The sequence below is a fragment of the Panthera onca genome, chromosome D1 (genome assembly GCF_046562875.1).
Source record: "Panthera onca isolate mPanOnc1 chromosome D1, mPanOnc1 haplotype 2, whole genome shotgun sequence".
Taxonomy (NCBI): Eukaryota; Metazoa; Chordata; class Mammalia; order Carnivora; family Felidae; genus Panthera; species Panthera onca.
In genome coordinates this window covers 6,112,256-6,173,278 of record NC_138348.1, presented here as the reverse complement: position 1 = coordinate 6,173,278, position 61,023 = coordinate 6,112,256, and the positions used below count along the sequence as shown (strand labels likewise).

At 59.4% G+C, this 61,023-nt stretch overlaps 6 protein-coding genes across 10 annotated transcripts; 4 read left to right on the top strand and 2 right to left on the bottom strand.

Annotated features, from left to right (window-relative positions):
• Positions 1-979: 979 nt before the first annotated feature.
• KLC2 (kinesin light chain 2) lies at positions 980-11,376 on the top strand. 4 transcript variants are annotated; one of them, XM_060607301.3, is made up of 16 exons: positions 980-1,090; positions 1,952-2,190; positions 4,902-5,132; positions 5,265-5,334; positions 6,110-6,332; positions 7,041-7,128; positions 7,211-7,312; positions 7,405-7,578; positions 7,667-7,766; positions 8,464-8,513; positions 8,621-8,688; positions 9,111-9,219; positions 9,322-9,480; positions 9,555-9,679; positions 9,947-10,004; positions 10,376-11,376. In XM_060607301.3, exons 2-16 carry the CDS (start codon positions 1,963-1,965, stop codon positions 10,457-10,459), a joined length of 1,869 nt encoding a protein of 622 aa, XP_060463284.1. In that variant the 5' UTR covers positions 980-1,090; positions 1,952-1,962; the 3' UTR covers positions 10,460-11,376. The 4 variants fall into 4 exon arrangements, with proteins under 4 accessions (XP_060463284.1, XP_060463283.1, XP_060463281.1 ...); XM_060607300.3 differs by having other exon boundaries at positions 1,071-1,090; positions 1,915-2,190; XM_060607298.3 differs by lacking the exon at positions 980-1,090 and adding an exon at positions 1,104-1,238 and having other exon boundaries at positions 1,915-2,190.
• Positions 11,377-12,064: 688 nt separating this feature from the next.
• On the top strand, positions 12,065-19,387 carry RAB1B (RAB1B, member RAS oncogene family). Of its 2 annotated transcripts, none has more exons than XM_060607303.3 (6): positions 12,065-12,192; positions 13,845-13,917; positions 14,173-14,268; positions 14,381-14,476; positions 17,698-17,829; positions 17,925-19,387. In XM_060607303.3, the coding sequence occupies exons 1-6, from the start codon at positions 12,179-12,181 to the stop codon at positions 18,117-18,119; spliced, it is 606 nt and encodes a 201-aa protein (XP_060463286.1). In that variant the 5' UTR covers positions 12,065-12,178; the 3' UTR covers positions 18,120-19,387. The 2 variants fall into 2 exon arrangements, with proteins under 2 accessions (XP_060463286.1, XP_078289833.1); XM_078433707.2 differs by lacking the exon at positions 12,065-12,192 and adding an exon at positions 12,858-12,955.
• Positions 19,388-19,971: 584 nt separating this feature from the next.
• Positions 19,972-26,296, top strand: CNIH2 (cornichon family AMPA receptor auxiliary protein 2). Its single transcript, XM_060607305.3, has 6 exons — positions 19,972-20,447; positions 24,178-24,246; positions 24,728-24,775; positions 25,035-25,147; positions 25,289-25,432; positions 25,636-26,296. The coding sequence occupies exons 1-6, from the start codon at positions 20,367-20,369 to the stop codon at positions 25,661-25,663; spliced, it is 483 nt and encodes a 160-aa protein (XP_060463288.1). The 5' UTR covers positions 19,972-20,366; the 3' UTR covers positions 25,664-26,296.
• A 385-nt stretch (positions 26,297-26,681) lies between these two features.
• YIF1A (Yip1 interacting factor homolog A, membrane trafficking protein) lies at positions 26,682-30,932 on the bottom strand. Its single transcript, XM_060607302.3, has 8 exons — positions 30,703-30,932; positions 29,799-30,010; positions 29,530-29,634; positions 29,315-29,393; positions 27,751-27,808; positions 27,420-27,575; positions 26,984-27,077; positions 26,682-26,884 (listed from the first exon to the last, which is right to left on the bottom strand). The coding sequence occupies exons 1-8, from the start codon at positions 30,731-30,733 to the stop codon at positions 26,738-26,740; spliced, it is 882 nt and encodes a 293-aa protein (XP_060463285.1). The 5' UTR covers positions 30,734-30,932; the 3' UTR covers positions 26,682-26,737.
• A 2,191-nt stretch (positions 30,933-33,123) lies between these two features.
• Positions 33,124-38,162, top strand: TMEM151A (transmembrane protein 151A). Its single transcript, XM_060607306.3, has 2 exons — positions 33,124-33,448; positions 35,668-38,162. Exons 1-2 carry the CDS (start codon positions 33,374-33,376, stop codon positions 36,991-36,993), a joined length of 1,401 nt encoding a protein of 466 aa, XP_060463289.1. The 5' UTR covers positions 33,124-33,373; the 3' UTR covers positions 36,994-38,162.
• A 12,543-nt stretch (positions 38,163-50,705) lies between these two features.
• Positions 50,706-53,409, bottom strand: CD248 (CD248 molecule). The gene has a single exon (XM_060607307.3). It carries the CDS (start codon positions 53,313-53,315, stop codon positions 50,991-50,993), a length of 2,325 nt encoding a protein of 774 aa, XP_060463290.2. The 5' UTR covers positions 53,316-53,409; the 3' UTR covers positions 50,706-50,990.
• Positions 53,410-61,023: the final 7,614 nt, after the last annotated feature.

The following is a 61,023-nucleotide window of genomic DNA, read 5'->3' as shown; positions in this document are numbered from 1 at the left end:
TCGAACTCACGGACCGTGAGATCGTGACCTGGCTGAAGTCGGACGCTTAACCGACTGCGCCACCCAGGCGCCCCAACCCTTCCACCCTTTTTAAGAAAGCAACATTTACTGAGTGCAGCTATGTGGCTGGTCAGGGGCTACTGTGGGAGTGAACAAGACAGACAGGTCTTGGCCCGTATTCTAGGGAGGAGACAGAAAATCAACAAGAAATAAGTTAGAAGGGATGAATGTTATAGAGACATGGACTGGAGGGGGCTCTATGGAAGGGACTCTATGGGGGGTTGGGAATCAAAGAAGGCTCTCTGAGGAGGTGGCATTTAATCTGAGCCCTGAATGACATCACCTTGTCTTGGGCATCCGGTTGACGAACAGCACTTGTGTTCAACCACAGGGGCATGAGTCTCTGTTTCAGCAGATGCCCAGCTGCTCTTTGCTATCCTTTTCTCCCTTAGTGTCGGAAGCCTTTCCCCCAGAAAGCAGCCCCAAGACACGGCGAATCCCACGGGGACATAGTTCTGAAAGAGTTGGGTGAGGGGCATCACCAGTCTCTAGAGACAAATGAGCCTGGGGTCATATGCGTGAGATGCAGATAAAAGCAGTGCTCGCTTCATTGGGTCTTTGTGAGCAGTAAATGAGTAAACGCATTTAAAGCATCAAAGCGCCCGACACACAGTAAGCGCTCAGAAAGTGGCAACTGCCCCAGTAACCGTCAATAAATGTCAATACATGTCAAAAGTCTCTGGGTCTCTGGACTCAGAGGAGGCTGAGCCTCCCGGCGCCTCGGTTTCTCCCGACGTCCTTTCTGGCTGTGGCACTGCCTGCATTCAGGCTCTACAGGCTCACGATCTCCCGAGCCTCCCCACATCCCTGCGGCCTCGGCCAGGTTTACAGTCGATGAATCCAAGGCCGCGGGGTTGTGGGTGGTGGCAGCTGGAACCAGGTCCCTCGGGGGAGCCCACGCCCCGCCCTCCACATAGGATGGCCCCGCCCCAGTCCCCCTCCAAGCCTGGAGCGGGCCCGGCTTGCACGCTCCTTTAAGGCCGCCTGCGGGAAGAGAAGAGCGTGTTTCGCCCCCTCCGACGCCGCCGAGGTAGAGGCTTCACCTTTAAGGCGGCGCAGGGACTGCTGGGAAGGCCGGCGGGATGGAGGCGGCGGGACCGGCTCACGGCTGCCGGTCCGGGTGAAGCGGGGCGGGAGCCGGAACCTGAGCCGGAGCCCGGCAGGAGCGGGAGGCGCAGGTCTGCGCGGGCCGATCCGGCCGGGAGAGGGGCCTCTGGGTTGGCCTAGGGGTGGGGGCGTCGTGGGTGCGGCCTGTGGGAGAACAGGGCCGGTCTGCTGGGAGGGGGCGCGGTCCTGCGTGGCCGGGGGCGGGAGTTCGACCTTTCCAGGAGGAGGGGTCCTCGGGGCGTTGCGCCGACCTATGGGGAAGGGTCATTGTGGGCGCGGCCCCGGGTGGGGAGACGACGCAGCAGCCGAGATCTCCAGCTCGTTTAGGGGGAGGGTCCCCCCCCCCCCCCCCCCCCCCCCCATGATCGGCCTGCCTGTTGGGGAAGGGGCCGCCCGGGCGGTTGGGACTGGATCTCCTGGAGGGACGGGGGTCTCCCATACGGGAGTGAGCCTGCACGATCCCCTTAGGACCGTCCTCCGGTGCTCCCTGTCCTGGCTAAGGGAGTCGCCGGGGCAGTCCCGAGTCTGGGCCGCCTAAACCGGCCTGAGCCCGTGGTCTGGACCGAATCCGGGTCCGGCCTCACCGCATTGCGTCTCCCGGGCCGAGACGACCTGGGCGCGCCCCCTGTAGGCCGAGCGCGGGCACGGTGCGGGCTGTCGGCTGGGGGACCCGGGCACCCTGGGGACCCGGGCGTCGGGGACTGAAGGTGTTTACCTAATCCGGGGTGGACGGCGGTGTGGCCCCAGGCCCGGCACCCGCCTGCCCGCCTCCTCGCCTTCACAGGCGGCACAGCCATGGCTACGATGGTGCTTCCGCGGGAGGAGAAGCTGAGCCAGGATGAGATCGTGCTGGGCACCAAGGCCGTCATCCAAGGCCTGGAGACCCTGCGCGGGGAGCATCGTGCCCTTCTCGCTCCCTTGGTAGCACATGAAGCTGGCGAGGCAGAGCCCGGCTCACAGGAGCGCTGTGTTCTCCTGCGTCGCTCCCTAGAAGCCATCGAGCTGGGTCTGGGGGAGGCCCAGGTAGGCTGGTCTGGGATGCCGAGGTGGGAGGTCAAGGGAGGGATGGAGCCTGACAGAGGAAACCTGGCAGTGTAGGAACAGAATCTGAGCAGGGAACCATGTGGCCTCTGGAGCCCCATGGTAAGATTCCAGTAATATCTGTTGAACAAACAAATGGGCTTTGGAGACCCCAGCTGTGCCTTGCCTCAGGAGAGCCTGATCATCCTTTAGCCCCGACACAGAACCCTGTTCCTGGCTTCTCTGATGGGTAGCAGAGACTGAATGATGTAAGAAAACAAAAAGGAAATCCTTAAGAACCGCCCCCGCCCCCATTCATTCTCTTATTTGTTCCTTCACAGGTAAGTTACCAAGTGCCTACTATGTGCCAGGCAATCTGTTATGTGCCAGACAGACAGCCCCAACAAGACAGACGGGTCCACTGCGGAGAGAGTCAGAAACACATATACATTTGTTACATATTGTGATAAGTTCTCCAAAGAAAACAACAAGGTCTTGGATAGCTTATAGGAAGAGGTGTAATTTATTGGTCAGGCAAGACTTCTGAGGAAGTGACATTTAAACCACAACCTGGAGGAAGGAATGAACCAGCCTCCAGAAAAGGGAGGAAGGCGAGAGGTTGCATGTGCAAAGGTCCTGAGGTAGGAAAGCTCTTGTAGTGGGAGAATTGAGAGAAGACCTGTCTAACTAGATCTTCATGGGGAAGGAGAGGGACAGAAGAGGCCTGTGGAGAAGGCAGGGACCAGATCATGCTGCACCTTATTAGTTTGGGTTGTATTCTCAGGAAAGCAGGAAGCCTTTGGAGGGTTTTAGGAGTCAAGAGACACAGTCTGACTTAGATTTTGAAAGGTCCCTTCGGGGCACCTGGCTGGCTCGGTCATTAGAGCATGCAACTTGATCTCAGGGTTGTGGGTTCAAGTCCCACGTTGGGTATAGAGGTTACTTTTTTAAAAATCTTTAAAAAATAAAAAAAGGAGTAAAAATTCCCTTTGGCTGAGGTGTGGAGAATGAACTTTGGTGAGTCAAGGGTGGAGGCAGGTAGCAGGTAGTTAGGAAGGCACTGCTGGAATTCAAATGAGAAACAGTAGCTTGGACTAAGGGGTGGCCACGAGGGAAGCGAGAGGACCAGTTCCAGATGTTCTGGAGGTGGGTCCAGCAGGACCTGGGGATGAAGTAAGGGAGAGGAAGGAGGGCAGAATAACTCCCAGATTTGTGGTTTGAGCAAGTGAAGGTGATGAGAGAGCCTAGGTGATCAGGGGTTCAGTTTTGGTCCTCTTAAGTTGGGGCTGCCAGGACGAGGTGCAGATAGAGATATTCACAAGGCACTGGGGTACACAAGGGGTACACGCTTTCTCTGGGGGAAAGAGTCTTGGCCCCTTCAAATCTTGGTTGAGACACCGCCTGGCTCTATGAATCCTGGGCAGGTGGTAACATCTCGGTTTCCTTGTCTTTAAGGATCATGCCACCTGCTGTATATATATACTTCCAGGCTGCGAAGGGAATTTTTCAAAAAGCTAGTGGTTGCGAACACACCTGTCACTTACGCATTTTGCTAATGAATAGAAAGTGCAGGGTGGCAGACAGCTTGGTCCTCTGGCAGGACAGCCTGCTGGTCATTCCCTCCTTGGCCAGGTGGCTGCCAGGTACAGAGATAAACACACAGGGGTCCCCCTCCTGGTGTGCACAGGCACCCACACAGATGGGTAAGAGGGTGGCACGGAGGGAGAGGAAAGTGCCTTCCTTTCCTAGGGCTGCAGAAACGACCCTGGCTGTGAAGGATGGAGAAAGAGTAGATCCTATGCAAGGCTCCCAGGCAGGAAGAGCCTAAATGCTCAGGAAAAGAGTCCTAGAGGTTGGAGAGAGGGGTAAGGACAGAAGCTGAGGCCTCTGGGTCCCCTTCCCCTGTGGTTCCCAGACCATCTGAAGGCTTGGGACATGGACACCTCTCCTCTCTGGGAACTGCAAAAGGGCAAGGGCTTACCTTGGCAGAAGTCAGGATGGGGCCTTTCAGTGGCCCTTCAGCCATTTATCAGAGTTCTTAGGAAAGTGCTAGCGCTGGAGCAGGGGGCAGTGCTATAGCGGCTGTGGCCACAGGGCTTGAGTCCAAGCCCCAGGAGAGACGAAGAGAAAGGCTAATTCAGAGAAAACGCAACACCCCAACAAGCCGTCTTCATGATAAACCCAGTGAGATGGGAACTGGTTTTTTGTTTTGTTTTGTTTTTTAAGTTTATTTACTTATTTTGACAGAGAAAGCACGAGTGGGGGAGGGGCAGAGAGAGAGAGAGGAGAGAGCAAGGATCCCAAGCAGGCTCCACACCATCAGTACAGAGCCCGACGTGGGGTTCGAACCCCCGAGCCTCAAGCTCATGACCTAAACCGAAGTTGGACGCTTAACTGAGCCACCCAGGCACCTCGGGAACTGGATTTTTAATGCAGAGGACTAGCCGGAGGCCCAGGAAAGTGGATGGACTATCTCAGAGTCCAGCAGAGCCGGCCTGGGAGCCCAGGGCTCCACACCCCAGAAGGAAGGAACTGAGGGTCTCCAAATCTCCTGGGTTTAGGTCTTGGACGAGGGTCCGTTTGGGGCCTATGGGAACACTCCCTTGATGATCAGCCCTGTAGCTCCTCATAGGCAGGGCCAGGCCCCAGTATCCCGGGAGGCCCAGGCTGGGGGTGCACAAGGCTCTAACCCTCATCCTGGCTGGCCGGCACAGGTGATCCTGGCGCTGTCGAGCCACCTGGGGGCCGTGGAGTCAGAAAAGCAGAAGCTGCGGGCTCAGGTCCGGCGCCTGGTGCAGGAGAACCAGTGGCTGCGCGAGGAGCTGGCGGGAACACAGCAGAAGCTGCAGCGCAGCGAGCAGGCTGTGGCCCAGCTGGAGGAGGAGAAGCAGCATTTGCTGTTCATGAGCCAGATCCGCAAGCTGGATGAGGACACATCCCCCAGTGTGAGCCCCTACAGCCATCGGGCAGGGGGGCCTGGGAGGGGGAGGGGCAGCGTGGCTGGCTCTGACCCAGCCACTGACACTTGGGCTACCGCGCCCCACCTTCCCTGACACTCATTCTGTCCTCCTCCCCAGGAGGAGAAGGGGGACGTCCCCAAAGACTCTCTGGATGACCTGTTCCCCAACGAGGAGGAGCAGAGCCCAGGTGCAGAGGGACAGCTTGTTCTGGGGGCAGGGGGAGGGAGAGCTGTGTAAACTCCTTGTCCTTGGGACCCAGAGGTCACCAGAAACAGGGACCAAAAGGCAACTGTGTTCTTTCCCACCTCATTTCTGATCATCACATCCCAGCATGTTAGAGTTTTTAATTTTTTTTTTTTTGAGAGAAACAGAGCATGAGCGGGGGAGGGGCAGAGAGAAGGGGAGACGCAGAATCCGAAGCAGACTCCAGGCTCTGAGCTGTCAGCTCAAACTCACGAACCATAAGGTCATAACCTGAGCTGAAATCAAGAGTCGGACGCTCAACACACTGAGCCCCCCAGCATGTTAGAGTTTAAAAGTGCTTTTCTCCCCCTAAGCCTTGAGGAGCAGTTATCACAGGTCAGAGCTTTAGAGCTGCCTAACCTAGGTTTAAGTCCTGCTCTGCCACCAGTTGTTCTGGGACCACTGGTTTCTTTCCCTCTCTAAGCCTCCTCTGAGGGTTAACGGAGGATGTGTGCACAGTACTGAGCCCTGGGCCAGCGCTTACAGTGTCAAGTGTCCCTTCTGCGGATGGGAGGCCGAGGCTTGGAGGTTAGATGGCTTGCTCTAGAACACATAGCTTGAGGCATTGCGGCCCGGATTCTACCCACTCTACAGATGGGGAAACTAAGGCAGAATAGTAAGTGACTTGCCCAGGGCCACATGTCGGGTAGGTCAAAGACATGGCCGGTGTGTGCCAGCTCAACCCAGTTGGTACATCTTATCTGCCCTTGGCCTTGCAGCCCCCAGCCCTGGAGGAGGGGATGTGGCTGCCCAGCACGGGGGCTATGAAATCCCAGCACGGCTCCGCACCCTGCACAACCTGGTGATTCAGTACGCCTCACAGGGCCGCTACGAGGTGGCCGTGCCACTCTGCAAGCAGGCGCTCGAGGACCTGGAGAAGACATCGGGCCACGACCACCCTGATGTTGCCACCATGCTGAACATCCTGGCTTTGGTCTATCGGTGAGGGCTCCTCTGGCCACAGTCATCCATGGGAGTGCCTGCACACTTTCTGAAAGCTCCAGCCCTGGTCACAAACCCTTAGGCCCTGGTGACGGTCAGGACTCAGCTCCACTGGGCAGTTGGGCAGAGAGAAGGAGCATGTGTCCAGAGGGTGCGGAGTCCACAGGATGCCTAGGCCCCTGTGAACCTGGGCTACAGATGTGAATAAGGCTTAGTCCATTGGAGGAAAAAGACTTGGGCGTAAGTAGGGACCAGGGCAGCACATGAAGGCCCTAAGGATACCAGGGAGTCAGCACTGCTTCTCCAGGCATCAAGGCTTAAGTAGGATCTTTGGTGAAAGATGAGTTGCCCAGAACATGAGTGTGTTGGAAACGTTTCCCCTGGCAGAAAGAGGAGTATGAGCAAAGGCCCTGAGGAATAGGCAACAAGGTGCCCTGGGCATGAGGCAGTGGGGTGGGGGTAGGGTGGCAGATCTAGGGGAATCTGGCTCATACCCTGGCACTCTATGCCCTGGTGAATCGTGAGTGAACTGTCCAAAGTCCCCCGCCCCAATCTGCTGGCTGAACGGGTCTCCCGAAGCTCTGGGTCATAATCATGCCCACTCACCAGTAAATACAAGAGGAGTGACCGTGGAGATCTGAGACCACTAGGGGGAGGGCCTTGGGCTGGGGGACAACCCTTACTTACCATGCTTCTACCCGCACCCAGGGACCAGAACAAGTACAAAGAGGCTGCCCACCTGCTCAACGATGCCCTGGCCATCCGTGAAAAGACACTGGGCAAGGACCACCCGGCTGTGAGTGAGGGCGGGGGTGGGGGAGCTGCCCCTGCCCCAGGCAGCGCCCTGGGTCATTGACCTCCACTCTCCCACCCACCAGGTGGCCGCAACGTTAAACAACCTAGCAGTTCTGTATGGCAAGCGGGGCAAGTACAAAGAGGCCGAGCCACTGTGCAAACGGGCATTAGAAATCCGGGAGAAGGTGAGAGCAGGCGGGGCTGGGCAGCTCAAGGCTGGCACGTGGGGGCCCAGGCCAGCCTTGAGCCCAGCCACTGGCTCCCACTCCCATCGCAGGTCCTGGGCAAGTTTCATCCAGATGTGGCCAAGCAGCTGAGCAACCTGGCCCTGCTGTGCCAGAACCAGGGCAAAGCTGAAGAGGTGGAATATTACTACCGGCGGGCGCTGGAGATCTATGCCACACGCCTCGGGCCTGATGACCCCAACGTGGCCAAAACCAAGAATAACCTGGTACCCTGGGCCACGAATGGGGTGGGAGGAAGGAAGGAAAAGGCTCGACTCCCTGCATTCTGCTCACCCTCTGGCCGCTTCCCTCCAGGCCTCCTGCTACCTGAAACAGGGCAAGTACCAGGACGCAGAGACCCTGTACAAGGAGATCCTCACCCGGGCTCATGAGAAGGAGTTCGGCTCTGTCAATGGTGAGTCTGTGACCACCCTGTGCCCCACCCCCCACTCACGCAGCACAGGCCCCCCTCAGCCATCAGCATCCAGGGTAAATACCTCAGCTGGACAGGCCCTCGTGGGGTCTGGCTGGTCCCCAGCCATTTGTGTGCACGTGTGAACACACACACCCAACGCACACGGCCTCCTGGGTCGTGCTGGTACTACACGCAGCTTTTGCATACGCCGTGCCCTGGGCCCAAAGTCTTTTTACCTCCCCTGCTGGGCAATTCCTGCCCCTCATGAGGCCCCACTCCAAATGTCTCCCCACCCCCGGGGAAGCCACCTTCTGGCCCCCCATGGTTGGTCATTTCCTGCCGTGTGATCCCTCAGCCTGGCCTATCATTTAGGCCTAGCACATGTCTCAGGCTGTGGGCTTGAGGTGTTTAAGGATCCGCTGCCCCCAACCCTCAATCGCAAGCCCCACAAGCATAGGCCTATGCCCTGTCATCTCTTTGCTCCAGAAGAGGGTCAGTAATGTTCTGAGTCTGTTTCTTTGTTCACCCATTCATTCATTCATTCATTCATTCATTCATTCATACATTCATTCATTCAACAAAGCCCAACCCTGATCCTTCCTGGGTACCCCTGACCTCCTCCCCAGACCCCAGTCCTATGTTTCAACCAGGAGAAGCCTATATGGGAGGCTGGTGACAGCCCCCTTTCTCCCCCCAGGGGACAACAAGCCCATCTGGATGCACGCAGAAGAACGGGAAGAGAGCAAGGTAGCTCTATGGGCAGGGCTGGGGTGGCCTGGGGAGGGAGGGTGAGGCTAGGGATGTGTAGAGGGGAGGGACTTCTGCCACCTCTGCTGACCATTCCTTCCCCCTAGGACAAGCGCCGGGACAGCACCCCCTATGGGGAATATGGCAGCTGGTACAAGGCCTGTAAAGTAGACAGGTGAGGACAGTGGGGCAGGGCTGGCAATAGAGCAGCTGGCAGGGAAACAGCATCCTGAGCGGGGGCCAAGTCCAGGCTCTGGACTCCATCCTGCTCACCCCCAGAACACACACCTCTTCTTTGTCACCTTGGCTTTCAAGACCTGGGTCACAGGCCACCTGTCCCAAAAAGGCTCGCTGCGTTGGGATGGCCGATTATCTTGCTCTTGGGTCTCCCAGCTTTTAGTCCTGGTGGCAGCACCCCACGTAGGGCTGGGGTTGGGGTGATTCCGAACCAGGAGAGTCTAGCACAAGCACAGGGCTTGACACAGGAGGGGAGAGATCCTGGTTGGCTGGATGGCTCGTCAGGGCCCAATGTGGGCTGGATGGGCCTGGTTCCTGGGGAACATGGAGTCTGAGACTATCCCGCTCTCCCATCCACAGCCCCACAGTCAACACTACCCTGCGCAGCTTGGGGGCCCTCTACCGGCGCCAGGGCAAGCTAGAAGCGGCACACACACTGGAGGACTGCGCCAGCCGAAGCCGCAAGCAGGTGAGGCCACGGGCCCGAGGGGGGTGGGCAGGGACCTGTGTGGCCCTGTGTGTTCCAGTCAGGATTCACGGCTCCATCCGATGTGCCCTGCCTCTCCCTCAGGGCCTGGACCCTGCAAGCCAGACCAGGGTGGTGGAACTGCTGAAAGATAGCAGTGGTGGACGGGGAGACCGCCGTGGCAGCCGGGACGTGACCGGGGGTGCTGGGGCTCGGCCTGAGTCTGAACTCGAGGAGGCAGGGCCTGCAGCCGAATGGAGCGGGGTGAGTCTAGGGTCTTGGGTGGGCCGGGAGGCTGTGTGGTCAGTGTGGCACAGAGACAAACGTCTGCCCCACAGGATGGCAGTGGCTCCTTGCGGCGCAGTGGCTCCTTTGGGAAGCTCCGAGATGCCCTGAGGCGGAGCAGTGAGATGCTGGTGAAGAAGCTGCAGGGTGGTGGCCCGCAGGAGCCTCCTAATCCCAGGTGAGCCTCTGCCCCTGATCGCCCCCACTCCCCCCGCTGCCCACCCAGAGTGAGCCTCTCACGAACCCACCCAGTAACCCACCCACCCCAGATGAGCTTCTGATCCACATGAACTCCCTTGTCTCTCTCAAGCTCCGCCACCCACCAGATCTGCTCCCTTCCCGTGAGCCTCCCTTTCCAGCCCCAACCTGACCCCTTCCCACGTCTCCCCCTCCCCCAGCCCACCCCATTCACCCTGGGCAAATCCAGGCATTCCTTTCCCCTCAGGATGAAGCGGGCTAGTTCTCTCAACTTCCTCAACAAGAGTGTGGAAGAGCCTGTCCAGGTATGGCTGGGTGGGTGTTTGGGCACTGGGTAGCTGAAGCCCAGGCCCCAGGGCCCAAAGGCTGCATGTCCTGTGTACTGGCCAAGCTTGCCAATCACGTCTACTTACCTAGCAACATTTCCAGCTCTGTGCCAGGCCCAGCTTTGGGCTGGACACAGGGAAGACAAATGAGGGAAACCCTGCTCCCGCCTGGGATGGATGTGCACGTGGCCAGGGCCAACACAGTAACCGCTGAGGTGGGCAGGAGTTCAGAGCACCACGACATGGTCGGGGGCCCAGCTCAGGGCCTATGGCTGATCAGGCCCCTTCTGCCGGGGAAGTACAGACCGGCAGCAGCAGGAAGCTGAGCCACCTGCCCCTTCTGCCCACAGCCTGGAGGCACAGGTTTCTCTGACAGCCGCACCCTCAGCTCCAGCTCCATGGACCTCTCCCGACGAAGCTCCCTCGTGGGCTAATCCTGAAGGGGCAGCCAGTTGCCAGAGCCTCCACCCGGCACTGTCCCCATCCCCAGCCCTTCGCATGGGCCTGCTGCTTGCCCCACGTGTCTTTCCCAAGGACCCCTGTCTTTTCTGTTCAATCTCAGGGTAACCTCCTCCCTCGTCATCTCAGCCCTAAGCCCTGGAGGCAGGGCCTGCCTGCTCCAGCTCTACCCCTTATTTATTCCATCCAGCAGGGCCCCCTCTTCTTTAGGTTCAGGGCCAGCGTGAGGGGCTGGCCAGGGTCTCCAAGGTAGAGACACAGCGGCCCGCCCTCCCCAGGCCCCGGAGACAAGAACACTGAGCACCTGCCGTCCCTTCAGCACTCCTGCCCTCCCCTCTGTCCCCCGCCCCCGGCCGTTGCTTCTGTATATAGAGAAATAAGTTATTGGCCGCGCCCCTCCCCTCAGTCCACGGTACTCCCCGGTTCTCCCCTCACCCTGTCCTCCTCTAGTGGTACCGCCCAGGCCTTAATCACCCCCATTCCGCGCGGTGGTATCTTCTAAGCTCTACATCTTGGGGGGGCAGCGCCTCCCCAAAGGGTTCCCTGGGCCTTCTCGCGCTCCTCCTCGCCTCTGAGGGGCGCGTTGAGCCCCACCATCGCCCCGTGCCCCAGGACGGAGAGCCCTCCCCTTGCCCGTCCTTTCACCGCCGGGCCCTGCCCAGCACCCCGGCCTATGCACTGCCCCTCCCGCCCGGCCCCGCCCAGGCACGGCCTGACCCCGCCCCGGGCACGGCCCGTCGAGCCATCCTGCCACGCCTCATCCCACGCCTGCAGCTTCTCGCGAGGGGCAGTGATGACCCCCTGTGGCAGGAGGGGCTGTCCCTGTTGGGGGTGAGGCGGTCGCTTTCTATTTTCAAATGTTGCTGTAGAAATAAAGACCGTTTGAATCTGAGCCGGGCTTGTTTTGGAGCGGAGGCCGAGGTCTCCTAGCGTCTCTAGATTGGGGGTGAGGGCGGGAGAGGCTGCGAGCGAGCGAGCGTTTGTGTGTGTCTCTCACGTCCGGTCCCGTGCAGCCGAAGCTCAGATATTTTGCTCCTATCCCGGATTTGTTAGGGGGCCTCGCAAGTTCAGGGTTTTTTCTAACAACCTTCATCTCTGAGGTTCTAGGGACAGCGGTCTTTGAACTCTTCCCCTTACAAGGCTGTTTCACCTTGAGCGAATTACCGAGAGTCGACTTTTCCATCTATAAAATGTGGGTGACGACACCCTCCCGGGGCTGCATCTGAATTAACAGTACCAGCACACCAAGAACCCCAAATAAATGAACTTCTAATGCTAACAGCTCCGGGAGCTGAGAGGGTAGGGATGACCACCTCTGCCAGGCAGACACGAAACGTGTGAACCCCAGCCCTAAATTGAGCTTTCCTGGTGGGGACACAGTCAGGCTCCTGGGCGCTTTCATCAAGCCCAGTGACGGCTACGGGGAACGAACTACAAGCCCCAGAAGGCATCGCGCGGCGATGATGGGGCGTGAGCTAGGAGACACAACCTCGGGTTTACGCCTGCGCAGCGGGGGTGAGTTGGGAAAAGCAAGGAGACTACAAGTTCCGAGAAGCAACGCAGCAAGACCCAAGTCGGGAATGTTTGCGCCTGCGCGTCGCGGGCGGGGCCTGTGGGGCGGAGCGGCCACCATCTTGGAACGGGAGGCGGAGCAGAGCTGACTGGGAGCGACCGAGCGGGCCACCGCCGCCGCCATGAACCCCGAATAGTGAGTGAGCCCCGCCCGCGCCGTCCGGCGCAGCCTCGATCCCGAGTACGGGGCTGTACGCTTACCGGGGTTGTCCGGCCTGGGTCAGGACTGCGCGGCGCCCCCACATCCGGGTCCCTCTTCCGCTGACCCCCCCCCCCCACATCCGGGTCCTGCCCCTCCCCCCGGGGGCCCCCGGACCCCGGCTCGGCACCCCGAGTTCTTGCACCCGGCGCCCAGACACTGCGACCCCGAGGGGCACTACTTGGAGTCCGAAGCACCGGCCCCTACCAGGCCTTATCGGTCAGGTGACCCTGCAGCCTCGGTCTCTCCCGGCCTCAGTTTCCCCACCTGCTGCTTGAGAGAGTGGCGGTCTGGGTGCTGACGACTGTCCCGGCGTTTTGGAGCGGGTCCAGACTCGGGCGCCCTTTAGGTCAGACAGTCAGCCTTTCTGTTCTTCCCGTTCTCCCGGAATCCTGTTTCAGGGGCTGGTCAGGCGCGGGAAGCCTCGAGGCACCGCGCTGGGTCGCTCTCCCGTGGGTCCTCCCCTCCGGGACCGCCGCTTTGCCCCTTGCCTGGGTCTAGCTGTCCTGCCGCTCCTGGAGGCCAGTCCCTTCCCGCCCTCTCCTCACCTTGGCGCAGGCCCCCAGCGCCATCGTCACACCCCTTCCCTTCCCCGTCACGCTGCCGGTGAAGTTTAGATGAATGTGGCATTTGTTTCTCCCTTCCAGTGGGATTCTCTGTACCTCAGACTCTCCTCACTTCTTGGTCACTCCCCCTGCGGGTAGGTGGCCCACATCTCTGTCCCGGACTTCTCATTGACAGATTTCCCCAAGTGTCAGTTACCTTCTTCCTCTTCCGCCACTTCCTTTTTCTCCTCCAGATCCAGGCCTCAGATTTCCTTGGGGAAGGGTGAAGCTCTGAGCTGGCTTATCAGGGACACAGAAGGGAACCAGCAGGCTCTCAGAGACTTTGGAGTCTGAACCTGGTTTCCAGTCTTAAAGTTAACAGCTGTGTAACTTAGGGCAAGTCACACTTCCCTCTTCTGACCTCTGGTTTCCTCATTGGTTGGGAATAACACCGTCCGCTTCACAGGGCTGTTGTGAGGCTTAAACGAGATGATGTGTCTGAAGTGTTTCGCCCAGGGCCAGGCACACTTAGGAACTCAGCGCGTTTTAACTGCTCTCGTTGCTACGTGTTGACCACCTCTTCTTACCAGGCTCCTTACACAGAGGTTCACTTAAGTTCTAGGCTGGGCCCTAGCTTCCACTTCTGGGGCCTCCCCTGCCAAGCCAGGTGGGCCCCAGGGAAGTGTGGGGGATTCCCTAGATGGTCCCCACTGGCCGCGAGACCATGGAGTCTGTCAGGAGTCAGGATACGATGTCCAGCTTTTTCCCCTAATGACTGTGATCCTTGGCAAGCCATGTTTCTCTCCGTGCCTCAGTTTCCTTCCCTGTAAGGTGGGAATTTGGACAGTCCTTTGGGCCAGCTGTAATATGGGCGGTGGTCCGCCCTCCCCTGCCCAGGACTTGTGGGAGGATCTTGTGAGCACCTTAATACTCTAAACCAAGGCAAGCCTCACGGCATGGGAGAGTGTCGTAGTTGTGATTGCAGGATGGCGGGGCGGGTGGGCTCTTTGCCTTCCTTCACGTCTTCCCATCCTTTCTTGCCAGTGACTACCTGTTTAAGCTGCTTCTGATTGGTGATTCGGGCGTGGGCAAGTCATGCCTGCTTCTGCGGTTTGCTGTGAGTAAGAAGCCTCCCATACCGTCCATCTGGGGTCCTGGCTGGTGGCAGGAGGGAGAGGGGACCGCCCAGAGCCCAGTAGTTGCAAGACCTTAGACCCCAAGGATGAAAGACGCAGGGCTGGCAGGTTGGGGTGCTGAGAGTGGGGGCGTGGCAGTTACAAGCTCAGCTGGGGGCAGAGACCTGGAGGGAGGTTTTCCAGATGGGCCCTGGCCCTGTTCACCCAGGCCATTTCACTGGTCCCCGCTTTTCCAGGATGACACATACACAGAGAGCTACATCAGCACTATCGGGGTGGACTTCAAGATCCGAACCATTGAGCTGGATGGCAAAACCATCAAACTTCAGATCGTGAGTGTTGCTCTTCCCAGTCCCTGGTGCAGGGGCAGCCGCCTTGGGACGGGGTTCTCGGCCCGTAGCCCAGAGCTGACCTGTCCTTCCCTTCTCTCCTACTTTCTTACAGTGGGACACAGCTGGTCAGGAGCGGTTCCGGACCATCACTTCCAGCTACTACCGGGGGGCTCATGGCATCATTGTGGTGTACGATGTCACCGACCAGGTAGGTACTCCTGGGGCCACATTCCCGGCTTTGCCTCCTCAGTTTTGGATCTTTGTTCTTTTTTTTTTTTTTTTTTTTTTCTTTTTTTTCCCCAAAGATCTTATTTTTTTAAGTAATCTCCATACCCAATTTGAGGGTCAAATTCACAACCCCGAGATCAACAGTCGCACGTTCTGACTGAACCAGTCAGGTGCCCCAGGTCTTTGGTTCTTGTTTCTTTTTACTCTTCCCATCCTCTCTTCCGGATGCTGCCTGGAAAGGAGACTGTACTCGGACTCATTTCACAAGGAGGGAAGCAGCCGCAGAAGTGGATCCTCCTGAGGCCCTGCTGCAGGGTGTTGCAGAACCAGGCCTCACAACTCTTGGCCAAACTTGCCACCTTATTCTAGAATCAGGGCACCTGTGTTTTGTAGGGGTTTAGTCAGCTGATTAGCTGCCTTGCTGGGCCCATGGCTTCCTGTGTGAAGATCCTGTGGAGAAGCGATTGGAGGGCTTTAGACAAGGAGGTGGGGGAGCCCTGCACTCGGGGCGCGTTGTGAGCCAAGGTAGAAGCCCAGTGTCTGCAGTGGCAGCATTAGTCATGTGTCACTGACAGCAGTGGTGGCATTAGAACCTGAAACAGTCCCACCATACCTTATAGTTTTTAGAGAACCTGCCACAGCCTCGTGACACTCTAAAGAGGTCTGCATTAGGTTCCCACTTTACAGATGAGGAAACGGGTCAGAATGGTGAGGAGACTTGCCTGGGGCCACGCAGTTCATTAAGTGACAGACAGAAAACCTGATTCTGCCGCCTTTGTTTTTTCAACTAAACCTTGTTGCTTAGTGGGGGGCCTGGTCCTAGGCACATGGAGATGCTTCTATCAGCCCTGGGCCTGGAGGAGTTCCCGCTCTGAAGGGCAGCTGGGCCCTTGGGCTCGCTGGGAACTCATGATGTCTTTTGGACAACAGGCTGTGGGTGAACTGTGCTCTACTCGGACAGAGGTCGCCAAGGACCTCTAGCTGCCAAGTCCCATGACCTCATTTCAGTTCTTGCCCTGATTGACCTTTCATGGCTTTTACCTTCATTCTCTTCCCTCTCCTTGGAAAGTTTACTATCTCCAGCTCTCCTACCTTTTGCTGCATTAGATTCTCTTTTGAGTGAATTTTTACGGGTTTGCTCTGTACTACCACCTCCTGCCCCCATCCTCATCTTGTGTTTCTTGACTCTCCCTGCATGGGTCTGGCCGCTTTGTGGTTTGGTTCCTGTCTTATGTTCTGTGAGTCCTGTGCAAACAGCTATCACTGTGAGTCTTTTCTTCTGTGTTCTACCTTGCTGGCACTTTGTCCAGTGAACTGAGTGCTGGGGTCCCTGTTTTCTGGCTGAGATACGCTTAGGGAGGTGTTAGGTAACTTGCCCATGGTCTCATAGCCAGAAAGGGCAAAGCCAGTGTTTGAACCAGGGTTCTTGGCTTCCAAGCCAGCCCTTCCCTTCCCCTAGCCAGCCTCTCAGCTCCGGATCATCTTCAGAACTCAGTGTATCCAGCACTGCCCTCACTGTCTCTCCCCATGCTATCTCCCACAACCCCATCTTTGTAACAGAGTGCCTGTTGGTCTGACCAGAAAACTCTTCCCTCCCCCAGTTCTCTTCTCTGTCTTCTTTCTCAGGTCCATTCCCTTGTAATAATAGCAGTGATGAGGATAATAGCAGCTCCTGCTAATTAAGCACTTGTCATGAGACAGGCCTGCATTCATTATCTCATGTTCACAACAGCCCCATCGGGAGATACTGTTTTATAGAAGTGAGGAAGTTGAAGCTCAGAGAGGTCAGGTGACAAATCTAGGGTCTCACAGTAAATATTTGGCAGAGCTGGGGACTTAACCCAGGATGGTCTTGACTCTGAATCCTGCACTCTTCCTTGCCTCACTCCTTGGCTCAGGGCGCACATTTCTTCCCTAGAACATTCCAGCCACCTCCCAGTTGGTCTCCATCTTCTCACCAGGCTGAACTGGCCTCTACACTCCTACCTGGACTGTCCTCCCAGAACACAGGTGTGCTTCTGCTGCTCCCTTCCTGAGAAAACTCTCGTGGGCTCCTGGTTGTCTAGATTCAGCCAAGCTAAGACCTTCCATCTTCTGGCCTGCCTCCTTTCCCCTTCCTTCTGTGCCCAGGGCCTGTAGCCAGCAACCTTCAGCTTCCCCCTGCTCTCCAAAGGCACTGCGCCCCCTCACCCCCCTACCCCATTCCTTGACCTGGTGTGTGTCATCTCCTCCCCTTGCACCTTTCCCATTCCTCCACTTGCTTCCACACAAGGCCAGTTTGTACCTTCGGGCGTAGGTCAGCTGCAGTCTCTGGGCAGAAGCAGTCCTAGGGCTGCAGCGGCTCCTGCCTTCCATCCCTACAGCGCTCCTCACCCTGTCTTGCCATCGTGTGTGTCCTGCTCTAGTCCTCCACTGTCTCCTGAGTGCCTTAGGGTAGGACCTAGGTATGTGTCCCATCCTTGTCCACAGGGCCCCAGCCTAGGACATGCAGGAGGTGTAAATTCGAATCCAGTGGGATAGCCCCCCACGTTCTGATTCCTAAGAGGGGAAAGTGGCTCTAGCTCACGCATGTTCCTGAAAGATCTGTCTTTGTCTATGAGCCAGGGGTAGGGGGAAGGGAGTGGCCAGCTGTTGGGAGGGCTGGTCTGAGTGAGGAGGCTATTGGTGCCAGAAGCAGAATGCATGTCTGGCCTTGTTCCCGGCTATGTGTCTCTCTCAATAGGCCAGGGTCTCCTCTGCGAGGACCCTCCACCTACCATTGGGCTGTAAGACTTCAGACCTTACAGGGATTTTAAGGCCACCATGGGAACTTTGCTAACCTGTTCCCCTCCATTTCCGTCTCCTTTCTGGTCTCTCTTTTGTTATTTGCTCCCTGCGTGTTTTCAACCTTTTCTGTGTCTCAGGGAGAGACCAACAGCATGAAGCAGAGCTGGCTGGCCCTTAGGCCTGGGCTGTTTTATGTACTGGGGCTGTTAGCAGATAGCTGGTGCCAGGCTTGGCTTTGGGGGTCTCAGACGGAGGGCATCAGAGAGGACCCCTAAACCTGGAGGAGAAAGCTGCTTCTGTCTGGTTCCCTGAGCTCTCAGGGCTCCTGCCTCTCTCAGGAGCCCAGGGAAGCCCCCTTTAACAGCCCTGGTTCTCCTGGCCTTGGGTAGGGATGGGAGTTGAGAGCAAAATAACTTCTGATTCTGGCTCCTCTAGGAATCCTACGCCAATGTGAAGCAGTGGCTACAGGAAATTGACCGCTATGCCAGTGAGAACGTCAATAAGCTCCTGGTGGGCAACAAGAGCGACCTCACCACCAAGAAAGTGGTGGATAACACCACAGCCAAGGTGAGCGGGGCCTGGGTCAGGCCGCCCAGGATGGGCTGGTGTCTGCTGCCTCTCACCCCTCCTTCCCCTCCTCTTCTCTCTCCTCCCCTTGTCAGGAGTTTGCAGACTCTCTGGGCATCCCCTTCCTGGAGACGAGTGCCAAGAACGCTACCAATGTCGAGCAGGCATTCATGACCATGGCTGCTGAGATCAAAAAGCGGATGGGGCCTGGGGCAGCCTCAGGGGGTGAGCGGCCCAACCTCAAGATTGACAGCACCCCCGTGAAGCCGGCTGGTGGTGGCTGTTGCTAGGAGGGGCACATGGGGTGGGACAGGAGGGGGCACCTTCTCCAGATGATGCCCCTGGAGGGGACAGGAGGTGCCTCCCTGTCCTGGGGCATTTGAGTCTGTGGCTTTGGGGTGTCCTGGGCTCCCCATCTCCCTCTGGCCCATCTGCCTGCTGCCCTGAGCCCCGGTTTTGTCAAGGCCCCCAAGGGAGGACACCCAGGACCTTTGGCTGGGGTGGGGATGTGGGCTTGCTCTGCTGCTGCCTCTAGGTAACTTTAAAAGGTACCCCACCACACACCTTTCTTTGGGATGAGGGCTCCTCTGTTCCCCTCCCTTGCCCCCCATGTATGCTGCAGTGGGTTTCTCTCCTTACCCTTTTTCCTTCCCACCCCACCCCCCACCCCCCTTCCCCAAGAGCTGAGAGCCTCCCTGGCCGCTGCAGTCCCTGTCAGCAGTCAGCACCCAGGGCCAGGAATGGGACCAGGGGATCCAGGACCCAGGATCCAGGGCCCTGGGCTGGACCTCAGGAAGGGCATGGGGGCCACAGGGGCCCAGCAGCCCACCCTTTCCTCCCTGCCTCCCCTCCCCGCCCCTTCCACACTTCACAGCTCGAGCCGTCCAGCTGCGGTGGGGTCTGAGCACATCTAGAGCAGGTGGGCGGGCAGCCATGCTGGGCCTGTGTCTTGAGCCCAGAGGGAGCCTGCTCCTGCCACCCCCTGCCCTGCCAGAGCCAGGCCCATGTGCTGCCTGCCCACCGTGCCCCTTTGTCCCCAAGGCAGGCAGAGGCGGAAGGCCCACCGTGCCAGAGGCCGGGCGCCAGCCTTAACCCTCACTCTGCCAGCACCTCCCTGTCCCTGAGGCAGCACATCTGGCTTATTCTCCCCCTTCTGTTCTTGGAAACCTATGAGGGCAGGTCCTCATACCCTGGTGCTGCTTCTCCTCTGGGGAATGTGGGTGCAAACCCAGGGTTGAGGGCCTCCCCCTCCCCAACCCCCCCCCCCCCAACCGGGATCCTAGCCCCCTGCCCTCTGGCACAGCTTCTTCCTGCAGAAAAACAAACCTTTGGTCTCTACCTGAGAAGCCATGTCCCTTGTGCTGTCTCTCGCCTGTCCCATCTGTGCTCTGCCCTCCAGCTTGTATTTAAGTCCGTGGGGTGCCCCCCACTCCCAGGTTCCCCTCTGGTGTCATGTCAGGCATTTTGCAAGGAAAAGCCACTTGGGGAAAGACAGAAAGGACAAAAAATAAATAAATTTCCACTGGCCCTCCGGTGAGCCGAGGGTTTTTGCAAGGAAGTTGTGGTGGTTGAGTGTGGTCTGTGGCGGGAGCTGTCTTGGGGTGGGGAAATGGAGCTGGGGCCCTGGGCTTGGCTGGCAGTACAGGGTCCCGGCTTGGGCTGTGTGTCCTAGGGTTGCTATTGAAAGCCCTTGACCCACTTCCTAAAGCCAGGAGGGCTGCCTGCTTTTGCTTCTGTGGTGTGTCCCTACGGGCCCAGCACGGTTCCGGCTGCAAGGGAGGCAGGCGGACATCGGCGAGTACCTGGTGAGCCGCCGCCAACACCCACACAGGCGCACAACCATCCATGCTGTGAGGTTGGGCCGCAGATGTGCCCCATCATGCCTGGCCCGCATCTCCTTCAGCCCGTCTCCCAGCTTTGCCCTGGATTCAAGCCAGGTGTCCCCCGCCCCACCCCCCACCCCCATAGTGCCAAGTTCCTCCCACTTTAAGACCTCTTAGCCTGGCCTCCCGGCCAAAGTACAAAACACGTATGTGAGGGTAGGGGTGTGTGTGTGTGCTCGTCCGAGTGGACCGAGCTCGTTGTGTGACGCGGGGGGCGGGGGCGGGCACTTGCCAGAGATGTGCGTCCCTGCCTACGTGTCCCTGAGGTTGGGGCGGGGAGGTGGCTCCCGGGCCGGGCTGTGCAAGCGGAGGGGCGCGCGGAGACCCAGCCCCGCCCGAGGCCGCTAGCACGGCGGCCCCGCCCCCGGCTCCGCCCCGCCGGCTTCGCGGGCTGGAGAGCGAGGGAGCCGCGGGCGAGGGATCGCAGGATGAGCGATCGGGGCCCGGGCAGCCGGCAGCGGACGCGCCCCCAGAGCCCACTGGCCCGCGCCCCGCGCGCCCCACGGCCCCGCGGCCCCGGCCCCGGCCGCGCCGCCCGCGTCCCCCAAGGCCTGCGGGCCATGCCCGGCCGGCCCTAAACGCGGACCGGGGGGCGTCCCCTTGCGCCCGGGCCCCGCGCTGGCGCCCCCCGGGCCGTCGCCCGGCGCGGGGGCCATGGCGTTCACCTTCGCCGCGTTCTGCTACATGCTCACCCTGGTGCTGTGCGCCTCCCTCATCTTCTTTGTCATCTGGCACGTAAGGCCGGGCTGGGGCTGGGGGCGGGGTGGGGGGCCGGGGGCGCACAGAGCGGGAGGGTCCGGGAGGATGGGCTCAGGGCCTGGGGAAACTTGGAGCCTCCTCTCCTCTATCCCCCTTTGGTCGGCTTCTGTTCGCCCCCATCAACACCCCCTCCCGTCGTCGGCTTCCTTCCCGGAGCCCCCTTCCTCCGCCGCCCCCGCCTGTCTGTGGCTATGTCAGTTGGTCTCTGACCCCCTTCCCCTGCCCCATGCCGTCTTGGGGAGTGGGGCAGGATTCTGCGATTCTTGCTCCCTTCTCTCCTACCCCCGAATCCAGTCGCCCCCGTTTGTCTGTCGGGCAGTTTGTCTGTCTGCTTGCCCCCCCTTTGTGGGTTTTTCCAGCCAGGAGTGATGGAGCCGGTTGCCATGGCAACTGCATCTGTTTACAGGACCCACAGATCGCAGAGCCTGTTAACCCTTTCCCTCTCACTCACCTCCCTGACCCAGCTGCGGTTGGCTCTAAGCGGCCCCAGAGACCTAGTCCCCACCACCAGCTCCCCTCGGGCTTCCCTACCCCCTCCTTTACCGGCTTCCTCTCAGCAGGTTTCCTCCCCACTTCTCCTTTTCCCCTCCTCTTCCTGCCCACTTTCCCCTTTGTCTAGTGTGTCCCCTTTGGTCTGTCTCTCACTCTGGTGTGGCTTCACACCTGATCTTTCAGAATGTCCATTTCTCATCCTTTATCCTAATCACCTCCCCTTAGAGAGAGTCCCTCTCCCTCATTCTGTCTGGGGCCCTCTCCTCAGCAGCCCTCTCTGCCTGGCTCCCTTCCTGTCACCAAGAACTATCACTCAGTCTCCAGCTCATTGTTTGGGGCCCTTGACCACCCTCCCTCCTCCAGTCCTCGGAGGTTTTGGCCCCCACCCCGATCCCCTCAATGAGGACTGCCCGTCTCGGTCAGCGCTGGCCTGTCCATCTCAGCATCCTCTGCTCCCATGACCAAGACCTATCTTCCCGATCTCCATCCTCTCTAGGGGGATTCCCTCACCCTCTCCAGTCTCTCCCCCACCCCGTATCCCCTTCTTTCCTTCCTATCGCTTCCTCCTCATCACCTCACCTGCTTCCTTCCCGGTCTCCCCACTTCCTCTCTCTTTTCCTGGGACCTGCTGCCTGGCCCCGGATCCTCCCTGGCCCTTGACCAAGCTCTCCCTTCACAATCCCCCTTGCCCTGCAGCTGCCTGTCTCCTTGGCATCAGGATTCCGTGGACTCTGCACCCTTCCTGTGTGAGGAGTGAGGCCCTACAGGCACTTTACAACATGCACCACCCCCCATCTCCAGCCTTAAGCCTGGCTTTGTGCCTCTCTCTCTCTCTCATTCTGTGGGTCTCTTAGTTGCTTTTTCTTATCTTTCTCTTTCTCTGCCTCCATACCGCCCCCCCTTTCCATCTCGATCTCTCCTATCTCATCCCAGGGCAGTGGACAATCCTATGTGTGGTCTGGGGACAGGAGGGCTGGGGTCCTGTAGATTGGAAGAAATTGAGGGTCTCAGGCTGGGAACACAGAGCCAAACAGCTCCTGGGAGAAAGTTTCCTGGAATTCAAGAAGCCCCTTTCCACACCCCTGCCCACCCAGAGGCCTCCCGCAGACCCTCTGGTGGTCCCTATCCTTAGGGACCACTCGGAGCAGCCCTCCATTCCACACACCTGTGTCAATAGGAAGCGCTGAGACCACCAGGCTCTAGGTAGCTGTGGGGGAGTCAAGGATGAATAAGACTCAGGCTTTGCCCTTGTGGGGCTCCTAGGCTGGGGGAAAGGGCTCGACAAATATTTATTGAGCACCTATTATGTGTCAAGCACTGTGTTCACTTAACTAGTTGGGTGGTCTTAGCAAGTCACCCATGCCGAGTCTTGTGGGCATTCCTTGTGGGCAAAATGGGTTTGTTGTATATACATCATAGTGCCCAGAACATGTCCTACTAAGGGAGTTGGGGGATGGGCATGGGAGGTGTGGTCCTGAATCCAAATTGGTAAGAACTAGAAACTTCCAGGGCAGGACCCCAGATCCCACCCTAGACCCTGACCCAGTCCCCACTGGTTGCTAGGCATCCCTGATGGTGACTGACGTGTGTCAGCTGTCATCGTGGGGGATTGTTTGTTCCAGGGGGCTGAGTCAGCGCCAGGCAGCCTGGGGGGTGGGAGGCATGACACCCGCTGCCTGCTGGTGGTGCCAGCTCTGGGGCAGACAGACGGCACCCTTCCGCTCCCTGCTGGACCCTGTTGCTGTGTCTGGCGGGCAGGTGGCTGCCCAGAGTTCATGGGGAGAGGGGTGCTGCTCCAGATGGCCCAGCTCCCTCCAGGAAGCCCATGTTCTCTCCCTCCAAGCCGTCTGGGGTCTGAGATGCTTGGGGGTGTGGGCCCTGTGCATGCCTCGTCCTAGGGCTGGTGCTGAGAGGAGGGGATCTCAGAAGGCTTTTCTTCCAGGCCATGCTAGCTGCACCCCCCCCACCCCCCAACCCAGGTCTGTCCCATCATCCCCTCAAACACCTGTTCCTCCCAGGAGTTCCCCATCCCAATGAGGACACTGCCATCTACCAGATGCCTGAACACCCAAAGGCAACTTGGGCCCCTCTGCCTCCACTCTGCTGCCATTCAAGCCCTCTGGAGTCTGGCTTCTAAATAGCTCTGGAATCCGTCCACACCTCTCCACCCTCACTGCCATTCTCCTCACTCAGATCACTATCAACGTGAGTCCTCCCCCCACCCACCCCCAACAGTTCTCTGGCCTGGCCTAAGCAGTTAAGAATTTTAACTCTGGAGTCTGGGTTAGAATCCATTCTTACCGCTGACTAGCTACGTGTAGCCTTGGAGAAGTCACTTAACCAGTCTCAGTTTCTTTATCTGCAAAATGGATATAGCAGTACCTACGTCATCAGGTTGCTGCAAGCATTCAATGAGTTAGTAAACATAAAGCTGCTGGCATAGAGTAGGCATCATGTATGTCTTGGCTGGGACTGTTAGCCAATGTGTACCTCCTGCTTCAACTATCCTAAAACATTAGCCTGACCACCCTACTCTGCTGCTTTACACCCCTCAATGGCTCCCATTACTTTTAGAATTAAAGTCCAAACATCTGGTCTGAGCTTACAGCATCTGCAGCCCATCTCTCACATTCCCATCTTCCTTCCCTCTTTTCACTCTGGCCCCATGAAATCTGCAGCTTCCTGAATGTTCCTTAGTCTCTCAACCTTCTGCCTTTGTACCTGCTGTTCCTGATGTTTGGACTCCCTTCCCCCATTTGTTCACCGAACACCCACTCCGAGTCCAGTCTGACCCCCCCCCCCCATCGCTTCTAACGCTGGACCAAGCACCCCAGTAGTCCTGATCACCCTGGAATATAGTTCACAGTCCTCCCAAGCATATGAGGTCCTCTCAAGCAAGGGCTGTGTCCCAGGCTTCTGGGGCCCCAGTGGTCAGCACAGGGCAGATTAAGACACCATCTCTTGGAATGTTTTGGGTGGAGGCATTGTGAACATGGCTTGACTTGGGCATTAGCACACTAGGACTTGTTCCAGACTGTTGTGTGACCTTGAGCCGAGCCAGGCCCTGCCCTTCCCTCAACCTCAGTTTCTCCACCTGTGCAGCAAGCTTCCATCTGGTCCAGTCCCCATGTGTGAATTCCTATCCCACAGAAGGGTGGGTGGGGGACTCATAAACTGTTGCCCCCGCCCTGACGGGCACACGCCCCTCTCCCAGATCATAGCCTTTGACGAGCTGCGGACCGACTTCAAGAACCCCATCGATCAGGGGAACCCAGCGCGGGCAGTAAGTGATACATGTGCTGTGCTGAGGTGTGTCCGTCCGTCTGTCTTTCCATCTGTCGCAGGCGAAGGGGGGTGGGTGGGGAACGGGAAGAAGGGGGTGTTGGGGGGGGGGGACCGGCGGCTGTGCCCCTTCCTGTCTGTCCCCGCCCCCAGCAAACACCTGGCGCGGGCTCAGGGCTCGGGTTCCTCCTGGCGGAGCGGCCGTTGCCAGGCTCTGGGCCGTTGCCGTGGAGACGCGGGTGAAGGTCCCTCCATGGCGACGGTTGCCATGGGGACGGCGCGGCTGCTGCCCTGCCGCAAGCTGCTCTGGCGCCCCCTGGCGGCCACGTGCAGGTCGGCCGGGGACGTGGGGACGTAGGGACGGCGGCGGCGGTGGCGGCGGTGGCGGCGGGGGGGGAGGGGGGGGGCGCCCCGGGCCGGGGGGACGCCCCTATTGCCCGCTCCTCCGCCTCCCCCATGGCGGCCTTTTCCTCCCCCTACAGCGCGAGCGTTTAAAAAACATCGAACGCATCTGCTGCCTCCTGAGAAAGGTCAGTGTCAGGGCTGGTAGCAGGAGGCTTCTAGCCCAGCTCAGCCCTACTCTCCTGTGACCCGCACCAGGGCCTTACCCCTCTGGGACCTGCTTGGTCAGCTCTGCCACCGGGAGGGAGTGGGAGGCTAGAGACCCCTTTAATCCCGAGGTCATGGTGGGGGGAGGGGGCACCTCCCGAATCCCAGCTCCCCTCTGTGCCCTTGAAGCTGGGGTCTGTTCTGGCACCGGGCAGCTGACCTCTCATCCTCCCTCCCCAGCTGGTGGTCCCAGAATACTCCATCCACGGCCTCTTCTGTCTGATGTTTCTGTGTGCAGCAGAGTGGGTGACCCTGGGCCTCAACATCCCCCTCCTCTTCTACCACCTCTGGAGGTGAGGACCTCAACATCCCCCTCTCTCCCACCTCTGGAAACTGTCCTGGTGGGGCGTGGGGGAGTGAGGTGGAGAAGCAGGGGCAAGATGGGGGTGGACGCTTTGATGATGGTGGGCGCTCAGGCCCCTCCTTCACCCCAGGTACTTCCATCGTCCTGCGGATGGCTCCGAGGTCATGTATGATGCGGTCTCCATCATGAATGCTGACATCCTCAACTACTGCCAGAAGGAGTCCTGGTGCAAACTCGCCTTCTACCTGCTCTCCTTCTTCTATTACCTGTACAGGTGAGGAGGCCCTGCTCATGGCAGTCAGAAGTCAGGGAAGGGATGCTCTAGGTCCCATGCTTCCAATCCTAGGAGTGGTTGGGCCCCAAGTTTCTGCCTTTTTCCCTTGAGGACTGAGGGCAACCCAGGGTATGGTGGTGGGGGGGGGGTGGCCAGTAGCTGGGCCTACTCAGGACTTGGCTCATTGCCTCATCTCCCCACAGTATGGTTTATACGTTGGTGAGTTTCTAAGGGGGAAGCCGGCCAGGGAGCAAGCCCAGAATGGACCGGACGCCTGTGCACCCCCAGCCCTGCCCCTCGGCCGCAGAGGCCTCAGCCCCGGGGAGGGAGGGGGCACTGGTGCCCCCAGCCTCCTCTCCACGCCCCCCCCCAAACTGCTGCTGCGGGGACCTCCCGCCTTCAGAGCCCCCTCCCCTTGGACTAGGGCTGGGCAGAGCTCTAAATAGGGGCAGGGGCTCCTCTGCCAGCCTGTAGGCATGGCAGTCAGTCTTGGAAGGGGTGGAACCTCCAGCCTTGTCCACTTCGGTGGGGGGGGGGGGGGGGAAACACGGGCCCTGCCAAGGGGGCAGGGCTTGACCCTGGAAGTTCTAGGCCACCCCCCTCCACCCCCACCCTGAGGCTCCCCCTGCAGGTGGGGGGGTACCCACACCGGGAATGAGCAGGCTCAGCAGGGGGGCAGCCCCACCCCTAGTCTGCCCTCTCCCCTCCCCCAGGCTCTCTCTCCAGATCTCCCCCTTCCCCATTCCCACTTGCCCCAACCCCAGCCTGTCCTGTCTCTTGGACCTATTTTCTATGTTGCCTGGAGGAGTCCGGCACCCCCTCCCCGGCCATTTGTGACAAAATATGAATAAACTACTGCAAACACGTGGGCCCCAGTTCTGCTCCTGAAAGGCTTGAAGAGGACATGGGGGCAAAGGGACTTATAGGGGACAGCCCTGAGCTAAATCCTCAGGACAGAGGCTCAAACCACTGGCCCATCGAACCCTCCAGGGACCCCCTCAGATGGATCAGAGAGGCCTTCGAGGTCTCCTTGGCAGCTGCTCCCTTCTGTCCTCACTTTCCTGGTCACAGCCAAACAGCTATTGCTGCTAAAACCCTTCCATCTGCCTTTCAAAGCAGTATCAAGACCACCAACTCCAGGAAGCCCTCCCCTGGGTCCCTAGAGCCCGATAAACCCTGGGCAATGGAGACCACCCCCCCTCCCACCACCACCACCACCTCAGGCCCCAGGAACAAGGGTCAAATACAATCAAGGAAATCAAATCTTCAATATATGGGAAAATCAGTGCCAGTGGGAGCCAAAGGTCACCGGATCAGGTGGAAGGTCAGCCAGTATATGATGAGGGGCTGGAAGGCTGCAGCTCCCAGAGTCAGGTAGAGCTGGAGACGCTGCCGGGGAGCTGGGCCCCCCATAGTGTCGGGGCCCAGGGCTGCTGTTCGCAAAGAGCGCACCTAGAAGAAAGGAGAGAGCTGAAGCTGTGCCAGGATGGGGAGGCTCGGCCCCAGCTCCAACCCCAGGGGAAGAGGCAGGAGGGGCAGCCCCAGACTCACGATGAAGTACATGAGTGAAGACGAAGTCCAGGCCAATGCCACATAGTAGCCATCGCTGCCGAAAAGCAGCCCTGTGAGCACACTGAGGATCATCCTGCAGGGGTGTGGGGTGTTGGGAGGGGTGGGGGGAGAGGAGAAAGAAGATGTTGGAGACCTTCCAACGATCCAGGCCTGAGACCGGCCCCACCACCCAGCCTAGACCCTGACCACCACCGCTGGGGCCCTTTATCTCCAATCTGTCCCCACAGGGTCCTAGACTCAAAATGAATCTGGCAGGCCTAGGACTCAGCCCTAGCACCTGGATCTGAGACCTCCTTCACGACCCCAGCTCAAGGCCCTTCTCCCCTGTGTTCCCGGAGCGGCTCTCCATACATTCTTGATCTAACAACGGTACACAGTTCCCGAGACGAGTGCGAAAGAGTGCAGGGGTACTCACCCCACATATTTGTAGCCGCTGTAGGCTAGCAGGTGGAAGGTGCTCAGGTCACTGCGCACGGTGGCCAGGTAGACGCCCAGGAGCAGGGCTAGCACCTCCATCACGACCCACACCAGCGCCGTGCTTGCACACAGGCCCAGCACTTCTGGGGAGAACCTGTGGCCACGAGGGGGTGGGGGTGGGGGTGAGTTCAGACACCAGCCATCCTGTTTGGCAGGTTGAGCCTGAGGACATGGGGTGGGCTTAGGACCTGCCACAGGTCCCCTGGGGAGGTGAGGAGAGCAGTCAGGAGGGAAAGCTGGTAGGAACGGAGGAGGGCCTTGGCACTGACCTTTTCTGAATGCCCAGTGCCATCCCAGCCAACAGCACGTAGGTGATGAAGGCCATTGCTGCCAAGAGCCAGAGAGATGCCGTCAGCCTGTTTTCCTCAATCCGAACCCCCTAACTGGGTATTTGAGGCCATTTACACTCCCCACCTTCTCCCTATACTTCCTTCCCTGCATATCCCCTCATGCTCAGCCTCCATAGTCAGCTCCCCAATACCCTGCCTGCTCAGCTCTCTCTCCCTGTGTAAATGCTACCTGACCCTTCTCTCAGGACCACCAAGCTGCCTCCTTCCCTATCCCTGTGCTAGGAAATTTACCAGCTTCCTGCTGTGACTCTAACTACATCACAGGCCAAGGGCATTGCTAATCCTAGATGAGCTGGCAGGGGCCAAACTGATCTCACACAAGACTATAGGACCAAAATACAGGCTTGAAGACAACTCAGGCTGTCCCTGGAGTCCAGGCCATGAGGATGACTTCTTCTTACGTCTGGCCATTGGCACTGGCTATGGCTCTGGCCATCCTGCCAACATAGAGGGCTCCAGGTTTACCTCTGCTGTTTGCACAAAAGCTCAGAGCCAGTGGGAGCTGGGCTTTCACAGCAACTGTAACTCTTCAGCCCTGTTCTCTGCCCCCTGAAGCACCAGAACTGACGTGCCCACCAAAGAGCACAGGGTCTGGATTCAGGAGCCAGCTCTATCACCTATAAGCTACGTGGCGTCAAAGAGATTCGAGTCTCTCTGATCCTTGGCTTCAACATGGAAAACAGAGATGGCAGTTCCTGCCTTACCAGGTGGCTCTGAGAGAAAATGGAATGAAGGATGGAAGAACCTGTGGCCCTCCCAGAGCAACTGGGCTGACTGACTGCCCTCACTAGCACTGGCTGCTCTAGCAACCCCGCTGAGGGCTGACCCGGGCACACTCACCCCTACTCTAGGGTACCCACCACGGGCTGCGCCTTGTACAGGCCCCGGGACAGAGAGGAGTCAAATGCAGAGTCTGCCAGCCGCTATACAACGTGGGCGGCCTGACCCCGTGCCATGTGCCAGGTGGACGGGTGGTTATGGGAGCCCATAAGGGAGTGATCACTTCCTCAGAGGAGGAAATGTTGGAGCAGGACTTGGGGGGTAAGTAACAACAATGACAGTAATGATTTAAAGTGTGCTTCCTGCTGAGCACACATCACCTCACTGAAGCTCCACCGCAATCCTTTGTGGTAGAGACTGTGGTTATTCCTGGTTTCCGGAAGAATAAAAGTAGCCAGCCTGAGGTCCCATAGCTGGAAGTTGCAGGGCCAGGTCTAAACCCAGAGCTCCAGGCTGGAGAGGGACATGGTCCCAGTCAAGAGGCAAGAAGGTCTCCAAAGGGAACACCCTGAGGGCACTGAAGGCACAGCCAGGAAATCCCTCACCGGTCCCCCTACTCTCGCCTACCTGGCGTCTAGCAATCGCCACACACAAAAGCACCAAAAGCAGATGCTGAATCGGCGCGTGAGCCTCTCTCTTCTCACTGGTGCCTCGAGGCACAGGTCCCCCCACAACTCCCAGCCCAGGTCAAAGAAAGACTCACTGGGGATATAGAGGTCAGGGGCATTGAGATCTTGCCGTGGTGGCAGAGGCATGTCGCGACTGTACTGCACTTCCCAGTTCTGGCGGCGGCGGCGGCGGCCAGGTCAGGAGTAAAAGATGAGAAGAGAAGAAAGGGCGTTGAGGTCTGGGGGCCAAACTCTGGGAAAGGATGGGGGAGGCACAGGGCCCCGCCAGTTCACCTGGTAGGCAGCTCACCTGGTGTGTGTAGGGGAAGACCAGTAGCCCCAACTTCTTGGCCACATAGGCTGTGTCCACAGCAAAAAAATACTTGAGTTTGTCCACAGACACAAAACGGTGCAGCTGGGAGAGGAGAGAGGAGGCTGTGGGCAAGCTGCACACCAAACCTCAGGGTGCTCCAGGGTGTGCTCCTTCCCTGAGGGCTGCTGTGACAATTAGGTGGGATCCCGTGATGCCCCAGCCCTGGCCAGAAATCTTGCCACCCTTGCCCTGGGGGCAGGCCACACCTCCTTGTGCACCATGTCCTTCCCATGGGATGCGATGGAGCTGCCATAGGCCATAGCCACGTTGGCCATGGGGTCCCCAAGCAAGTGGTTGACATTGAAGGCCACGTCGGCTCCTGGGGCTGGGTATCCCCCTGGCTGGCTGGAGTAACCACCGCTTGTGTCATCGAAGAGGGGAGGGGGATCTGGAGCTGCCCGGGCCCTGTGCTTGGAGCCTGTGGGTTTGTAGGTACTAGAGTAGGTGACAGGAATACCAAGCATGAGCCCAAACCACCACCCCCTCCCCAGACTGCGCAGCCCTGTATGGGTCCTGGGGGCACCAAGCAATCAGTTAGTGAAATACATGCTGGATGGGGATAGGTAATCCAGAAAGAACTTTGAAGAAGGACCCTTTCCCAGAGGTGTTAAATGTAGGCAAAGAAAGAGCTAAGGCAGCACCTGGAAGTGGTTGCCCACCTGGGGGCTCCTGGGGGTCTTCTCAAGGGAAGTGATCTCTGAATTGAGCCTTGGGAGAGTGAGTAGAAGTTTACTAGGTGGAGAAGATAACTGGGAAGGCATCCCGCATAAACAAGAGTGGGAAAGAAGACAGCTGAGTACCCAAAGGCCCTGCGCAGCGGCGAGGGCCCCTACCAGGGTCATGACAGGTAAAGAAAGTTTTGGAGGCAGACTCCGTTTGTGCTGGTCTAGCATGGGCAACCCAGCTGTGCTGTCACCGCCCGATCTCGGGATTGGGCCGAGGGCGAAGTCCGGGACGCGTTGCTGAGTCGCGCAGGGCGGAAACCCGAAAGACACCCGCCGCCCCGGGGAGCGGTCACGGCTGCCCCTCTCCCTCGGGGTGAGAGGGCCGCGCCGCCGACCCTCCTCCGGCCGGTCGGGCCGCGTCCCACCCGCCCCGCGCCCCACGCACCGTGGGCTCCGTATCCCGAGTGATAAGCCATGGCCGCGATGCTGGCTCTCCCCAGGGGCCCGCTGCGCCGCCTCGTGGGTGAGAATACTAATAAGGCAGCAGCTCCGCACCCTGGGCACCGACTGAGGTTATGGAGAAGCCCGACACGTCCGCGAGCTCTTCGACCACAGCCGCCATGTCCGCAGCGTTATCCTCCGTCGCCTGCCATTGGCTCCTCGGCGGCGCCAACTCGCCCCTCCCTTCTCCCAATTGGCTGCTGGCGCGGCCTCGCTGAATTGGATTCGGCAGTAGTCAACTTCCGGGAGGAGGATAGGCGGAGCAATTCGAGGCACTCTCGGATTGGATGTTGCGTTTGCTAGTTTGTGCCCAGAACAGCCAATAATTGGGTGTTGAGAATTATTTCCGCGCCTGCGCAGTGGGGTACTTGACGCTCGCCCTGCCACGACTACACCGGTTGGAGACCTGGAGGAGGCGGGAGTCCGGGAACCAAGTTTCGCTCGCCGGATGTGCTCCAGGAGGGGATGGGTCGGTGGGGTTCTATCAAGTCCCACCCCTCGGGGCTCCTGCCTCTCCCTCTCAATGCTCTCTTTCCTCTCCCGTCCTCCATACTCCCCCCAGCCCTGGAGCGGAGCCCAGGCGACCCGCGAGGTGTTTAGTAGGAGGCCGCGCCGGGTAGTGACAGCGCGGCCAAGCGAGCCCCGGAAGCTGGCTCCTCCCCCCGCTCCCACCCCTCCTTCCCGCGCGGGTGCTGTCCGTTGTCCGGTGCTGAAATATCCCACAGCCACTGACGGCTATCCTGCAGACCCCGGGACCCTGCTGCTCTTGAGACACACGTACACACTACAAATATTGAAAATTCCAGAAGGTCTGAAATCCCAGAGATTGGGTCTGAGCTCTTGATTGAGGGTCTGGGCTCTTGAGACACACGTACATTACAAATATTGAAAAATCCAGAAGGTCTGAAGTCCCAGAGATTGGATGGTATCGTTCATTGGGACAGGATCCTGCACCAGTCCTGGCCCGTCAACTCTCCCGTGGTCCAGCCGATTTAGGGGGTGGAGGTGTGCTGATCCACCTCCTGAAGCTGCAGCTGATACTCCTGAGTCATTGCTGCCCTTGCCGCCCATCTTAAAGTGAAGCTGGGGTTTCCTTCCTCTCCGCCCAGTTTCTGACCACTCGCACCCTCCTCGGCAACAGTCTTCAGGGGCCTCTCTCACACACTTTCAGCCACCACTTTCTAGAGAGCAAAATCAGGTCCTCTGCGATCTGCCTCTAGTTAGCTAGCCAGTGTCTGGTTACACCAGGTTACTCTCCTACTGTCTGAACACAACCCACGTGGTCTAATCGCAGTGTCTTTGCTCAAAAGTCCCCTCCACCTGGGATGCCCTTCCTCCTCATATCCATTTGTCGAAAGTCTAGTTATCCTTTAAGAATCAGTTTGACTTGTGTCTCAGAGAGACAAAGGGAACAGAGGAATGACCTGGCTGGGGGTTGAACCTGGAGGCCGAGTTCTAGGCTCCCTCTGGGAACACCACTTTGCCCTGTATGTAAATTCCATTAGGACAGGCCCTGTGTCTTTCTCCACTCCTACCCTTGTCTTCACAGTGCCAAGCGCAGTACTTGGATATAGAAGATATCCAATACACATCTGTGCCCAATAAATAATCAATAAATAAATGTAGCCCTGGGTCAGTCCTTTACTCTCTCGACCATTTCAATACCTCATCTTCAAATGGGTAGGGATATTAAACTGAATGGTCTTTGAGTTCCCTTTGCAAAAAAAAAAAAAAAAAAAAAAAGTCGTAAAGCAACCCAACCTAGCATTGCAGTTCCCTGTGTCCCACCAACTGATTGTCTACCTTGAGGGCTAGGTCCAGACCCAGAGGCAGATGGGCTGAGGCCCCTGAGGGCCAGGGAACAACACTGGGGCCACCACGTGGAATGAGGGTGTCCTCCCATGAAGGACAGATCCCATTCCCCTGTACGTCATGATGAATGCTTGTGCACCTTTCTACTCCCATTTCTCAGATGGGAAAACGGAGGTTGAGGTGAAAAGTGCAGGCCCAAGGTCACGAAGCTTGGGGCCCTGGGTGTCCTGGCCTGCGCCACCTGCCTGCTCTACGTGAAGCCCGCACCTCGGGCCAGCAAACGAGGCGTATCTCACCTTTCTGGGTTGTAACCGCTTTCTCCCCTACACGCAAGGCTTCCGGGGTGGGGTCCAGGTGGGCTTAGGCTTGGGCCTACACCTCAGAGACGGGACCGCGGGGGGTATTACCCATCTTCGAGATTCCCTGTCCTCATTTTACAGCAGGGGAAACAGGCTCTGAGAGCAAGGACTCGGCCAAGGTCGCAAGCGCCAGCGCGGCGGGAGGGGAACCCAAGCTTGGGTCCGCCAGACTGGGGTTCTCGGGGGCGGAGGCAGCGCCCGCCGGTGCCAGGCGCTGCCGGCGGCGCCGCGGGTGCCGCGGGGGCGGGGTCAGCGGAGGGCGGGGCGCCGGGCACCGCGGCCGCCAACGCTGCCGCCGCCACCGCGCTCGAGCTCGAGCTCCGCGCACTCCCTGTGCGGCCGCCGAGCCGAGCGGACGCCCTCGGGGCCGCGCCGCAGCCCTCTGCGCTCCCCCCCTATCATGCCCGGGGCCCGGGCCCGGGCCGCCCAAGCAGCCAGGACACCATGCCCGAGGGCGGCGGAGGAGACAGCGGGGAGGTGCCCGAGTTCATCCCGGACGGCGAGCCGCTGCGGGAGGAGGTACGGCCGCTGTGTGTTGGGGGGCCGGAGCCGGGGCTGGAACAGGGTGAGGGGGACAAGGGAAGGGGCCAACCCCAGGACAGGAGCTGAGGAGGGAAGTCCCCAAACCCCTGTTGCCAATGACGTCATTAGGGTAGCCGGAGCCCTGCGAGGCTAGGGGCTCGCGTGGGGGTCGGGGTGGGGCGGCTGGAAAGGGAGGAGGGGGCGATTCCAACCCCGGGCGCCCCTTCTTCCCGCCCCCCGCCCTCCTGTGACGTCAGCGCCCGGCTCCTGCGCGCCCTCCTTCCGCAGCGCTGCCCCTCACCCCCAAGGCCCCGGGGTCAGGCCCCCGGCCCAGCCCAGCGGCTCACGAGGTGCCCGGGCGGCGCCTGCAATGCAGCAGCGGTGGCCGGGACTTGGGGGAGGGAGCGGAGGGAGGAGGGGAAAGAGGAAAGGAGGAGGCCTCCGGTTCCCCTTTCTCCTCTCCCCGTGCTGAGGCCACAGGGCCCATCCTGCTGGCTGGGACCCCCAGGGTGGCCCCTCCTCAGCCCTAGCCAGGGAGAGGGTCCGCAGGGGCCTGGAGCCCCGTGTGGGGTGCTGGGGTGATAGGTGGTGAGTGGCTCTGTGTGTTTGGGCGGCTGTGGTGCGCCTGCGGGCGTGTGAATGTTAGTCCGCGCCCCTCACACCTCGGGTGACGGCGGGGGCCTTGGCTTGAGCGATGTGGTCACGCGTGCATGTGTTCCATCGCGGGTGGGTTTCTTCTGCGGAGTCTAGGGTGGGTGTCAGGTGGCAGTAGGGGTGGGGTTGGGGGTTGCGCACTGTGGTCAGGTGAGGGTCTGGCGTGTAGCCGGGCCTCCGTCGGTGTGTCATTGGTATTTGCGTGTGTGTCCTGTGGTGGGCGGGTCTGGGTGGGGTGTGTGCCTGTGTGCGTGGGCGAGCGCGTGCGCCTGGCCACCACGTTCCGGTTTGAGGGGTTGTGCCCCGGGCACTGGGGAGGGTCTGGTGCCTGGGATGAACGGGCAGCGCGCACGTCTGTGGCTGGTGGGTCTGTGACAAACACGGTGGGGGTGTGGAGGTGTGGGTGTGTGCATCCGACTGGCCCTGCGGGTCGTGGTGGCGGTGTGTACCTGTGGTGGGTGACTGGCGGGGTAGGACAGGCCACCCTGGGCTGGGCGGGGCGGAGGGGGGCGGCGTTTCCTCTCCTCTCGGGTCCCAGAGTTTGGAGTCGTGGCCCCTTGACTCCACCTCTGCTGTCTCCACCAGGCCACCTCTCCCTTCTCTTTCTTTTTCCCCTCCTTTCCCCACCCCCTCCCCACTTGGGTGTCCACAGGCCCCCTGGAGGTGAGGTGGGGGCTGGGCGGGCAGGGGAGGGCAGGCCAAACCCTCTGGGCCCGGGAGTGGCCCCTGCTGCCCAGCAGCTGTGTTCCACCCCCTCCGTCACGGCGCAGATGGGGGATGGAGGACGGGGGACGCGCTCCATCTGCTCCCCCCAGACTCACACCTCCTCCGTTCCCAGCTCTTCCTCTTTCTCACTTAAGAGCTTCTCCCGAGTCTCCAAGTTGGAACCAAAGGACCAGAGGGAGTCTCAGGGAAACAGTAATAATATTTATTCCCGTGGCCAGACCCTGTGCTGAGATCGCCACGCGGACGATCTCGTTGGATCCTCCCAAACGCCCCAGTTTACAGATGAGGAGACTGAGGTCCAGAGAGGGACCTGCCCGAGTCATACGGTCAGTGGTGGGGCCGGCACTGCCTCCCGAGCGGTGGGGCTCTAAAGCGCATGCTCTTCACCGTCAGGACCCCTGCCGCCCTGGCCTCCCGTGCCAACAGGCCCAGGAACCGGGGCCCAGCGAGGGCAGGAATACGGCCAAGGCCACACGGCAAGTTAAGGGTAGAGCTGGGACCAGCGCTCAGTTTTCTCAGTGGCCAGTCGCGTCCCTTCTTCTCTTGGCAGAGACGGGTCTGTCTTGTCCCTAGGTGCCCTTGGCGGAGATGATGGGGCACAGTGGAGGACAGGCTCGGGGCAGATGGGCCCGAGTTGGACCCCTGCGGCTCCACGGAGTTAGAGCTAGAAGGGTGAGGCACGGAGCAGGGGGCTCGCTCCCTCGGAGCCTCGGTTTCCTCCTCCGTGGAGTGGGGAGCGTCGCCCCGCCTCCCTCGCGGGGCTTTGGCAGAGGGCCAGGCGCGGCCGAGGCCGAGGCCCCGTCCTGACCCGCGCCTCTCCTCTCTCCGCCCCGCAGCAGCGGCCCCTGAAACAGTCCCTGGGAAGCTCCCTGTGCCGCGAGTCGCACTGGAAGTGCCTGCTGCTCACCCTGCTCATCCATGCCTGTGGCGCCGTGGTGGCCTGGTGTCGCCTGGCCACGGTGCCGCGGCTGGTCCTGGGGCCCGAGGCGGCTCTGGCCCGCGGGGCCGGGGGCCCGCCGCCCACCTACCCGGCCAGCCCTTGCTCTGACGGCTACCTATACATCCCGCTGGCCTTCGTGTCCCTCCTCTACCTCCTCTACCTGGCCGAGTGCTGGCACTGCCACGTGCGGTCGTGCCAGGCGCCGCGCACCGACGCCAACACCGTGCTCGCCCTGATCCGCCGGCTGCAGCAGGCGCCGCCCTGCGTCTGGTGGAAGGCCACCAGCTACCACTACGTGCGGCGCACCCGCCAGATCACCCGCTACCGGAACGGCGACGCCTACACCACCACGCAGGTCTACCACGAGCGGGCGGACAGCCGCACGGCCCGCGGCGAGTTTGACTACTCGGCCCACGGCGTCCGCGACGTCTCCAAGGAGCTCGTGGGCCTGGCCGACCACGCGGCCACGCGGCTGCGCTTCACCAAGTGCTTCAGCTTCGGCAGCGCCGAGGCCGAGGCCTCGTACCTCACCCAGAGGGCCCGCTTCTTCAGCGCCAACGAGGGCCTGGACGACTACCTGGAGGCCCGCGAGGGCATGCACCTGAAGGACGTGGACTTCCGCGAGTCGCTCATGGTCTTCGCGGACCCCCGCAGCCCGCCCTGGTACGCCCGCGCCTGGGTCTTCTGGCTGGTGTCCGCGGCCACGCTGTCCTGGCCGCTGCGCGTCGTGGCGGCCTACGGCACGGCCCACGTGCACTACCAGGTGGAGAAGCTCTTTGGCGCCGGCTCGCCCCCGCCCGGGGCCGTGCCCAGCGGGCCGCCGCTCTCCCGCGTGGCCACGGTGGACTTCACCGAGCTCGAGTGGCACATCTGCTCCAACCGGCAGCTGGTGCCCAGCTACTCGGAGGCCGTGGTCATGGGCGCCGGCGCCTACCTCCGCGGCTGCCAGCGCTGCCGTCGCTCCCTCAGCAGCAACTCGCTGCCCCCCGCCCGGCCCAGCGGGCCCCGCCTGCCTTTCAGCCGCAGCCGGCTCTCCCTGGGAGCCGGGGGCCGGGCCACCCCGGGGGTCTTCCGGAGCCTGAGCGGGGGGCCGCTGGGGCGCCGGGCAGAGGACACGGAGCCCCTGGAAAGCCCACCGTGTTACGAGGACGCCCTTTACTTCCCGGTGCTCATCGTCCACGGCGACGGCGGCTGCCAGGGGGACGGGCAGGGGGCGCCCTGAGACCCGCACGGCGCCCGGAGCGGCCTCCTCCCCGCCGTCCCACCGTGGGCTCCGACACCCGAGCGGTCGGTCGTTGTCCAAGACGGGAGGGAAAACAGACCAGCGCACGAGGGGTGGGGGTGGGGCCAGGCCCTTAAACAGACTGAAGGACCGGAGGGCATAAGCGGACGGACGCGGCCGAAGTTGAGTCTCTGAACCGTCCCGGCATGGCTCCCGCCCCCCCACCCCCCCCCCCGCCCACCCCACGGCCACGTTCCACCCCTGCACTGTCGTCTGGTGATCTGGCTTAAGGCCCTCTCGGGCAGGGCAGGGGGGCGAGTTTCCAGAGAGCCCGAGATGGGGGACGAGTCCTGGGGACAGCTGTTGCACGCGGTGCAGGGCCGCCTCTGGGCTCCGCCCTACGTGGCTGAGGCCGCACTGGGAGCCCTCGAGCGACCCAGAAGCACAAATTGGTGGTTTGGGGCCATGCCCTGTTGGGCTGGCCTCCACGAAGCGGAGGAGCTGGCCGTGGGGTGGCACCGTAGCCTTGGCCCCACTACGGGCCCGAAGTCCCCCTCCTCCTGCCCTCACAAGCCCTTCCCTGCCTGCCCTCTGGTCTCTGCTGAGGGCCAGTCCCTGATCACACTCCGCAGCACAGCCCCTCTACTGGGAGCCCGGTTCTTAGAGCACAGCCTCGTCCCCCCCCACAGCCCCCAGTTTTTCCCTGGTACACCCTCCCCCCACCTCCAGCTCCCCTATGACCTGGGGTTCCTTCTCAGGGCCCTACCTTAAGCCCACATCCCCTGGTCTCGGCCCCTGTCCCTCACGAAGTCCACATCTGCCTCTGCCGGCCACGCGCACACACCCCGGGCTTGGCCCTCCCACTGCCCCCACCCCCGACTTCTCTGCTCTTCACCTTCCTGATGACCCACGGGGCCCCGGGCCACGGGGCATCCGAGGGACCTCGGCCTTGGCCACAGCCTCTTGGACGATGCACCTGCTCGGCCATGGAGGCGCCTGCCTCTCCCATCAGTGGGGCCTGGCCCAGGAGACACCGTCCCTCCTCCAGGGAGGAGAGAGAAGTCCCTTCCCTTCCAAATGGGGTTTCCGCCCCCTCTGAGGGGCCGGTGGGGGGAGGGGGGCGAGGAGGCAGAGAAGAATGCAGATAAAATAAAAGGTATGAAATGGAAGGTCTTCTCACGTGCGTTCCTGAGCGGTGGGTCCAAGGCCACTACCGGCACAACGGGCTACCCCGGGTCAGCGATGCAATGCTCGGTCGTGGAAGGGGACTCAGGGTCGGACTCCAGTGTTCCCAGGAGCAAGGTAAGCCGAGAGGGAACCCCCTGCCCAGCCTAGGGCCTGAGACTCAGGTTCGAGTCGCTGCAGCTGACTCCAACCGACCGGCACCTGGGGCACTTCTAAGGCGGTGTCCAAGCGGTCCCCCTTCTAGCCCGGGGCGGGGCGGGGCGGGGGGTGGGTCTTCATTCTGCCGCTGGGCCTGCTGGGGACTAAGGGACTGGTGACTGCTCCCCAAAGTGGGAGGGGGGGGGAGAGCCACGATCTGTGGTGCGAATTCAGTTCCCCTGATGGCTGTCAGCGTTAGTGGTTCAGGGGAACGGGCACCGAGGATGTTGGAGGACACAAGGTGGGAGACAGCCAGCCCCCAGTCGGCGCGTGGGATCTGAAGGCCAAGAGGAAGGTCAAAGCAAGGGCCTCCCTCACGCCCGGAGGTGGCATCTTCGCATGTATGCCTGTGCCGGGTGTGCACCGGGCCGAGGGGCAAATGTGGGTGGGATCCACCGTGGGCCACCCCTCAAGCCCTGACGTGGATCTGCGTCCACCTGGAGAAAGGCACCCTTTTCCGATTTGTGCAAAGGCACCATAAGGACTCATGGTGGCCCTAGAAGGCGGCCGAGCATGGGTGCGATTCCCCTGGGCGGAGACAGGGCGGGGTGTGTTCCGGGCCATGGGAGCTGCATTCCCAAAGTCACGGGGGCGGGGCATGAAGCGTGAAGAGGGGTAGAGGCAGACTGCCCTGGGAGAGTTGGCTGAGGCCTTCGGTACCAAACCCCAGAACGCATCTGAAAGCTGGAGCAAACCGGAGACTCCAAGGTGGTTGAGCAGGTAAGCGACAAGGTCAGGCCCACATGTTAGCATCTTAGGCAGAGTCCAGCTGCTTGCTGGCCGGGGCGGGGGGGGGGGGTGGGGAGAGGGGGGTGGTAGAGACCAAAGCTTTCCCTGGGCATCACTGCCTCACTTCTTTGGGAGTGAGTTCAGGTCTTTGTCCAGAAACCACTTGAAGAAACTCCATGGTGCCCAAACATTTGAGGAAGCTGCATGGGCAGTGTGTGTGTGGGCGGCGGCAGGGGGGTGGTTACTGGCTCCAGCTCCTTCCCGTGGAGATTGCGTCTTCCACCGTCCTCTGTCCGCAGCCACCAGCTACCTGCTGGCCGTGATCTCCTCTCCTCTCCTCCTCAACAGCAGAACCCCAGTTTTACTTCCGATGGCAGTGAGCCCGGCTGAAAGGCCACATTTCCAGCCTCCCTGGCACATACAATGTGACTGCGTGACTGAATTTTAGGATTTGAGATGTAAGGAGAAGGTGTTGGAAAAGATTTTTAAGAATGCTCCTTGAAATAGAAATAATCTTGGTGAAGGCTAGTTCTATCTCCTTGTTTCCTCCTGCATTCCGCCTGGGATGCAGATGTGATGGTTGGAACTCCAGCAGCAATGTCGGGCCAGGAGGTGACCTTGAGAATTAGAGCCATGTGGTGAGGATAGTAGAACAAGATAAAAGCCCCCGGGCTTCCCGTGACACCATAGGAGCTTCCTTGTGTCGCCTGCTTCCAGAGTCTCAATAGAAGGAGACATAAGCTTCTAGTTTGTTTAAGCTACTGGTTTTTTCCCTTGTTTCTATTACTGGCATCCTATGTTAATTATCTACTGCTACATAACAAGTTACCCCCAAATTTAGTGCCTTAAAACATCAATAATCACTATTATCGCTCCTGGTTTCTGTGGGTGAAGAATTCAGACGGAGAAAACAGGTACGGTTTATCTCTGCTCTGGGACACTTAAGGGGCCTCTGCTGGAAGACTCTGAAGCCAGGGGTGGCTGTTAGAGCCAACACCGAGCTGGCAGAATTCTTAAAAGGAAAATAATGTCTGAGGAAAGGGACAGAGCCTTGTTCCAAAAAGCTCGTAGTCCTCTGCCTTTGCTCTCTGATTGAAACCCGGCAGAGCACGGCCAAAACAGAGCACCCGATTTCCAACCTGCGCCCCAACCCTGCCCCTCTCTGTCTTTTCCATCTCGGTAAATACTGCCGCCCTTCACCCAGTTGCTTACTCCAGACGCCTGCGTGGCAGTCCTCTCCTTCTCCTTCTTTTTCATTATGTAACCTCTCAGACATCGCAAAGGTAGAGACGTTGGTGCACGTGGGCTCTTCGTCCTCAGCACCCAGCTCCACAGCCGTCCCCTACCGTGACCGCTCCTACCCCATCCACGCACACGCACCCCCACTGGGTTATTTTGAAGAAGATCTGCAGGCTGCAGCATTTCATCCACGAACGCCTTCCTCACTTCCCCGCGTGAAAGATATCACCCAGGATTCTCCCTACAACAGCTCTCTAAGCAGCCCCCGGGTCTTCTCCATCTGAAGCCACCACCTTGCTTTGGGCCCCCGGGGGCCCTCCCTCCGGTGACTGCCACAGACTCTGTCAGGCGTCCGCTTCCCCTCGTCCCTTCCAGCCCATGTAGCGTCATCTTGGAATGTTACTCAGACCACATCTCTACCTCACTCAAAATACACTGGTGCCTCCCACCACACATCAAATATAGTCCAGGCTTCTGCCCCAGCCCTCGGACCCCTGTGGGCTCTGGCAGATGCCCCAAGCTCACCTGGAGCCTGATCCCCTTGCCTTACAACGTCTCAGCCACGGTGGCCTTGTACCCGATCCTAGAACAACCTTCTTCCCTCGAGGTCTTGGCACACGCTGTTCTCCCTCCTGGAGCACTGTTCCTTCACCTAGTTCTTCCCTCGCTCCGCTCGACAGGGCTCAGCTTGTGTGTGAGTCCTGACTGTCTAAGTCCACCTCCCGCCAGCCCCACTGCTATCCTTCGCCTTGGCTCCCTGTGTGCAAGTTCATTATCTGTTTCTTCTGTGCGAACTAAGGCTCGGGGGGGGGGGTGGGGGGGGGGGCAAGGGGCACCTGAGTGGCTCAGTCAGCTGAGTGTCCAAGTCTTGGTTTAGGGGCAGGTCATGATCTCACAGTTCACAGGTTTGAGCCCCGTGTTGGGCTCTGCACCGACGGTGCGGAGCCTGCTTGGGATCTTCTCTCTCCCTCTCTCTCTATCACTCCCCTGCTCAGGCTCGCTCGCTCTCTCTCAAAATACATAAGTAAGTAAATAAATGGAGTCCCCCACTCCCTGAAGAAAAAAAAAAAAAAAGCTACGGGAGGCAGATGGTCACAGATGCAGATCTTTGAGTTGGACAAAGTGCCAATTCTGCCGCTACGACCTGGGTGATACCACATTTAAAACAGGGCTCAAATATAGTAAATGCTCAGTAAATTTAGCGATAATCATCACTAGTACTATTCTTGTTATGAATCATCAACAGACACTCCCTACCGCATAGACACGCGCTTCACCAGCTGCCAGCTCACGCAGTAGATGTCCAGTGAGCTTGGGCCAAGTGAAGGATTCTTGAGCTCCTACTGAGACCTCCAACATCCCAGGGTTCCTGTGTCCCGAGGATGGAGCCGCGGAACCCCTTAGCCAGTGGCCCAGGCCAAAGGAGCTTTATGATCCCAGGAAGGTGAACGGGCCCAAGAAGGGCACCCAGGGAAACGTGGGCTGCGCTCCCCCCTCCCCGCCCCTGCCCCGCCGTCCAGAGCAAACCACGAAGCTTTGTGTCTCCTTGATGCGGGCCCAGGACCCCTGGCCCCTGAGAGCTTCCCCCAGGTGGCTGGCCCCCGCATTTTTCATGAGTTTCATCTTCTCTCTTACGTCACCCACGCTGCCGTCTATTCTCCGGGGCTCGCGAGTATGAAGTCATCGCCGAGGTGGCCAGGATGTATCTGGAAAGGGTAAGGAGCATCAGGCGTCCAGCCCCAAACTGGCCACACCCCTCAGTCAGGGCCGGCAGCGAGTGCTGTTGTCCTGCTAGGTGAAGGCAAAAAGCTCCTACAAGTACGATTCAAGAGACAGAAAGAAAAACAGGCTGGCCAACTTCACAAATGCACATCAAGGGCCGGAGGCGGTAGGACTCCAAAGAGGAGTTTCTATCCAGGGGCGCCTGGGCAGCTCACTGCTTGAGCATCTGACTTCAGCTCAGGTCATGATCATGATCTCACGGTTCGGGTTCTTGGGTTCGAGCCCCGCTTCGGGCGCGCTCTGCTCTTCGCGCAGAGCCTGCTTCAGATCTTCTGTCCCCCTCTCTTTCTGCCCCTCCCCTGCTCACGCTCTCTCAAAAATAAATAAGCATTAAAATAAAAAAAAGGGGAAAAAAAAGAGAGGAGTTTCTGTCCAGAATGTCAGCTGAGACCAAAATCAGCTGTTTTTCAGTAACCCATGGGTATATTCCAAAAGATAGGTGTATTTTTCTTCTCTTTGCTATTTAAAAAACTTGTAAAATGAGAGAGACCAGAATAAAAATACTGAATTCTTTCAGTAGAAGAATTTCACTGGATGTGTTATAAAAGCACAATATGTTATGAAAGACTACAACAGTATAAAGACTAACATTTTAATAAGCCTCCAAAAAACCTAAAAAGTGAATATAGGATCCTTTAAAAATGCAAGCAGTGTGGACATTTATGAAGTTAGGGTCTGAGTTGCCCTCCTGAACTGCTTGCTTAGCTCAGTCTGTTTCCGGAGTCGAACCCGGAAAGCGACGGGCAGTGAGCGCTGGTACTCGCCAGGCAGTTTCTGTAATGCCTCCAGCCGTGGGGTAGATGGAAAGTCAAATCTCTGTCTTCGGCCTGGACCTCTGTCTTGAGTTCTGGCTTCCGGCATCCAGTTGCCTTCTTGAGGCATCCACTCAGGTGACCTTCCAAGCCCTGGAGATGCAAAACTGACCGTGTCATTTATCTCCCCAGACCGGCTTCGTCTTGTTTTGTTCTTTTTTAATGTTTATTTTTTATTTTTGAGAGAGAGAGAGAGAGAGAGAGAGAGCGCGCGCGCGTGAGCGGGGGAGGGGCAGGGTCAGAGAGAGAAGGGGACAGAGGATCCAAAGCGGGCTCCACGATGACGGCGGCGAGCCCGATGTGGGCTTTTAACCCAGATCGTGATCTGAGCCCCAGTCGGACGTTCTACCACCTGAGCCACCCAGGCGCTCCTGGCTTCTTCTCCCATGTCCCTGCCTCCATGAATAGCACCTTCCGGGAGCCAAAACCCTTCAGCCACCATTCCTCTCCTTCACAGTCAGCCAGTCACTGAGTCCTGTTCATATCTGCTCGCCAACCACCTCCCAGTTTTGCTCTCTCCTCCTGTGCCAACTCTGCCTCTGCCTAGGTTCGCATCCCACCCCCTCCTGCCTGGGCAGTGCCCCAAGTCGTCCGCCATATGTATTCTTGCTGTTCTCCCTTGTGGTTTCTCCGTACCCCTGATCCCTTGCGGACTCTCTGATGCACAGTAGGGCTCTCAATAAATATTGGAAAAAAGAGCGAATGGTTTATTATTTGAGTGGGCAGGGGGTTCCTGTGGCATCCACCTAACACTTCCCTCTGTGGTAGCTCTTATTCCCACGGGGATACGGCGCTTTGTATTGTGTCCAAATGTCCCAAGTCACACACACAGGAACCAGGAAAATAGCCCTGGGTGAGTACTCTGTGAGACTGTCCCACAGCGGGGCACCTACTAGGGCAGAAAAGAAAATCTATATAATTTTTATTATTTATTTATTAGTGCAAGAAACTGCCACTTAAAAGTTGCCTGCTTGGGGCGCCTGGGTGGCTCAGTCGGTTAAGCGTCCGACTTCGGCTCAGGTCATGATCTCACGGTCCGTGAGTTCGAGCCCCGCGTCGGGCTCTGGGCTGACAGCGCAGAGCCTCGAGCCTGCTTCGGATTCTGTGTCTCCCTCTCTGTCTCTGCACCTGCCTCGCTCACGCTCTGTCTGTCTGTCTCTCTCAAAAATAAATCAACATTTAAAAAAAGGTGGCTGGCAACTTTCAAGCGGCAGGGTCTCTCACGAATAAACAAACCAACGATAAAAAATAGATTTTTCTCTTCTGTCGCACTTACCGGATGCTCCATGACAGGACCTGCTCCCTGTGGCTAGTGGAATCTCACCCTGACCTAGAATTCTCTTCCTGGTCCCTAAGCGTGGTGGGCCGAATGGTGGCCCCAAGTAAATATGTCCACTCTCTAGTCTCTGACACCTGTGAACATGTCATCTTGCACAGAGAAAGGGGCTTCGCAGACGGGATTGAAGTTAAGGACCTTGAAGTGGAGGGGGGGTTATTGTGAGACATCCAGGTGGAGACACATTTCAACCAGTCCTTCGGGGACTTCTTTGATCTCCTATTTTCAGCGGCCACAGAGAGTGGAGAATCACCGGAGCCTGGGGAAGCGTCTGTCTGTGGATTGGGCAGCTAATGGGTGGGATGGACTGATCTTCCCATTCCTTCCTCCGAAAGCCTTGTAATTCTTTCCTCTGTAGCGTTCCAAGGGAAGTCTGACCCTTCCAGTGAAGGCCAGTGCTAGGTCTAGGCTGGAGTGAGCCCTCTGGAAAAAGCCACCGCCAGATGTCTGTGTTAGAGCAAGACAATCCACCCTCCCCTAAGAACCAGCCCCCCCCCCCACCGCCCCCGCCGCCAAATTCCAGGTGTGTGGGTTCCTCATAGGCCTCCATCAGCCATCCTGGATGGGACATGGCCTTCCCAATCTGACTCTCAAGGCACCCACGGGGCCCTATTCACCTATCATCAGCCACCAGGGGCAAATCTGGCAGCGGAGTGGAGAAAGCGGGGAGGGGAAGGGTTATAGGCATCCCCAGTCCCAAACCTTCTTCCCAGTTCTCCCAGCGTACCTCCATCAGGATCCCGCTGTCCAACGAGGCCCTTCCTTTGATGTAGGACCTGCCACACTGCAGCAAACTCACAGGAAGCCCCAGAATATTATGAAACTTTGAAAGAAACACAGAGACACCAGACCTCTGTCAGACAACTGGCAAACTGCTAGCTTGAGGCTGTTCACAGTTTCAACATTGGATCGCACTGCGTTCCTTCGATGACATAATATCTTTGTGAATCTGGGCTTTTGGCAGCTGCCGGATCAAAAGCAAGTACTATTGGGAAAGTCGATGCGTAACAGGAAATGAAGGTGACGATGTCCAATCTGATTCCAAGTTTTGAGAAGCTGTGCAGTGTCCAACAGGCACATATTTCACTAGCAAGCAATTGTGATTACTTAAGAATGAAAAGATTCTTGTATCCTTCGAAACTTTGTTTAATGTTTATTTCTGAGAGACAGAGAGAGAGAGAGACAGAGCATGAGCAGGGGAGGGGCGCAGAGAGAGAGATCGGGAGACAGAAACTGAAGCAGGCTCCAGGCTCCGAGCTGTCAGCACAGAGCCCGGCGAGGGGCTTGAACGCACGAACCACGAGATCATGACCTGAGCTGAAGTTGGTGGCTCAACCAACCGAGCCATCCAGGCGCCCCAGTTCTCGTATCTTTCAATGTATGCATATTATTTTTTCAAATGACTGCTGAGTTATTAAAATACAAGTACCTCTTATATTGTTTGGACTTAACTATTAAATGAAACTGTTAGGCATTTAAAAAAATTTTTTTAAGTACGCTTCACACCCAACGTGGGACTTGAACTCACCACCCTGAGATCCAGAGTTACACGTTCCACCAACTGAGCCAGCCAGGTGCTCCTGTTAGAGGTTTTCTTTTTCTTTTCTTTTTCTTTTTTTTTTTTTTGTCGTTGTTTTGTTTTAGTTTTTGTTTCGGCTCGGGGTGCCATGAAAATCTCACTGAGGTCCTCAGATACCGTGAACCAAGGGAGTTTGAGTGCCTCTGCCATGGGGATTTGATGGGTTTGGGACTTCAGTGTTTGCCGATTCAGCTCTCCTGTGATCAGTTTCTGGACGCTGTGTTCAGGGCTCTCTGGTGCGAGCCTCTTGTAGCAGGTTCGTGCAACCACCCTGAACTTGCTCACTGGCTTCCAGCAGGAAACCTTGACGCTCCCCATAAAGAGTCCTTTTTCTCTCTGCCAGATTATTGTGGCTCCGGCCGACGCTTTAGTATGCCCCTTTTTCCAAATGAGGAGCCAAACATCGAGCCACCAGAGACCCGGCCTCAGGTTCCCCAGCCCTCACGTAGTGAAGCCGGAATCAAAGCAAGGCTGTGTGGTGCAGGGGGACCGCCCTCAGCCACTACTAGCTGACTCCCAGGAAGAACTAAATCCCTGAACTCGCCAAAACCACGCTAAAGCATGGCCACCACCAGATGCCCTAAAACTGCACCACGACCTGACTCCGCCCCTCTTGTCTGCATCCCACAAGGTCACAGACCTCAGAATCCTCTGCCAGAATCACAGCTGACCCCTCCTGGGTTAGGAAGGCTTCACGAATCCCACCCCCGCCCCCCACTACTGCCCCCAAATCACAGCACAATCAGCCCAGGAGGTTACACCTCGCAGCTTCTGGCTGAAAGCAAGTTCCCTCTGTCGAGGTCAATCCCGATGGGGCTTTTTCTGCAGACCTGCATCCTTGGGAACACCTCAGAGATATATGTGTGGTTTTCTTTATTCACAGAACTAGATTTCTGAAGTATGTCCATATTCAAGTGGAGAAGCCCACCCGAAAGAATTGTGGACTGACAGTGAACTGTGGGTTGAACAAAAGTTCTCCTTGAAAGGGCTATTTTGAAGATTCCGATTCTGACTTTGGAGGAGCTAAGATGATTGGCAGTGGAAGGAATCACTTAAAATGCCTTAAGTAAAAATGTATTGACTTAAGAAAAAAGCAAGTCCCCTGAGAGGTGGGAATTTTCTAATCAGAGACATGGCTGTCACTGTGGCCTGGCTCTGCTCCAGGGGTGAAGATCACAGAATCTACTGGGGTTCAAACCTCCACTTACTAACTTGGTCAAATGGGGCGGTGGCTTGACACGAGGCACACAGGCTGAAGTGCCTTCGGCCTCCTCGTCCGTCAATCACGGTGAGAATGGCACTCACTGCATGGGGGTTGTTATGGGCCTCAAATGGGTGAAGACATTTAAAGCCCTTAGAATAGGACTAGGCATATAATAGCTGCTGCAAGCTCTCATTATTATTTTCACTATGATTTGCCACCAAACCCTACTCCCATTCATAGTGGCCAGGGCGCCTGCGTCGGAATCTCATCTGGAAAGCATCTTATTCTCCGGGCTTTGGGTTGGTTGGGGGGTGGCTCCACCAAATGCCTAACGCAGGCTGTCTAGCTGGGTGTTGGTACCTACTGCAATCCGGTAGGTGTTAGTTCTGCCCCGCTTTAACCTCAGCTCCCCAGTCTGTCCCAATAACCTTTGAAAAACAGTTCATGGAGCCCCTGGCATTGACTCCTGGAGCCCCGGTCTAGTGCGGGAGTGAGCAAGGGAATATTTTCAAATGTAGTGATGAGCGCTGAGATCAATCCTGCTCCAGAAACTATGACTCTCAGCTTCTACATGAGGGTCCCTGAGTCCGAACCCACTCCCTCCTGCCAAATGCACACCCCTGAGGAAAGTGTCCACAGTTTGGAGGGCTAGTTGGGGGAGGGGAGCACCCAACGTTAACAATTTAAGTGACAGTTTGTGCTTTCACCCCTGGGAAACAGGATTCGTGCATAAAGAACAGCTAAAGTCCCACCAGCCACTGCAAAGACTGGCAGGGGCCGCCTCTGCTCACAGAGGCCTCCTTGGGGGTCTTCCAAATATGATGGAGGACACGTGAGTGGATCTGCTATTTTGCCGGTCTGGGGGCAAATATTTGCCAAGGCGGCCAGTATTTGCATAACACAAACATGTAATAAATACTTCAAGGAAGTATTTATTGAACCCTAGTGTGCTTTGGGAGAGGGGCCGGGCTTCCCGGTGCCTGCAAGTCCCGGCGCTGAAAGCAGGTGGCGCCAAAGGCCCATTCATCGACGCCATCCACCCGACTCTCGACCTCGTCTCGGAGCTCCCCCCAGAGAACCTGCAATCTAGACGACCGCAAGCCGTGAGTAGGGAAGGAGAGGGTGCCAGGGCTAGGTTCAGGGGCATCCTGGTCAGGGACAGGAGTTCGGATCCACTAGTCCGAGCATACTCAGAAGGCGAGTCCTGGGCCCCGGAGTCCCGAGAAGGTGGAACGTGTTGGTGGGCGTGGCTATGCATTCACTGTAGGTGGAGCCTGAGAGAAGTCGGGGCTACGCTCTCTGTGTGGGCGGTACTTGTGCTCAGAGCCCCCAACAGGGGGCGCTCTGGGTGGGCGGGACTTAAGGGATCTTCAGGGATGGGGTTTGTGAGTATTCTTAGTGGGCGGACCCGAAGACTCTGTAGGTGGGCCGTTATCTCAGTGAGAAGTAAGGGTGTTAGCAGCTGTATGTGGGCGGAGCTTTCCCCAGTGAGATGGGCCTGGGGCACCGCCCCTATCATTTAAAACTCTGCGAGGGGCGGGGCTTATAGCTGGGGGCGGAGCCCGACGAGGCTCTTAAGGGCAACGCGTAACCACCGGAAGGCGGAATTTGCAGGTCTCCTGGACTTGGGGGAGGTCTCTGCGGGATGTTCTGCACTGCTTAACTGGGTCTCAAGCTCCGAAGAGGGGCGGGGCTTGTGGTTCAGTCGGGTTGGGCACGCTACGCGGCGTGAGGAGACAGTGTAAACTCTTGGTGGAGTTTATACTTCCTGAAAGCGGGAACTAATTAAGAACTGCCCGTCTGCCCAGGCCGCCCTGAGAAGGTGGGGCTTATGGTCCTGGTGGGCGGGGCCATCGTTACTGCTTCGGCCGGGGCGGAGCGGATAGAGCAGAGGGGCGGGGCAATAGTTCTTCGAGAATCTCTGAGCTGGCAGGGGGAGAGGCTTGTGGCTTTGGTGGGCGGGGCCTCTGAAGAGCTCCCGCAGAGAGGGTGCTGTGACAGCGGTGGGTGGGCGTGGCTCGTAACTAGGAGGGACCTATCTGATAGTGCCGGGGTCTGTAGGCAGGAGAGTTTCGCGCCTGATTGAGGCGGGGTCTGAGAGTCAATGGGCGGAGCCTACGACACAGCTCCGGGTCTGGGCGGAGCCCGGGCTCGGCGCAGGCGGGGGTTCTGCCCTGGGAGGCAGTCTGTTTAGGCCCGCACGCAGCTCCGCATCTGTTGCTCATTACGGGATGACAAAGAGCCGGCTCTGGGCCCCCTTCCCCACTCCCATCCCCTCCCTCCGACAGCAGTGCATTTAACTCCTTCCTGCCTTTGGGGCGCTCTGGATCCCCTGCCCAGGGTCACGGGAGGGAGCTCCAGTCCGTCCCATCCTGGCAGGCTTTGTCACCCCCTAGAATGCGCCCACATCTCCTTCTCAGACCCGGGCCTCTGGACCACCCCGCGACCTCACTCTCCTGCATCGAATCTCTCCAGCGGAGTCTCGGAGGTTAAAAACTCGGGCAGGATCTGGCGGGGGCGTCTGGTTTGAGTTAGGGGAACTTGAGAACGGGAACCGGGGGCGGTGCGTAGCGTTCCCTCCACCCCCTCCACGGCCCCCGGTGCGTCCCCAGTTATGGCCCCTCCTCTACCGGTCCCCTGGGGCCCGGCCCAGGCCCAGGCCCTGGGGCCAGAGGGTGGTATAGGGCACCCCTCCTCTCCTGTCTGGGTGGTCGTGGTGGTTCTGCTCTGTCCTAATTAGAGGCCCCTTAGAGACTGCAACTGAAAAATTACAGAGGCAGTGGGAACCGGCGCCTCCCTGGCCCAGGTCCCGCCTCTCCGGGTCCCTAAGGCAGTGAGCCCAGGATGATGGAGTTTGCCAGGTTCCCCCAGGCTTTGACTATCCCATTCTGGATTCATGGGACACCTCAGCATGGAGCAACTTGCACAAGCTCCGGTCTCCTGGGTTCTCTCTGTCCCAGCACCACCCACATGGAGAAGGGCAAAATGTGACCCAAGACTGGAAGGTCTTACTCAGAAACCTGCCAAGGGAGCTGGATATGGGATATCTCTCCCAGGTTCTGTGCTCTCCCCATCTCGGCCTGCTAGGCAGACTCCCACCTACTCCCCAGAGCAGGGAGGAAGGGCACCTTCAGAACACCCCTAAACCAAGGGAATGGTAAGCACCCTTGAGTGACCCTGGGCCCCAGCCACCAACTTCTGGGCAGCCTGTGGGCACAGAATAGGAGGTACCAGAGGACAGAAACTCACCCACTAGACTCCCTTCACTCCCCAGAATCACCAGACCCAGAGTTTACCTTTGACTCCTAAATCCCAGTTTGGCTCCAGTTCAGCAGAAGCCTTCATTCTAGAATTCTCCCCCATATTCAGCTTCACTTTCTTGGAGTTTTGGTTAAAAAAAAAAAAAAAAAAAAAGGAACAAATATGAAACTCTCTCTATGCCAAACCTCCCACTCCTGGGCTCGCTGTGTGACTGTAGGCAAGGCTCTGACTTCTCTGGGCTCCTGTTTACCTGAGAATCTCTGAAGCATACTCTCCCTTAAGGGGTCTTACCTTATTTCCTTGGGCCCAGACAAGCTGAAGGAAGGTCCCCTCTTTTTGCTGAGTCCTCCCAGACCCTCCCCTCAGACATCAATGGGGGTCAGGAACTTTGGGTGAGGTTGGCACCCCATTTATTGGAGAAGACCCCAGCACCCACCCCCTGAGGTCCTGGTGGCCTCGGTGTCTCCTCAGTCTTGAGTGCTGGGCCAGGGAGCAGAGTCCCCAAGAGTCAAGTCTGGTAGCTGACTGACAGAGGAGCCTGGCTGGGTCCGGGGTGGGGGCAGGAAGCCCTCTGTCCAGCTGGGCAGCTCCCATGAGTCCCTGGTGCAGCCTGGGCCATGTGTCCAACGCACGCCCCTTCCCCCCACCCCGCAGAGGGGGGGCTGCGCCCCATCACACGCTGGTTCTGCAGGTCTGCACCCCCGTGAGGCTGCCCCGGTGGGGCACTGGTTCTGTTGGGCCCTTGCTCCCAGCGTGGGTGACCCAGCGATAGCAGTCGGTAACTCGCTTGTTGGGTGCGTGGGGGCCGCAGCGGGTGCAGTACACGATGCCCAGTGCGAGTAGGACCACCAAGAAGACGCACGTTGGAACGAGGAGAGCCACCAGCAGCCACCGGTCATCCCTCCGGCTGTGGCCTGCCAGACTGGCCTCCCCCGGGGCTGTCGGAGCTGCTGTGGGGGCTGCTGAGGGCAGCCATGGGGCCAGCTTGCGGTCATGGGCACCTTCCCTTGGGACTTGTGGGGGTTTGGAATGGGGGTGTGTAGGGCTGGTGAGTGAAGTCTGGTTAGGGGGATGCTGAGGGGGCTCTGAGGTGAGGGTAGTGCGGAGGGCCGGGGGCTGGGTGGCAGCAGGTACAGGAACTTGACGGGCAGGGGGCACAGGGGATCTGGAGGTAGTGGTCAGAGGGGGCTGGACCGTCGAGGCAATGGGAAGGTGAGTGGCCTGGGCTTTAAGGACTGGGACATCTGGGGAGACAAGGGATTGATGGGCGTTGGAAGTCGTGACCAGAGGGGTGTGGCTGGCAAGGATTTGAGGCAAATGAGTGGTGGTCTGAGTGTCAGTGACATGGGTGTCCGGAAACACAGGGGACTGGTGGGCAGGGGACAGTTCAGGGTATCTGGCTGAGATAATGGGGGGCCGGTGGGCGGGGGGTCGTGCTGGGTGAGTGGCAGAGATAACAGGGGGCTGGTAGGCAGAGGGCAGATCTGGGCGGCTGGCTGAGATCATGGGGAACTGGTGGTCAGGAGGCAAAGCTGGGTGCCTGGCAGGGATCATGGGGGGCTGATGGGCCAGGGGCGGGCGGGTGGCAGAGATGACAGGGGGTCGGTGGGCAGAAGGCGGTGTGGGGCGTGTGGCAGAGACCAACACAGGCCGGGTGACGGAGAGCACCGAGGAGTGGTAGGGGCCTCTGGGGGCACTCAGTGGGGGTGGCCAGGTGGGGTCCAGGTAGGGCATCCGATGCTCTCCCTCCTCTGGGAAACTAGGTCTGTAGGCCAGGCCGAAGTCAGGTGGCTGCGTGGCCTCCATCCATGGGATCCCAGGCACCTCTGTCCAGCCACCATCAAAGGTCTCCCAGGCCTCGTGTTCATCCTCTTCGTCCTCCCCGTCGTCCAGCAACTCGTCCCCTAGGTCCTGGGAAGCCCGAGCGCCCGTGGCCCCCGCAGGGCTGCAGCTGATGCCATCGGCCTCAAGCTCGTGGCCCTCGCTGCAGTAGCACTCGAAGCCACCGACGTAGTTGACGCACATCTGCTGGCACACGCCGGCGATCTGGCACTCGTCCGTGTCCACGCAGCGGTGCGGCTCATCCTCGGCCGGCCGGAAACCCAGGCGACAGTGGCAGCTGTAGCCCTGCGGCCCACCGGGCTCACATTGCTGCTCACACGGGGCGTGGGCACAGGGGTCCTCGCAGCTTCGCCCGTCGGCTGCCAGCCGGAAGCCCTCGGCGCAGCGGCAGGACACGCGACCATCCACCTCCTCCACACACTCGTGCTCGCAGCCCCCATTGTCCGGGCCGCAGCCGGTCCCTGGGCACAAGGGCCCGGCCCGAGACCAGCCCACGCGGCCCTCGGGCTGCTTCACGCACAGCAGGGAGGCCTCTCTGCCAGCCTGGCAGGGCACGGCAGCTACGGAGCCGAAGGGCAGCCACTCAAAGTCGGTGGAGACCAGGTGGAAGGGCGTGGTGTAGACCGCAGGGCCCGCCTGGCCCGCCTCATCTGGCAACGCGGGGCAGGAGCCCTCGAAGCCGAACTGGCACAGGTAGCCATCGACGGCCAGCGTGCACGAGCCCTCGAGCCAGCGATGCTCTCCACCGGCCTCAAGGGCCGCGCAGCGCTGGGCCGGGCAGGGCCCCCCTGTGGCTGGTTGGGCCCAGTTGGTGAAGGCCGTGTCCTGGTCTCCCGTGGTCCACGTGAAGCCGCGCAGCGGGCGCTGCGGTTGGCACTGCCGGGCCTGCCGCTGCAGGCCGATCCACAGCAGCCGGCTGGCCGGGCCGGCCCCCACCAGGCTGTCCACACGCTGGGCCTCCTCGGGGGTCCGCGGCGTGGCCAGGTCGCCCCCCAGCTCGCGGCAGGCCCGCCAGGCCTCCAGGAAGGTGCGGCGCCGCGGGAAGAGCGCGTAGCAGCTGCCGGGGCCGCAGATGGCCCGGGGCTCGGCCGCCCAGGGGGCCTGGCCCAGCGTGGGCACCGCGGCCGCCCAGGCCAGCAGCAGGCGCAGCAGCATCGCGACGCCCCCCGACTGGCCCGAGCCCCGGCCCGCGGACGCTCTTGACAGGGGGTGGGACCGGGGCCTCTGGCGGGCGGGCCGGGGGCGGTCCTGGGCCGGGCTCAGGCCTTGTAAGGAGTGGGCTGGGGCCGCTGCCAGCTCCCTGCTCCCGCTCCCTCGGGGCCGCCCGAGCAGGAAGCGGTCGGGCGGGGGGCAGAGGTGGGGGGTGCTGGAGGGTGGGGGCGGGGGGAGGTGCAGCTCGCGGACTGGGAGTCGAGGAGAGGGGGAGATGCCTGCCCAGCGGGCTGAAAGACCCTCAGAAAACCCCAGCGCCGTCTGGGGCTCTTGGTGGTGAGCTGAGGTCCCTTCCCAGAGACTCGGAGATCCGCTGTGGACACACCGACCTCATCGCACTTGCGAACGGTCTCTGGGCCCAGCTGCTCATCATACATGTGGAAACTCGCTCTGACTCACGCCCCTCACACCACACACGTGCGTGCGTTCCTCTCCCCACACAGGAGCCCTCTCTCGGCACTGTCCCCTCATCCCAGCTCTGCACACGCGAACCCCCTTAGACGCACATACTTAAGTGGCGTGGCATTCTACATGTCCTCACGCATGACATCCTTCACATTCGTGTGCAGGCCCTGAATGGAAACCACCTTGATCACGCGGGCATGGGCATCACCAAACCCTCATTTATATACTAAACTCCTGCCTCAACCTCCCCCCACTCCTCAGCTGCCTGGCTCCAGCTGGTGTGTGGGGGGAAGGAGGGGGGCGGGGGGGGGCTGCCCTCCCTTCACCTCTGCTCAGCCTGGGGCCCTGGGAACCTGGGCTTAGAGGGGGAGGAGGCAGCCCCCAAACAGGAAATGCTTCTCTGGGCTCCTGCTGCAAGAGGGCAGGGTGCATGGGGGAGGGGGCCAGGCGGGGGCTAGGCTGCACTCAGGGTGAGCAGGGCCGGCTGGGAGGGGACTGGTGAGAGGCCATGCATGGGCGTGAGGTTCACAATGACACATACATGTGTATGTGACACAGGCGTCACATGTGTGGAGCCCTCCCTGCCCCCGGAGTCTGCTGCGTGGGCCTGGCCAGGGTCCTCCTCCCGCCCCTCTTGGAGGCCTCTGGAGGCATGTGCACTGAGCCCATCATCCAGGCCAGTCCCTGGGGAGCTGGTTGTCAGATTAACCCGTGAACACCCACTGCACTCTTGGCAGAAGTTTGAGCTGGGGGACGGGGCGTGGAGGAGTGGTTCTGGCCCTCAGTGCTCTGCCACTGATGTGCTGTGTGACTGCTGGGAAGTCACTGACCCTCTCTGGGTCTCCGTTTTTCTTATCTACAAAATGGGGTAGTGTGTCAGGGCCTTTCAGCTCAGCAGGGCTATTGTATCATAGCACTCAGTGTTTGCAAATGTGCTTTGTCAGCTGCAAAGCATGAGGCAAATGTTCCTTAGTCTTCTGAGCACATCATCTGGGTCGGGGGTGGGGACCAGGGCAGCTTTTCTAACCACCTCACGGTGCCAGGGCTGGCCCTGCAGACATGGCCCGTCCCCCTGAGAACCCGGGCTTTTGAAGAGCTTGCTATCTGCCTGGAAAGTCATTCTTTCAGGGTCCACGTCTGTGAAGTGCATAGACTTATCCCCCTTCTCATGAGAGGGAAGTCAATATGGGGTAGTTCATCCTTCCTTTGGCTCAGGCCCAAAGCCTTGAGATCATCCTTGACTCCTCTTTCTCCCACACCCCACGTCCAATCTCTCAGCAAATCCTGTTGGCTTCACCTTCAAATTAGATCCACAACCTGACTGCTTCTCACCACCTTCTTTGCCACCCTCCTCTGGCCTGTGCAACTGTCACCTTCCACCTAGATTCTTGCAATAGCCTCCCCTCTGGTCTCTGTCTTGCCTTCTCCATTCTGCAGGAGGGGTTTCTTTAAAACCTAAGACGGATCTAGTTACTCCTGCTCAGAACCCCTCGGGCCCCTGTCTCACTCAAAGGACAGCCCAACGCCTTGGCCATGGCCTCCAGGTTGATGTGGTCTGCCCCCAAACTTCTCACCCCTCTTCCCCTACTCGCTCTTCTGCTCCAACTATCTGGCCTCATCTCGTGGCTGCGTCTGAAACTTACCAGGTACATGTCTGTCTCTTGAGGGGCTGCGTTGTGCATTGTAAGAGGTTTAGCAGTATCCCCGGCTTCTGCCTAGATGTCAGTCGCATCCTTGCAGTTGGGACAATCAAAAACGTCTCCGGACATTGCCAAATATTATGTCCCCTGGGGACTACATCACCCCCAGTGGAGAACTCTTGTCCTAGGAGACCGTGAGCTCCGTGAGGGCAGCGTCATGGTCTTGTTCCCTGCTGTATCCCCTGGGCCTGGAGAGTTCCTGGCCCATAGATGCTGCTCAGCGGGGTTTGTCAAATTAATGGATGAATGGGGCTCAGGTAAGGCCCTGGGCCATGCTGGGGGAATGAGGCTGTGTGGAGGGAAAGCCCACCTGCTCCCCACACTCACCCAGCCTTCCCCAGAAGTCAGGCCATTTCAGAACTGGGAGATCCCTGGGAATCAGTAAACCTTTTTGCAGGTAAGGACACTGAGGCCCAGGGAGTCTCAGAGCAAGTCTGTGGCAGGGCTGGGACTAGAACCAAGGCCTCCTGGCTCATCCCAGTACTCTAGTTGCCGCAGTGCCCCGAGGAGCCATCAAGCAGGGTCTGAGAGCTGGGCATGGCATCGAGAGGATGGGGGGAGGCATCCTAGACAAAGTGCTGAGGTCAAGATACCTTTGGAGAATACAGAGGACTCCACTGAGCCTGGAGTGAGGGACGGGAGTGAAGGGACAACGTCAGAAAGCGGGCAGAGGCCTGGATTGGATGGCAGTAAGCTACCCCTAAAAGGCTGGCCTCCATCATGGGGACCATGGGGAAGAGGTATGATGGGAGTTCCCTGTGGCTGGTGTGTGGTGGGTGGAGGGGGGACTGGAGGCCAGGGACCAGTTAAGAAGTTGTTGCAATAGTCTGGGAGAGGGGAGGGAGCTGGCTGGAGAGCCGGGCAGCAGGGCGGGCCGGGCTGGGGGAGGCAGCCTGTGGAGGCTCCTCAGGGGCTGGCCGGAGCCTGATCCAAGGGTGTGGCGGGCCCAGTCATGATTCGGGCAATGGCCCGTGCTGCTGGGGCGTCTGAGGGGAGGCTGCAAGCCGTCTGGCCAGTAGGCCGGTCAGATCAGAGGTCAGGACTCCGGCCTCAGTTGGGGTGAAGGGTTGGAGGGCAGGCAGGAGAAGCAGGAGGCAGAGGGTCAAAGGCCAAATTCCAGATGGTGTGGCTGGGCTGACTTGCGAGTTGAGAGATGGCTGAGCCATGAGGAGGGCGGGGGGGGGGGGGTAGTAGAGAGGAGCCGGGGTGGGCACCTCTGACCCACACAAAGCTAAAGGTTTGGTGGGTTGAGAATGAGGCTTGGAGCCGCACCTAGGTACCTAGTTCAGGTAGGCGACTAGCATTCCCCTGCTCCCATCCAGGATGGGAGGTGTGGAGTTGAGGCCGGGCGGGTGGGGATTGCAATAGGCACAGCAACGGGGACCTGGGTGGGGGGAGGGGAGAGAGAGGGGCTGGTTGAGGTCTTACCCTTTCTGGCAGCTCCATTGAGCCTGACTTCCCCCACAGCACAGAGTAGATGCTAATCCATGCAATACATGCTCGGATGATGGGTGGGTGGATATATCACGGGTGCCTGCACGGGGGGGGGGGGGGGGATGCATGAGTGCGCGCATGGGTGGACCGGTGTTTGGGTAGGAGAATGGGTGGATGCACGGGTGGGTGGACAGAGTGACAACGGATGGATGTGGGAAGGACTAAGCGAATGGACGGATGGGTGGCTAAGTGTGTGGGTGTGTGGGTGAGATTTTAGATGCACGGCTGGAGACAGGGACCCGGGCAGCTGCGCTCATTCATGGTGAGCCGCGCCATGATGGGTGGCACACTCAGAACGTGACTCTGTGGGTCTGTAGGCGCGCAGTCCGGGAGGGGGGGGACAGCTTGGGCTGTACCACTGGCGGGAATCGTGTGTGATGCTTCTCTGTCACCACAGTCTGTTTTCTCTGTTGGGGCCTGAGGCCACTGGGTCTTCTCAGCAGGGCCGGAGACAGCTCAGGACGCCAAGCTCTGCTCACAGCGTGGGTTGGGAGGCTGGAGTTCTCTGCTCCGATCATGGCCCATATGAGGAGAGCTCACCTTGAGACGGGCATGAAAACAGAAGCCCACTTCCCCAGAAGGAGCCTTGTCTTCCAGCTACTGGGACAAGCCAGACAGTGGTTTTGGATGCAGTGTGTGGGCCCGTGGGGGTGGGGGTGCAGGCGGCCTGCAGAGGGGTTGGCCCGAAGAGAGCCTAGCGGAACAGCCGGGATGGGGGGGTTGAGTATGATTGGGGGGCGCCCCCTGGGCAGGCGTCCTAGAACCTTGGCACGGTCTGCCGCTGAGCCAGCACATTGCTTTGTATACAAATCACCTCCTTTCCTCCTTTTTCTTTTGTCCCCATCCCCCCACCTCCCTCCATTTCTAAATTCTTCCCAAACCACCCCAGCCTTCAGGCTGGCAAGAGGAAGGGCCAACTGGTGGGCAGGAGGCGCCTGGTCTTGGGTGGGAGCCACAGGAGGGGAGGTGGGGGAGATCCCAGGGCAGAAGTGGGGAGGGAGGGGAGCTTGGGGGAGGGCAGCGATTTTGGCCTCCTTCCCCTCCCAACGTGCTGGTGCCGCACCCTGGGTGCTTCTGGATGGGAGAGACTTGCGGAAGGGGGTGGGAGAGAGAGGCTTGGAGAAGGTGGGGCCCAGGAAGAAGAGGTATCTGTTGTCCAGGCCTGGGGGGAAAGGGGTTCTGACAGCTGGTGGGAGGTTGGGGGGTGGAGCCCACCCTGGAGAGAGAGAGACTGGGTGTGCCGGTGTGTGTACCTGGGTGCCTGTACGTGGCCATGTGCACGTGAGTGCGTGTGCTGGCGTGGGGCTGGCGTTGCTGAGGGTATCCACAGCCGGGTGATGCGCGCGTGTGTCCCCACAGGCCCACACCTGTGAGGGGAGAAACATCGTCCACCCTGGGCACAGCTAGGCCCCCGGTCCCTCTCCTGGCAGATGCCTGACCTGAACCTCTGGCCACATCTGCCCCGAGGAAGGGAGTCCTGGAGCCCACCTCAGAGCTAGAAGGGCCCGGCTGTTCTGCTCGGTGTCTTCACAGCTCAGAGAGGGACAAGGCTTGCCCCAGGTCACAGGGCGGAGGCAGAGCAGGCACTGTACCCGAGTCTGGGGACCCCAGGAGGGGACGGCTGCTCTCCTGGCCCTCGCTGATCCTGTCCTTCCTCTGTTGTGCCCCTTGGCTGTGAGGCTCCGTGGAGATCCTGGCCCTGGCCTGGCTGCGGCTTCCTCGTCCACGGCTGGGCAGGGTAACTGTGGGTGAGGATTCTGTGGCCCCTGAGGCATCTGGCAGAGGCCTGTTCCCTAGAATGACCAACCAGTCCTGGGACTGAGGACTCTCCCGCACTGCAGGTCCTAGATGCTGGGGACCCCCTTAGCCCCGGGGCCAACAAGGATGGCTGGTCACCCTCTCACCAGAGATGTTTCTTTTTCCACCACGTCCTTCCCACTGCTACCTCAGTGTCAGCCTCCCCGTCTCCACCCTCACCCTGGAACTTTCCCTTGTCTTCCTGCCCCCTCACTGCCCCAGGGATCTTTCGTCTCACTGTCCCTCCCACTCTTTCTGTTCTCTTTCCTCTCTGTGTCAGGAATCTCCAGCAGCTCCTGTCACTCTCTGGGGTCTCTGTCTCTTCTGTCCCCAGATGGTCACCTTGTTGGTCTCTGGAGTCTGTCCCTCTGTTCTCTGTCCACTTCCCTATCTTCCCTCTCCGTCTCTGGTGTCTCGCCCCGTCTCCCCACTCCTGTTCCTGCGTCTCTGGCTCATCACCTTCCCTGGGTGGTCCAGGCTCCCCCCCCGCCCCAGCAAGCACCCCCAGGGCCAGCTGGGGTGGAAGCCAGGTCTGGGGGCTGTGACCAGGCCGGGAAGGGGAACCCAAGCAGACATGATATTTATGTTAGGACTTCAAAGTGGAGCAGAGCCCGAGGCAGGCTTGGTGGGGGCTGGCGGGGGTAGGAGAGGGGAGGAGGATTGTGAGCAAATGCCAGATTAAGGTCAGCTCAGGCCCCTCCCTGGCGAGGGTCTCCTTGGTGACGCATATCTCCCCCCGTGGGACACTGAGACCCAGAGTAGGGACAGAACAGACTATTTTGGTGCAGACTTCCAAGAAAGGCACTTCCTGTACCCCTGTCCTGCCTCCAGCCCCATCCTGTCTTCCCGTCACCCTGCAGGAGCAGCTGGGTCCTCTGAGCACCGGCCCAGCCAGGGAGGCAGGGGGCTCAGAAGGTGGCAGGAGCAGACAGCTGCATCTCGGCACGAAAACATCCCTGGCGCTGGGACAGCCCTGTGTTCTCCGCTCTCTGGCAGAGGCCTCGCCTGGCAGGGCAGTGAGGGTCTGTAACCCTGTCGGCCCGGACTATGCCAGTCAGGTCGGTCCCCTCGGGGCCTCTGGGGTCCACTCCGGCTGCCTGCCTGAGGGCCCCAGGGGCCAAGATGGCCGCGAAGGTCACCCCACCCCTGCCCCCCACCCTCGGCCTAACCTCTGCTAAAGACACCCAGCTGCTGGGGCTGGGAAGGCCTGGGGTCAGGGGCCCAGGCCCCGGGTGGGGAGGACGGGAGGGGCCGATTGTCTCATCCTGCGGCTCAGCTCTGTGTCCTAAGCCCCTCCCAGGGGCCAGACCCAACAGACACCCCTTCAGGCTGGGCCACCCCTCAGGAAGCCCCCTCCCAGACTAGGGGCTAGCTCTGGACCCAAGACCTTTTAGCTGAAGCCCACCCAGGCCCCCAAAGCCCCAGCCCCTGGGTCATCACCCCCACCCTCTCAGATCCTCCCCAGGCGCTTCCCGTGAATCACTCAGGCTGGAATCTGATGAGCTCAGACCTCCCCGCCCAGCACTGCCGGCCTCTGCCTCCTGCCTGGCCAGTGGGGTTGCCACGCCCCCCCCCCGGGGGTCTTCTCAGCATCTCACAGCCCCCACCAGGGTCCACCGTGGGCTGGAATGGCTGAGTGGTGGCAGAGATAGGCCAGGGCTGGAGTGAGATTAGTCAGGTAAGGGCTTGGACTTCTGCATGATCAGAAGTATAAACGCATGTGTGCGTGCGTGTGTGCTCTTCCTTCGCCATGTTCAGTGTCAGAGCAGGGGACTGGGCTGTGGCCGCTGCAGTGCTACGTGGGTAGGTGTCTGTCGTGGAGTCCCTGCGTACCAGTCATCACATGTCTCTGGGTCAGCCTGTCCCCGTGTATGTTTGTCACGGGGGTCACATTCTGACCCTGAGAGGGAGGGCGTTGAGGGGAGGTCTCTGAGTTTGCACATCTAGAGATGTCTGTGTCAGGGTGTGGCTCGGAGGAGGGGTCTGTGTGTGTCACTGTGTCCCATCCCGCTGGGAACGAATGCCTAACAGTCTCCAGGTGTTCTTAACACTCCAAGTGTTCCTGTTAAGGCTGGGGTGGGGGGGGGCCTCTGGTGTTACGTGACCGTGGCACACAGGATGTCACACTTTCTGTGCACAGATGTGAGTCACGATGTTTCTGTGTGTCAAACTGGGGGAGGGGTGAACATGGGTCACAAGATCATGGCAGGGTGTCAAATGCTCTGCGTTGAAGGTGAGGGAGGGTGGCGGCAGGG

Coding starts and splice junctions, on each gene's coding strand:
- CD248 (XM_060607307.3), bottom strand. CDS start 53,315: ATGCTGCTGCGCCTGCTGCTGGCCTGGGCGGCCGCGGTGCCCACGCTG.
- KLC2 (XM_060607301.3), top strand. CDS start 1,963: ATGGCTACGATGGTGCTTCCGCGGGAGGAGAAGCTGAGCCAGGATGAG. Junction 5,133..5,264: donor ATGAGGACACATCCCCCAGT/GTGAGCCCCTAC, acceptor CCTCCTCCCCAG/GAGGAGAAGGGGGACGTCCC. Junction 7,767..8,463: donor GGAGTTCGGCTCTGTCAATG/GTGAGTCTGTGA, acceptor TTCTCCCCCCAG/GGGACAACAAGCCCATCTGG.
- TMEM151A (XM_060607306.3), top strand. CDS start 33,374: ATGCCCGAGGGCGGCGGAGGAGACAGCGGGGAGGTGCCCGAGTTCATC. Junction 33,449..35,667: donor GCGAGCCGCTGCGGGAGGAG/GTACGGCCGCTG, acceptor TCCGCCCCGCAG/CAGCGGCCCCTGAAACAGTC.
- CNIH2 (XM_060607305.3), top strand. CDS start 20,367: ATGGCGTTCACCTTCGCCGCGTTCTGCTACATGCTCACCCTGGTGCTG. Junction 20,448..24,177: donor TCTTCTTTGTCATCTGGCAC/GTAAGGCCGGGC, acceptor CCCCTCTCCCAG/ATCATAGCCTTTGACGAGCT. Junction 25,148..25,288: donor CTCTTCTACCACCTCTGGAG/GTGAGGACCTCA, acceptor CCTTCACCCCAG/GTACTTCCATCGTCCTGCGG.
- RAB1B (XM_078433707.2), top strand. CDS start 12,873: ATGAATGTGGCATTTGTTTCTCCCTTCCAGTGGGATTCTCTGTACCTC. Junction 13,918..14,172: donor GCCTGCTTCTGCGGTTTGCT/GTGAGTAAGAAG, acceptor CCGCTTTTCCAG/GATGACACATACACAGAGAG. Junction 14,269..14,380: donor AAACCATCAAACTTCAGATC/GTGAGTGTTGCT, acceptor ACTTTCTTACAG/TGGGACACAGCTGGTCAGGA.
- YIF1A (XM_060607302.3), bottom strand. CDS start 30,733: ATGGCTTATCACTCGGGATACGGAGCCCACG. Junction 30,011..30,702: donor CTCGGGATACGGAGCCCACG/GTGCGTGGGGCG, acceptor ACAAACCCACAG/GCTCCAAGCACAGGGCCCGG. Junction 29,394..29,529: donor TCTTCCCCTACACACACCAG/GTGAGCTGCCTA, acceptor CGCCGCCGCCAG/AACTGGGAAGTGCAGTACAG.